The sequence below is a fragment of the Cibotium barometz genome, chromosome 2, assembly GCF_041138505.1.
Source record: "Cibotium barometz isolate CiBa-2024 chromosome 2, ASM4113850v1, whole genome shotgun sequence".
NCBI classification, from domain to species: domain Eukaryota; kingdom Viridiplantae; phylum Streptophyta; class Polypodiopsida; order Cyatheales; family Cibotiaceae; genus Cibotium; species Cibotium barometz.
The window spans coordinates 74075318-74147406 of NC_141047.1; positions in this window are offsets into that span (position 1 = coordinate 74075318).

Here is a 72089-nt window from a genome sequence, read left to right on the forward strand (position 1 = left end):
TGTATTCATCAAAAGAAAATCAAACTGAAAACTTGCATAGAAATGAGATGTGATGAGATGTAATGTGAATAGATGCGATGTGAATCAGATAGATGTGAATGAAAGGATGGATGGGATGTGATGAGAATCGGGATGTGAATGAATGAGATGTGATGACATGTGAATCAGATAGATGTGAAAATGGATGTGAAGAATGGATATGGATGTGAATGTGAAGAATGGATGTGAATGTGTATGTGAAGAATGGATGTGAATGTGTATGTGAAGAATGGATATGGATGTGTATGTGAAGAATGGATGTGAATGTGTATGTGAAGAATGGATGTGGATGAGTATGTGAAAGAATGGATGTGGATGTATGTGAAAGAATGGATGTGGATGTGTATGTGAAAGAATGTGATGTGATGTGACATGATGAATATATGTGGATGTGAAGTGATAGATATGAATGTAGTCGTACATGTGAACGATTGGATGGATGTGGATGAAATGAGATGAAATGTGTATGAATGAGATATGATGTGGATAGAAGTGATGTGATATAATGTGGATAGAATGTATGTGATGGGGATGGATATGAATGAATGAATGTGATGGATATGAATGAATGTGATGTGATGGATGTGATGGACATGAATAGATGTGATGTGATGTGAATCAGGATGTGAATGAATGAGATGTGATGTCATGTGAATTGGGATGTGAGTGATGTAAATTGGGATAAATGTGAATGGATGATATGTGGTGTGAATGAATATGATGTGATGAGATGTGGATATGGGTAGATACGAGTGGATGAGATCTGATGAGGATACATGAGGAAAGATGTGATGAGATGGAAAATGATGTGATGAGAATGGGAATACATATGAAATAAATGAGGATTAATGTGTGGAACAATGTGGAAAGATGAGAGTTCGTTATAGAAACTGTATTTATGACCTGTTTTTTAAATGACTGTTTTATGTCAAGAATGCTGGGGAAGCATTTTGACCGTCTGTGAATGAGGTCGTGAAGACCTAACTGATAAAGTTGAGCTGGGACGGAGAGTCAATGGAGGACATCTTGCGTAGCAAGGTCGGCCGCAGCCTCAGTTCAATTTAAATGGTGAGCTTCTAGTACGGTGGATGAGGGACTAAAGAAGCAGTCTATGAGTGAAGTGCTAGGTGACCTGTGAAGGATCCTAGAGGGTGGTTGCTCGGGCTCTAGGTCACCGAAGATACCCACACGTGCCTCGTGGAAGATATTGGATCAAGGAGTAAGAGTTGTTTTTTGAATTTGGGCATGGATCTGGTTGATTGACCTACGAAGGATCCTAGAGGGTGGTGACCATACGGTGCTCGGGCTCTAGGTCACCGAAGATACCCACACATGCATCATGGAAGATATTGGATCAAGGAGTAAGAGTTGTTTTCTGAATTTGGGCATGGATCTGGTTGATTGACCTTGCTGGTCCTCAACAACGGATGAGTCCATGGCTCTTTTATATGGATCTGTTGGTTGATCTTGCTACTCTTCAACGGAGATTTCATTTTGATTTTTAAAAGTGAATATATTGCCGGGTACTATGAGCTAGGAACTATCGAAAAGGTCCCTGAGTAGACAGGTGGTGAGCGTTCTCGTTGCCAATGATGCCATAGTAGGTACACACCGATGAAGGAAAAATTAGGAATTAGGATTCAACCAAATCAACGGTTGTGCCTCTCTCAAACAATGAGGAAAAAAACGCTGGTCTCTATGATCCAAGTGCAAGTCTTTTCCTTGATCTGGATATGGGACTTACAGGTTCCGTCAGATCAGTTCAGTTAGATAAGGCTCTTGACTATGTCAGATCAGTTCAGTTAGATAAGGCTCTTGACTACGTTAGAATAAAAATGCCCTAGAGGAATTGCCCATGCTTTCTGGGCGAGGGAAGTTTTTCCAGGTTTGGTTTTGGAAGAACCGTGGAATTATTCTCTTGTCCGGATATACGTGGGCGAGGCCCCGAGTGAGGGACCCTGCCCCGCGCAAGAAGTGCTACTTCTGCTGCTAGCACCCTTGAATTCATTGCGTGGTGGGAATAGGGACCTTTTAGCTGGTATTAGAGCAAATTGGCTAAAGTGGATCAACCGAGAAGCCAAAAATGTCAAAAATTTATGAAGTAACAGTAAAAAGTTAGAAATGTGTGATGAAATTCATACAAATTGATATTCAGACTGAGATTCATAAATTAGTAATTAGGTCTTTAGATGGAAGTACCGCAATTGTATGGAATCCCTAACTTGCTTGTTGAGGCCTAGACATGATGGTATCTACCTTAAAATTCCAAGGACCGTGACTACCCGTATATACCGAGGATATAACTGCAGCTCTTTACTGGCAGTATATATATGAGTAAATCTAAGACCTTGAAATTATAAGCAAAAATGCTATCCAGATGATGAATTTAAATGTGGTTGATATGATTTTAAAATTCTAGTTGAGAACTGATGAGTTGATTTGGATTCTGATTGAAAAATGATGATTCCTGAATTTTGGTTGAAAAGCGTTAAGCTGAGCAAAACCACAATGAGGATGAATGGGACGAGTCCCTGTGATGATATTGTAACTGGAATGACGATAATGACTTCAGCAAATCACTATGAGATTAGTGGATTATGCTGACAGAGATTGCTACTCTTAACACTTGACAAAACGGGTTCCCCTGAAACAAAAATTCAAAAAGAGCTTTCCAATGTGTAATTGGAATTAATTGAAAATAGGTATAAAGAACCTTATCCTAAGGATCTAGATTTTCATAAATTTTTAGATTATGGTCCAATTAAGGTTCCTATGGACCAATTAGATTAATCCAAGAGGAGATAAATTGAAGAATAACAGAAAACCCCCCCAAAAATGAGTAAATGCTCACATAAGATGAAGAGTGGACTAAAGACCAAAGAAAAGAATTAAAAAACTGAATTTTGACACCTCAGTGTGGGGATCTCCCCTCATGAAGTATGCACCTTTTTCTCATCATTACCCCTAATTTTTAATCAATAAAATGAGATATTTTCATCTCTCCTCTCTCCTTTTTCAAAACTAGATCCACCAAAAAGCAAGCTGAACTGACCCAAAAATGGTCAAAAATTGACCAAACTGAATTGGAAAACTCTAGAATCAGTTTGCTTGGTTAGAGGCTCACTTTTTCCTATAAATAGAAGCCTCCCCCTTTGTAAAAGCTCAATGGTGTTTATGCATTGTTACTCTGCTCCTAACCTAAGCCATCTACATTGAATTTTTTAATAATTCAATTGTTTTTGGCCTAATCCTCTCCAAAGTGAATTGGTGGCCACTACTGCTTTAAACAATAGTAGAACCCTCAATCCCTCAAGCCAAAGGAGAGCTTACAAGCTTCATGTAAGCTAATTTTCTTACTTTGTTTAATAAAAAATCTATGGTTTTCTTGATTTTTATGTTTTACAAATGTTTGAATTAAACTCTTCTTATTGTTTCCTCTCTTGAATTTAGAAAATTGTGTAGATTAGAGTTCTATAATTCAAAATTGGGTTAATTAGGTTAAATAAAGAAAGATAAAAATGAGAAACGGTCAGTCCTACAAAGGAGGTTATGGTAAAATTTTCTAGAATTTTGTGAAAAAGAAAGTTTGTTTTCATGTTATTCCAAAAGAGTAATTCCCACCATTTTTGCATCTAAAAGAAATATTCTAATTACTCCATGTATATGAGAAACCCAATTAGCTCTGTCAACAATCTGATAAATAAAACCTACTTGGAGCAATTTGTCAATTTCTTCTTTTACTTGTTGGGCATAATTTAGATACATTCGATACCTTTGTTGCCAGATGGAAATGATCTTTTCAAAAGCTGTTGTCTATAATTAGGCACTAAGCACATGAATTTATCCAATGTGATGTTAAGCTTCATCTTCTGCAAATTCTCCCATAAATCATATTCTGCTGATGGATCAGCTATCTGCAATCCGAGGTAACAATTCTACCCCTTTCTCATACATACACCACTTGTGATTTTCCTTCCCTTTGAGTGGGTTTCTTTCCTCTTTGATTTCCACACTGCTACATCGCTTTGAATTATGCTTGTGGTTCATTACTACCATTTTATTGGCTTTGACTTGGTAATGATACCTCCAGGTCTTCTTGGACGTGTTTAACACCTTTCCTATGCAATTCTGGTCTTTCAAGCACTTTTTGGCTCTTCTCCTCACCTTTTTTGCTTAAATCTTGTGCTTCTAGCACTTGGCTTGTCTCTACACCTTTTTTGCCTAATTGTGGGCTTCTAGCACTTTTTGTCTCTTCTCTTTCTGTCTCTTCTCTACACCCTTTCCTCTTGATTCAAGTGTTTTTGGAACTTTCTAGATCTTCTTTGCACCTTTTCTTCTTTGAACGGTCTCCAAACAATCTGTTGCACCGTTATTGGCTGTGGAGTTGAGTGCACCTTTTGGACCTTGCCCTAAGCTTCCTGCACTAGCTTGGTTAGACACATCAGTGTTTCTCCCAATTCTCAGCTTAATCCTTTGTCCTTGGTCAATTTTGATTCTCCATATTAGCTATTGGGTGTTGTGCCCTTGTGACTACCACGACAACCTGTGGAGGCTCCACTTCCTCTGAAATTGACTGAATTTGTACTAAATTGATTGCTGGAGGCAAAACTCAAGTGGACCCCTTTGCTTGTGTTTTTTTGGAGTTCCATCTAATGTCGCTGCTAGGTTGCTACTAGATTGACACTTCATCTTGTGATGAACTAGTAGTAACATTAAGAAGGTACACATGGCACACCTATGACCTCATCCATAAGGGTGAGCCTGTGGTATGCTTGTTGTGGATTGATTGATTGTTGGCGCTATCTGTTGCACTAAGATTGCAAACTGAGTTTGCTCCATTTGGCACTATGAATGATTGACTCTACCATTGTATCAACAAGTATTTGTAAACACGAGTGGTGGTTTGGTGCTATCTGTTGCACTAAGACTGCAGATTGAGTTTGCTACATCTGGCACTACGAATGATTGAATTTGCCGTTGTACCGGCAAACCTTCTCGTAAAGATGATTGGTGGATTAGCATATAGCACAATAGAGAACTAGTGGACATTCTTCCTTGGTATTACCTTGCTTGAAACACTTTGTACACCAGACATCGGATTGCAACCCAGATCGGGCTCCTCTTGCACCTCCACCCTAAAGCTTAGCCCATTCCACGACATCATTCCTTGATTGTCTCTGGCTTCTATGGACTTTGAATTCGACTTCATATTCGAGTCGTCATTTGAAGTGTCTTCCTCTTGCTCATCTTGAAGAATTTTCTTGAGGCTTTATTTTCCCCTTCTTCAAAGTGGAACTCTTCCCTAAAGTGCACTCTGATCTTCAAGTAGCTTCCAAAACCTCCTTGTTCTTACCATGGAACTTTAGATACTTAAGAGACACGCGTTATGCCATGACGGGAAGATGTGGAGGCAAAATAGCACCAGTAAGACCAAGTGGACGTGAAAAGACTCCCAAACCTACTAGAGCTGGTGCTACAGGAGGATGTGTCGAGGGAAGCAATTCGGTAATTAATAAATTCTAAGCCGCACATGAGGCTACCACTAGAAGTACATTGAAGTCCTTTGTGTGCTGGCTCCAAAGTGAACACTAGTATTGTCTTCCTTAAGCTTGACATTAGCATCATCATCATCTTCCTCTGCAATAGAGACATCATCGCCGTCAACTTCCTCCCATTGATGATCCAATATAGCTCATTTTGGTGACACTCCAGACAAGCATCATAACATCGTTCGGTCCATCACTAGATGATTTGATAATTGGAAAATGGCTAATAAAAGTCATTGCCATACTCAGCTTCTAACAGAAGAAGATTTTCCACATCCGATTGAACATGGACTAGAAATGCAACTAGCCATCAAGGAGTGCTAAAATAGGTTTGAATTTGAGAAATGGAAGACGTTATAAAAAATCTAAGGATGAAGATCCACGAAATGTGGTCACTTCCACGCGATCAACTAGATGCCATAAATATGTTAACAAAATAGCAATGTGTGAACCAGATGAAACCTTTTCACATAGAGAAAACACATCGATAAGTAGAACTAAATGATGAAATCCATCATGTTCTAAATGAAAACAAAGATAGATGAATGGAGGACCTAACAAACAACGAACAATATGCCAGTTAATTGGTGAGGGCAATCCATCCATGCCAACTCCATGCAGCAAAGGCATAATACTTAGATCATAAAAGCAGAGCATGGGTAGGGAATCGATCACATCAAGATTGCCAAAGTGTTGGTAGATAAAGCAACACAAAAAAGAAAGATTTAACATTAAACATGATGATAGAATTAAACAACATACAATTGATTAATACATGCTATAGATAACATTACACAAACAGTATAAAGATAGGAAAATAGACTCTATATATTTCTCAATGCTCTTCTCCTTCTTGATCATCCATTTTGATTACAAGTGGCTATATAGTTAACACCCCTTTGAGAAATATAACGACACACGACTATTGGAATCTTATTCCTAAACTACCCCTAAGCTAAGGATATAAGAATAAGGTGGTAGGTTATTTTCTAGCTAACATATTTCTATTTGGGGGGATAAAGGTCTCACAAAAGTCAAATGAAATCTTCTTTTCTTAGCAAAATTATGCAAGAGAAATTATGAAGCATTTGGTAGGTTGAGTATAAGTCAGTGGGGTTACACCCATGTAAATTAATGCAAAGTTTTTTGTTGAAGATGCTTCTCCATTGGGAGATATGAAGGAGCATAGGAAGTTGGTGGGGGAGTTTGATCTTTCTATGCAATACATGTCCTAACATGAGATTTACAATTTGTGTCCTTAGCAAGTTCTCAAATCAGCCTTGAGAGAACCACTAGAAGGTAGGGATACGAGTGTTGAAATACATCAAAGGTACCATTGCTTATGGCATCACTTACAAATTGGGAAAATTCTTGACTGGATTTTGTGACTTAGATTGGATAGGAGATTGTGATAGTTGGAAATTAGTTTTTGGTTTTTACTGTTTTCTTGTTTATTGGGTATGGAATTACATCCTGGATTGATGAGAAGTAGCCTACAATGGCACTTTCTTCTATAGAGCCTCAGTACAAGGGAACATACTTCATGTGGTTGAGGAGGATCTTAGGAGACATGGGTGTTGTTAAAAAAGGGAGCGACAGTGTTATTGTACGATAATCACAGTTACATGGCTATCGCCAAGAACTTGGTGCTTCATGCTTGCACCACACAAATTGAGATGTAATATCATTATATGCGTGAGCTAATTATGAATGGAGAGATGGAGCTTGTCTACTACTATACCTGATGATAGAGAATTATGCAGAAATTTTCACAAAGGCTTAGGGAAGTGGACATTGAGGGGGGTGTTGGAAAGTAATTTTCTTAATGCTCCATTCTTGTGATGGTTTTTGTGGAGATGTGCTCTATTTTGTAAGGTCACCTTTATGAGGAGTAGCTATTATGGTGCACCTGGGCATTTGGTAGTTTCCAATTAAATATACTAGGTGGATGGTTAAGTGTGACCAAATGGTTAGGAGATAGCTTATGTAGACTTGGCACTCTTCCAAGTTGGATGCATGCTTATGTACATTATGTGACCCATTCATGAGTGTTGTGACACATTGTTCTTGAGTTGAGGGGCTTGTTTGAGGGTCCAAACGGTCTCAAATGGCAATGAGATCTGTGCTAAGTCCCTACAAGACTTTATTGTAGTCTAATATGGTCCCAATTAGATAATCTGGTTGGTTGGTCATTTTGGACCAAGTCATGGGTTAGTGAATGTGGCCGCTACTATCGACCTTGGGTACTATATATAGACTAGTTTGACAACCTTAGTTTATCATCGAGTTCATTGTGTTTAAGAACTCTTGTAAAAGTAAGACATCCTCCATCTAGAGTATGTGTAGATCACCATCAAAAGCTCCTTGCCTAGAGCACATGAGTGGAAAAATTCCATTAGTTTGTAATCAAGTTTTGTGCAAGTAGTAATATTGTTTACTCTCCACTTCTTTCTATAACTCATCGCTTTGTATTGTGTGGATCCAGCTTCCAATGTCTTACATGGTCCCATTGAATTTTGTTTGGGCAAGATATGGTGTCCCTCTCACATTTTCTATGCGAGTTTCCCCAAGAGGGCCCTAAAAAATTAGTTTTTCAGCCCCGTCTTGGCTCAAACTACGTCAAATGGTGTGAAACTTTGCAAGTGTGGAAAGTAACTCTCCCACACACTTGCAAACTTTAGCTATATTAGACATTGTTTGGGTGAGATAAGGCTATCCTTGCCATGTTTTATGTGAGATTTTTCCCAAGAGGGCCCAAACCACCTAAAACTAGGTTTTCTTGACCCCATCTAGCTCAAACAATGTCCAATGGCATGGTTGAACAGTGTCCAATGGCATGGTTGAACTTTGTAATTATGTGTGAAGGGGTACCCCCACACCACACTTGCAAAGTTCACTCATCTCATCAGACATCTTTTGGGAAAATTATGGCACTCCCTCCCACATTTTCTCTGAAGAGGGCCCAAACCACCAAAAGCTTTTCCTCCCTACACACTTGCAAAGATATAGCGCTACATGTTGTGGGAGTTTCCCCCCAAGAGGGCCCAAACCACCAAAAACTAAGTTTTCTTGACCCCGTCTTGCAGGAATGACGTTAGATCGTGGCAAAAGTTTTCAAGTGTGTGGGGGTACCCCTCCCCATACACTTGCAAAGTTTGGTCACCATCAAATGTGAGATATGACACTCCCTCTCCTATGTGAGTTGCCCCAAGAGGCCCCAAACCACGGTTTTCTCAAACCCGTCTCACTAGAACAACATGGTGGGCCAAACTTTGCAAGTGTGGGAGGGGAACTTATTTTCACACACTTGCAAAGTTTGATCTCAGATGTCATTTGGGTGAGATATGGCACTCTCTTCCATGTTTTCTATAAAGTTTCCCCAAGAGGGCCCAAACCACCTAAAACTCGGTTTTCTTGACCCGTCTCATATGAACGACATAGGATGGTGTCCAAACTTTGCAAGTGTGTGGGAGTTACCCCTTCCCATACATTTACAAAGTTTTATCATCACTAGACATTGTTCGGGGGAACATATGGCACTCCCTTCCACATTTTTTGTGTGAGTTTCCCTAAGAGAGACTAAACCACCTAAAACTAGGTTTTCTTGACTGTCTCGCGCTGAAAGAATGTTTGATTGCCAAACATTTCTAGTATGTGGGAAGTACCCCTTCCCACACACTTGTAAAGTAGTTCAATCACCATCGGACATTGTTCAAGGCAATATATAGCACTCCCTTCCATGTTTTCTGTGTGGGAGTTTCCCCAAGAGGGTCGAAACCACAAAAAGTTTTCTTGACCTTGCCTTGCCCAAATGATGTTAGATGGTGTGGCCAAACTTTGGGATTATGTGGGGGGTACCCTTCCCCACACAATTGCAAAGTTTGGCCACCATTGGAAAGGGTTTAGGTACGAGATATGGTGCCCCCTCTCATGTTTTCTATGCAAGTTTCCACAAGAGGGCCCAAACCATCTAAAACTAGTTTCCTTGACCCCATATAACTTGCCCCAAATAATGTTCAATGGTGGGGGCCCAAACTTTGCAACTGTGTGGGGGATACCCCTTCCCACACACATAAAGTTTGGCCCTCTCCAGAAGTATAAAGGCATGCTACTCCTAGAGATAGACACTACTGCCACACTAGCATGGTTTGACATGCCATTAGGACCATCACTACCTACACACTCGTGTGCAGTGAACATGACCTCTTGAAGGATGTGTTGGTAGCCACATCAAACTTGTGTTGTATACTCCATTCAAGCTCTAGAGGTGGCACCTTAACATGAAGAACTATCTGTGAAAGATCCCTGCCCCCCTCTGTGCATCGAATTCAGGGGTGCTAGCAGCCAGAAGTAGCAACTTCATGTGTAGGGCAGAGACTCCCACTCGAGGCCTTGCCCATGGATGTCCGGACAAGAGATTAATCCCTCGGTTCTCCCAAAACCAAATCCGAAAAAAACTTCCCTCGCCCAGAAAAAAGCATAGGCGATTCCTCCCAGGAGAATTTTATTCTAACGTAGTCAAGAGCCTTAATTTACCCTTTTTCATTCTGATCAAACCCACAGGTCACATGGCCGGATCGAGGGAGGAACTTGCACTTGGATCATAGCGACCAACACTTTTTTCCCCGTCAAGAGGCACATCCATTGATTCTTTTCCATAGAACAAGGATTATCCATGATTTACTTCAACTATCATAACTTGAGCATAATTGAATTTTAATTATAGGGATCCATTAGTCTAGCCTAACCCCATCCATTTCCATGGGTTAGCCAACCGCCCAACCACTGTATTAATAGGATCCATTATAAAAATTTGGTTATGTTTTGTCTCGGGTACCAGGGAAAAGAGTTCCCAAGCCCCCTAGCTAGCACTCATGCACAATACAATTTAGACATACCACTTACGCACCTAATATGAAATTGCCTTTTACAGATTCAGCTGTCTTTAAAGCAGACTTGAAATGAAACCATAGTATTTTGAATCATAATCCTCCAAAATATCCATATCCAATTTTCAACTTTTTCACTTTCCAACCATAAAATCCAATTTCAGTCATTCCTTCCTCAGCATACCTATGGCATCATCGGCAACCAGAATGCTCACCACCTACTCACTCAGGGGCCTTTTCAATAGTTCCTAACCCATAGTACCTAGGAGTTTAATCATATAAAAACCATATGGACTCTCAGTTGGGGATCAGCAAGATCAACCAACAAGATCCATGTAAAAGAGCCATGAACTCATCAGACCAGCAAGGCCAATCAACCAGATTCATGCCCGTGTTGAGAAAATAGCTCCAACTCATTTTTCTTCCCCGATGCATGCGTGGGTATCTTCGCGACCTAGAGCCCGAGCGCCGTATGGTCAACACCCTCTAGGCTCCTTTGCAAGTCACCTAGCGCTTCACTCATAGGCCGCTTCCTTGGTCCCTCATCCACTGTACCGGAAGCTTACCATTTTAATCGAACCGAGGCTGGTCATCAGTTGACTCTCCGTCAGCTGTTGTTGCAACGTTTTCACTTAGGTCCACAAGACCTCATTCACAAGATGGTCAAAATGCTTCCCCAATATTCTTGACATAAAACAATCTTTTAAAAAATAGGTTTCATCTACAAATATAGTTCTAAATAGAATTCCCATCTTTTCTCATCATAGTCCCATTCTACGTCATTTCTCATTATTCCACATCATTTCTTATTATCCCATTCCACGTCATTTCTCATTATTCCATTCCATGTCATTTCTCATTATTCCACGTCATTTCTCATTATCCCACATTTTCTACATTAAGTCACATCCAATCACATCATTCCTATATCAACTCACATCCATTCACATCCATTCACACCGTTCCTACATCCATTCACATCATTCCTATATCCATTCACATCCATTCACATCTATTCACATCATTCCTACATCCATTCACATTATTCCTATATCCATTCACATCCATTCACATCATTCCTACATCCATTCACATCCATTCACACCATTCCTACATTCATTCACATCCATTCACATACATTCACATCATTCCTACATTTATTCACATCATTCCTACATCCATTCACATCATTCCTACATCCATTCACATCGAGTCACATCATATCACATCCATTCACATCATTCCTACATACATTCACATCCATACACCTTCATTCACATCGAGTCACATCATATCACATCCATTCACATCATTCCTACATACATTCACATCTATACACCTCCATTCACATCAAGTCACATCATATCACATCCATTCACATCATCCTACATCCGTTCACATTCATATCATCATACATCCGTTCACATCCATTCACATCATTCCTACATACATTCACATCCATACACCTCCATTCACATCGAGTCACATCATATCACATCCATTCACATCATCCTACATCCGTTCACATCCATTCAATGATTCTATAAAATTTGTGCATAACCTTCTTTATTTTTTTGACTATTGAATAATGCTCAAAACGTCTCTTTTTGCATAAAAATTATTATGCATGTAAAAATAGATATAACAAAAATTCCTCTTTTCTCTATTTAATTAATTATGCATAAATTCTATAAAACAATTTTCTAAAAAAATGACAAAAATCATTCTTTTAGCATAGGAATATCTATGCCTAGAATATGATAGGAATTCCTCTTTTTGCTTTATTAAAATTATGCATAAAAATAAGATTTATCTTTTTTTCTAAAAATTTTACAATAGCTTTGCTGCAATTACTGAGAATGTTCACTTTTCTATTTTAGAATGAATACTTGTAATGAAAATATGATAGAAACTCTTCTTTTATACTAAAAGCATAATTATGAATAAATCTCTTGATTATTCTAAAATAACCATTCCTCATTTCTAAAAATGTTAGCATAACCCTCTTTCAATTTAGAATGAGTTAATATGATTTTTCTTGCTCATAATCAAGCCAAAAAGAATTAACCATCATTTTTACTAGATTAAAAAGCATGAAAATATCTAATCTCTTTCTCTAGCTTATCAAGCCTAGAGTTTTGATTAAAATAAAGAGATTATCATTGAGAATCATCCTTCTAACAAGGATCTAATAATAAAGATGATTAATCTTTCCAAAGGAGAGATTTTTCTTAAAGGAAACATTATAATTAAGCATAAAGATTAGCATTAATCTAATTAAACATTATGAATCATTGGAAAACTTGATTTCAAGAGAAAACCATTCCGTTGAAAGTTTCTCAAGCGTTAGAGGGGTTGAGAAGAAGAAAATCATTGAGAGGAATAAAAAAACCATTAAATTAGAGCTTATCCTTGATTTTGGCTTGATTCTTTGGATAGAAGTGAAGCTCACAAGCAAGTCCTTGGCCATGAAGAGGGGGAGGGTAATCTTCAAGAGAGGATGGAGAATAGAGAAGCTCCAAAGCTCCAAAGAGAGAGGCAAATAGAGGGATAATAGAAATTACACTAAAATGAAGATAATAATGGCATGTAAATTCATAAAGATGAAAATACAAAGGAATGAGGGTCTATTTATAGGTGAGGGAGGCCACTAACCAGGTCCAACTGGGTTCTAGAGCCTTCCAGCTTCAATTTGACCCATTTTGGACAAGATTTGGATCAGTTTGGTCCCCTTTTTGATCCAGTTTGCACTAGGAGAGAGGAGAGATGAAATATCTTGATTTTTTTGAATTGAAAATGTCAAGCAATGATGATAAAAAAGGTGCCTACCTCAAGTGGCTTTCCCTCCTTATCGAGGTGTCAAAAATGCATCATTTTATCAAAATATCTCTTTTTTTACTAATATATCTTAATTTTTTACTAATAAACCCTGTACTCAGTCTACTCTTCATCTTATGTGAGCATTTACTTATTTATGGAGCATTTTCTTTTATTTTTAGTATTTTTGTCATCCCAACACTTGGATTAATCCTATTGGCTCTTTGGAATCTTATTTGGACCTTAATCGAAAACTTTCTGAAAATGTGGACTCTTAGGCTAAGGTCTCTTATACACATATTGAATTAATTCCTAATGCACATTGGAAAGTTCATTTTGAGCTTTTGTTTCATGGGAATTCATTTTAGATATTAGGAAAATTGTTGTATCCAAAGATATCTCAATTTTGAATTACCTCTCTCTAGACATTTTCTCTTTCTAGTCCACAACAGGGTAAAACAAGATCTTTTTCCATTTCTGAGGGGGGATGATGATTACAAGAGATAGAAGGGGAGGTTCTTACACCTTTACACCTCAAAATCTCGAGGGAGGAATCTTACATCCTACCCCACCTAAAAAAACGCGAGATGTCCTCATATCTCGTTCATCTCTTTCTTCTTCTATCACTTCCAGCGTTATTGCCTTGGAAGTGGACGGCTGGTTTGGAAACTTCTCTCTTTGATTTCCCCAATTCTTAGGCTGAGGTCTTACATTACTTTGCATTGAAACTGAGGGTTGGTTAGTAGGACCATGTTACCACTTTCACCTATAACTGGCCATGCACTTTGAAGGAATCCAATGTTTTGTAAGTCATCCCTTGCACTCTTGGTATCTTTATTACCAATTTAATGGTCTCAAATATTTGCTACCACATTCTTGAAGATATGTATGGGATCTAAGAGATGATTGATCTTTAACTCACACCAATTATATGGAAGTCGAAAGAAGATTGAGTGTCTTGACATCCCATCAGGTGGTGGATTTGGGGTGCTTCTCCATGCCTCAAACCCATCTCTATCTATATCATCACAAGTGGTGAGACATCATGTGAAACATACTTGGGATGCACCAAGGAGGGAGAAATCAATGATGTTTGTCATACACCACCTTATTTAGTGTAGAGGGTCTTTCTGAAACAAGTGATGGTACACAAATGATGTCTAGAGATTTTTAAAACTATTTTAAAATTGAGATGATTGAGAGGTAGATTAAGAAAAGTTTAAAGTTATAAAGTTCAAGTATGTATCTGAGCACTCCGAGAACCATGCATTATCGAAAGTGTTAACCTATGATGGACATTGAGATGTACTATGTTTAACGTCATTAATTTAAATATTCTGAGTCATGGGCCGGGCTTGTCGGCACCATGTGTTAAGGATAAAGGGATTGGGTGATCGCCGATGAGAGGCGCACCTTGAATATTAGCAGGGTAAGGGTTAGGATCGGCCAGCCATGTATGGACACCCATGTGTGAACGGCTAAGTCACCTATAAGAGTCAAATGTAACCCTAAAACTCTCATTCTCATGTGTTGAATACAAGAGTGCTCTTGCCTTATCTTCTTGGTTTCCTTCTCCTGCGTGTGTGTGAGAGAGAGAGTGAGAGAGTGAGAGAGCGATTGAGCACTGTGTAGCGGCACGACGGCGGCGAGGCGGTAGAGCGGCGAGGCGGCTCTTTCTTCACTGCCACGTTGTGTGTAGTTTTTTGGGAACCTCAAACTCAACGTGTACATGTGTACATGAGTGTTGTTCGTGTTGTGGTAAAGTCATGGGAGCACCCATTGACTCGGTGTGGGCATCATGGATGTAGCAGTCAGGCTTTTGGTTTTGATGGAAGTGTATGTGAAGGAAAAAATGATCAAATCCTGGAAGCACAGCTTGTCCAGAGCGTGGTCAGCTGGAGATGACTTCAGTTGCTCGGTTGCTTGAATATGTGAGGGCACGTCAAAATACAGTGGGCACTAAGTTGCATTTGAAGAAGGTGTGTGGAACATGGGCAAATAAGGATGTGGCCAAGGTAGTATTGAGTATTGGTGTGAAGAAGAGGGTGTGGCCATTCTCTTAGACCTTAGAAGAGATAAAATAATAAAACGTGGCCATAAGGGGGCAGAGCTACGTGGAAGAGGGAGTGGCTGCCAGCGCATATAGTCCAGAAGGTGGTGGATGAGTCGGCGCAGCTGTCTGCAAACAAAAAGGTGACAAACAAAAAAGTGGAGGATCTCCGTGTGGAGTGGTGTGGAGACTCTCTGGGGGTATGGGGCGTAACAGCAGGCTGTGAGAAGGCATTAAGAAGGCTGGCATGTGGAAGCCGCCTAGCTGCTGGCGAAGACTGAGACGCCGCCTAGGAGGCAGAGGTTGGTGGGGCACTGCCTGAGGAAAGAGGCAGAGGCTGCTATAGTGACTGGAGCAGCGATGGGCTGCTGAGCATGGGAGAGAGCGCGAGGACGAAAGGCCCGTGTGTTTTTGTGTGTAGCTGCAGAGCAGATAGGTGTAGCTGACGTAGAAGCGCTGGAGCGCAAGTGGTAGTTGGACCTCTTTGGTGAAGCGCAGCCAGGAGTGGAGAGGAGCACTGGTCGATTGTGAGGAGTGGTGAGAAGGTGTGTACAGCTGCAACTACAAAAGAAAAGGGTGGTCGTGCTGGCGGTGGCGGGTACAACCAAAAAAAAAGAGTCGCCAGCCACCTGTAATGCGCAAGCAAAGAGAGAGGAAGGGTCGCCTCTGGTTGTGGTAAGAGAGAAGAGCTGCTTTGAGTTCGCTGTGGAGGTAGGCGCAGCTGAAGACAAGAGGTGAAGAGGCCATGAGTTAAAAGGGAGGCCTTGGCTGTGGAGAAGTTGCAGAGACAGGCACAGATGAGGTGCTTTGATAAGGTAGGCCGTCGTGTTGTGGATGGGGGCTCTCTCGCATAGCTGCAGACAGAGCCAAAGAAAGGTTGCAGGCAGGCGCAGCTGAGGGAGCCGTCTTGTGAGAGGGGAGAGCTGTGCTGGAGGTCGCCAAAAACTGGAGGCGCCCAGGTGATCGAACGAAGTGAGGAGATGCTTTTTAGCACGCTAGCTGCTGGCGAGGACAAACAAAGGGACCCTCTTAGCACACCAGGCACAGGGAAGGTAGCTGACAAGGGGCTGTTTAGCATGGAGAGCTCAGTCTCGCAAGCGAGAGAAGCTGGCGGGTTCCTTTGGAAAGCGTGGATGACTGGTTGGAGTAGAGAGAGGGCCGTGTGGCTACCTAAAGGTTAGGGACGGGGGGCCCTGTTCATTCAGCACAGGACAGTGGACAGAGTAGCGAGGCCATCGTGTAGTCGTGGGGGGCCTCCCTTGTGGAGAGCGAAGACGTGAAGGCCGCCTGGTGGGAGGCCTGCGCAGGTAATCACCCGAGCAGAGTGAAGAGAGGCTAGCAGAGGCACTGTGGTTCCAGAAGGAGTTGAGGCCTCGTTGATGAAGGTGATTGCCTCGTCATGGTGAAGGAGCTCTGGTGAGCTGCAGACAGAAACAAAGAGAGTAGCTGCCTTGCAGTAGAGGTACTGGGACGACTCTGGTGATTCTGAAGACAGTTGGATGCAGACAAAGGCTGGTGATATACAGTGTGGCTGCTTGGTGATGGGCTGGTAGCATTGCAAAGCTTGGGTTTGAAGTGTGGCTGGATCAGCACAGAGAGCCAGAGAGAGAGTGCGTGTGTGTGGTACTTTGTGGTTTTCTACCTCTTCTGGGGACTCAAGTCAGAGTTGTAAATTTCTCTTGATTAGCTGTGGCTGGTGTTTGGTGATGCCAGAGAGTTTTTTTTTGTTTCTTTGTCTGTTTGGGTACAAGTTGTGACAGCCAGATCTGAAATATAAGTCTTGTTCATGCTTTTTGGTCTGGTGTTCCGGTGTGTTTGCATGCGTGTGTGGAAGTGTGGCATTCTATAAAGGTGTAAACAGCTTTACCGCTTCCGTGCCATCAACGTGGGAATCCTTCACGGCGGTGGTTTGAGCGGTGAGTGACACACCTTTGCATTTTCTTTGAGCTTGCTTTCCTGGTTGTATGCTTGCAGCTATTCATGGCTCGCATACGGTGCTCAGCAAGTCCCCAGCTCTACGACTCGTGTGGCAAAAGCGCACATTTTTGGCATCGCTGCCGGGGAGATGCCCTGCACCAAGCTCCAGTTTGCAGCTCGGGTTACTGCATGAAGTGAAATTTACACTGTAGGAAAGGCGACTATGTGTTTGTTATTGAGGTGTTTCCGTGTTCTGCAATCTGTTTCTACAATTTGTCTTCTGCAATTCTGTTTCTTTTGTTATTTTTCTGCCCTGCATGTGGGCGTGCGTTCTCTTCTCTGGTTTTCTGCATGTGAGGGGGGATTTCTGAATCCCCATGCCTGCACTGTGTGCAAACTGCGCCGCGGCCAAGTCTGAATCCTAGAAAGAAACCCTAGAAAACTTATCCCAAAAGGAAAAAAAAAGAGAAAGAAAAAAAAAGAGAAAGAAAAAATTAATTTTGAAAAAAAAATTTAATTTTTAAAAAAAAAACCAAACGTGTGGAGAGGAAAGATTTTTTATTTGGAGAAATTTATTTTGAAAAGAAAAACCCCCAAATGACCCCGACCCCGGCCTCGGTCTCGGTCTTTCGATATATATATATAGGAGAGTGAGCCTCCATAGCTTTCTTTCAAGTGAGAGCTTAAGGGAAGTGGAGCTCTATATGTAGCCCACCCCCCAAGGAGTGAAGGGAGCATGTGGGATAAAGCCTTCACCCTTTCCTCCACAAGCAAATAGGCCTGCACCCCATCCTCCACAAGAAAACAGACTGTTTTGAGGACCACAGGAGCTCTGTATAGGCGAACACGGTGTTGTAAAGCACGCTAGGACCCTTTAAACTATACGCTCGTTTTGAGCTATCACACGTCCTAGTTCAGGTTCGACCATAAGTAAGGCGTTACCAACGCCTGTAGGGTACCCACGTCACATGCATCTACGCTCTGATCGGGTGTTAGAGTCTGAGCCACTAGAAAGCGTTTCAGTTTACGCAGGCTCACACCATCCCTCCACGTTGGCATCTTGGCCTTCAGCTGGAACCCAAGGGAGTGCAACCCAAGATCCACGAATAGCGGATAGTGATTCGTCCTTTGACTCAGAAGCCATGGAAGGGCACCTTACCAAGAACCCTGAGGAGACAAGCCAAAACATGCTAGGTTGGGCCCCACGACCCGGATCTAGCATGTTTAGTCATCTAATAGAGACCTTTAGTAGAGCTACACGCTCTGAACATGCAATCAGCAAAGTAAATGAAGAAGGAGGGGTAGTGGATTCGCCATTCACATCTCATGTAGACCCTACCCTCCCAAAGAGTGTCCATGTGGATATTCTACCCACCTTGTTTAATGAGGGCCCTACCGAGCTACCACCTTCCGATGCTCTTCCTAAAGTAGAGGTCCCTAGAAGCCAATCCATAAGAAGTGACATTGCGTCCACTTCAAGAGAACCATTTGGCACACCAAGTCTGGATGGGATATTTCTCAATGAAAATTGGGAATATGATCTACACACAGAGACTCTAACTGACCTATACACGGGTTACACATACCATGTAGGTTGGTTAGAAGTCATACGATCTACATCTAGCGCCACTAATCTAGAGGAGCAACAACAAATGATATGTGAGGTTATTCATAGAATTATCCAATTTGAGAGGCAAAATAGGGGGGTGAACCTAGTTTCCACTGGCCCTATGAGATTTTTGGATACGGGCAAGGCTAAACAACCAACCCTATCACAATTGGAGACTCCCTCGGTGAGTCCCATAGACCCTTCATATGTTGTTTCGCCTGGAGTTTCAATGCAGGTTGAGCCCACGAGCAGTAACTTTAGCTTTCCAACCTTGGCTCAACTTTCCATTAGGGAATCCACAATGCCTACCCCAATGATGAGCATAACGAAAAGTGCACCTGTTATCGCTGTAGTTAGTATGATGCCGCTACCTAGTGGAACAGTACATACAACAGTGCGTACCAGTGCCTATCAGGGTGTAGTCACCAACACAATAGGGAAGAGTAGTTGAAGCTCTTACCCTCGTACCGCTTCCTGTGGTTCTCTTGCTTGTTGCAGCTCAGCCCTTAGCATGAACCAGGCTCTGATACCATGAAAAGATGCAGGGGGGAAGAGAGCTTGAGCTCTTGCAAGCACACACACACACTCACAAAACCCTAATAGAGAACACACAAGGTGAGAGGCTGAAAATCTTCTTCTTCTCTACTCAACACTCAACACACCATATACAAGATAAGAGTACACATAATATGAAAGGTACTCAACCAATACATACACGGGTTCTCTATAGTGTGAACCCGACTAAATGAGCTGGCGCTATAACTATGCCAGTCTCTAGAATGGCTCTCACACAGCCTGTCATCCCACTGACTGCATATCACCCAAGATCTCACCAACCATGCCAGTGGTGTAAGTGTGGGGCCTATCCTCCAGGCGGGTCATCAGTGTCCACCGTCTCACTAGATGAGCTCGATATCTCAACATTCTTCACTCAACACTCAAAGATGGGTACTCAACCAAATACATACAAGGGTTCTCTATAGTAGTGTGAACCCAACTAAATGAGCTGGCGCTATAACTATGCCAGTCTCTAGAATGGTTGTCACATAGCCTGTCATCCCACTGGCCGCATATCACCCATGATCTCACCAACCATGCCAGTGGTATAAGTGTGGGGCCTATCCCCCAGGCGGGTCATCAGTGTCCACTGCCTCACTAGATGAGCTCGATATCTCAACACTCCCCCTCAAGCTCAACTCCATCTCATGTTTGTACACCAAGCGAAGCCCTAAATCTATGGAGCTTCTCTGTAGCCAATGCTTTGGTGAAGATGTCAGCTACCTGATCCTATGTGCTGACATAAACAAGGTCAAGGTCTCTTGCCAAGACCTTCTCTGACAAAACGGTAGTGGATCTCTATATGCTTCGTGCGAGCATGAAAAACTGGGTTCTTGGCCAACTGTATACTGCTAATGTTGTCACAGAAAATGACAACTTGTCTATCCACTGATAGACCCAAATCTGCAAGTAGCTTTCTCAACCAAGCTACCTCACATGCTGCCATAGTAGCTCCTCTGTACTCGGCCTCTGTATTGGATAGAGCAACCATAGGCTGCTTCTTGTTGCTCCAAGTCATAGCAGCACTCCCCAAAGAAAACATGAAGCCACTGGTAGATCTTCTATATCTGAGATACTTCCAGCCCAATCAGCATCTGTTTACCCATGTACACATATCTCTGTCCCAGTTTCATAAAACAGTCCACAATGCAAAGTAGACCTCACATACCTCAGTATGCGTCTCAATGCATCCAAATGCGGTTTCCGTGGAACCTACATAAACTCACTCACTAACCCAACAACATAGCTCAAATCTGGTCTGGTGATTGTCATGTAGATCAAACTTTCTACTATGCGCCTATACATAGTAGGATCCTCTAAAATCTCTCTTGAATTTGCACTCAACTTGCCATTCTGATCCAATGGCACGGAAATAGGCTTACAGCCTATCATACCATACTTGGACAACATGTCCAAGCCATACTGTCTCTGCAGTAATCCAATACCATGTGGTGACCTAATCACCTCAATGCCCAAGAAATATCTGAGCTCACCCAGATCCTTCATCTCAAACTTCTATCTAAGCAAGATCTTTACATCAAATATCTCTGTATCATGATCCCCCGTAATGATCAAGTCATCTACATAGATGACAACAAGCACAACCCCTCTATCACCGTGTCTCACATACAGCGAGAAATCTACATTGGCTACATGAAAGCTAATAGTGACAGATATTCTGAAATCTTGTCAGACCATGCTCTTGGTGCTTGTTTTAAGCCATACAAGGCTTTCTTTAACCTGCAAACATGCTCGGGGTGACTCACATCCTCATGACCAGGTGGCTGCAACATATACACCTCTTCTTGTAAATCCCCATGCAAGAATGCATTCTTTACATCAATCTGATGTAAAGACCATTGCTTTGACGTAGCCACTGCTATCACAACTCGCATTGTTACCATCTTGGCAACTGGGCTAAAAGTTTCCTCATAATCAATGCCATATGTCTGCGCATATCCTTTGGCTACCAACCTAGCCTTATACCTGTTTATGCTTCCATCACTGTTATGTTTTACTTTGTACACCCACTTGCATCCAATGGCTTTCTTGCCTTCAGGCAATTGCACTAAATCCCAAGTCTCATTTACATATAGTGCATCCATCTCCTCATCCATAGCTTTCTCCCAACACACATTTCCAAATGGCCTCATCAATGCATGTGGGTTCTACAACCTGCACAACCTTTGCCATATATGCATAGTGATGTGCCACATAACCATCAGAGGTAAATCTCTGCACAGGGTTTTTCACTCTCCCAGATCTTCGTAGCTTTTCATTCATGGCTTCCATAGCCTTCTTCACACCAGGTGTTCTCATAGCTGGGATCCCAAACTCCTCATCAAGGCTCATCTCTGAGCCACTAGACTCTCCATCAACATGAGAATGCCCTGCACAAATGTCAGGCATACCAAGGGGCTCAACCACTTTCTCTTTTCCTTTATGTGATGTACTAATCACATTTGCAAGACTGGTATTATGATGCAGCGTGCCACTCCATGGTCTATCAATAGACCCAGTAGATGAGGACTCTCCTGGTCCACTCAAAGACTGTGATTGTTGCTGACCTGCATTCTGTGCAACCACACTTCCACTCACATCAGCCCCAACAGCTTCTTTTTCAGCAACATACCAGCTGCTCTTCTCATCAAAGACAACACCCCTGCTTACCCTCAACTCACGTGTAGCAGGGTTATAACACCTGTATCCCTTTTGCTCAAGGGAATATTCAATAAACACACATTTTTCAGCACTTTTGGATCCAGCTTAGTTCTCAGCTCATCTGGCACATGCACATATGCAATGCATCCAGAAACTTTAGATGAGACAATTCAGGTTTTCTGCCAATAAACCTCTCCTCTGGAGTTACATCATGTATGGCTGCAGTTGGAGTCCTGTTCATGATGTATACTGCTGTAGAAATAGCCTCAGCCCAATAGCTATGCGGCATATTCTTCTCTTCCATCAATGCTCACGCAATCTCAGCAATGTGCCTGTTTTTTCGCTTAGCAACTCCATTTTGCTGCGGAGTGTATCTGCATGTAAATTGTCTCCGAATACCATTCTTCTTCAAAAATTCAGAGAACTCATTGGAGAAGTACTCTCCCCCTCCATCTGACCTTAGGCACTTTACATATTTCCTTGTTTGCTTTTCAACGAAAACTCTGAAATTTTGAAAGTGAGTGAACACCTCACTCTTCTCCTTCATGAAATATACCCACTTTCCTTGTGTGGTCATCGATGAATGTCACATAATACCTACAGCCTCCCATAGACATGGTCTTCGTAGGACCCCATACATCTGAATGCACAACATCTAGCGCATTTCTGCTCACATATCTGTTACGTGGAAATACATGCTTTGTTTGCTTTCCAAATTGGCATGCTTCACATATTCTCTGCATACCTTCCACTTTAAACTTTGGCAGCCCTGTCACAATGTCATCCCCTGTTTCCACAAAACCTGGTCTTTCAAGGTTTTTTATCTCCTTGAACCACTCCCCATGACTTGTCATGTGGTTCGAAGCACTTGAATCCACATATCATACATCATCTTTTTGTGTTGCTTCAACATTTTCAGACATGGCATTCACGACATGTTGCATAACAAACAACCTTTCATTATCCTCATTGTTTTTGCTTGAGGATGCATAGTTGTTCTGCTGCACTTTCCCATTTTGCATGTCAGCCTGCTTCTTATAACATTCTGCCTACACATGTCCAGGCTTACCATAATAAAAGCATTCACGTGCCTCATTATATTGCCTTTGCCAATTTCCACGTCCTCTTTGACTCTCCCTACCTCTGAATTTGCCTCTTCCACCTGTGTGTTGATGTTGTTGTTGTATATTCTGGGACTGTTGTTGCTGCTGCTACTGGCCATAATTCTGATTACCTGTTTGGCCACCTCCTTGACCGCCTCCATGGCCTCCTCTACCTCGTCCTCTTCCTGAACTTGTGTAGAAGGCCTGTTGCTCTAAACTGTTTTTGTTTTGTGAAGACTGTTGGTCTTCATCGTCAACCTGAACCTCCAAGCATGGAAGTTGTTTTCTTATCAAGCTTCTCAGCCACAATCTGGGTTATGCCATCATTTGACATCTTGCCAGATGTCAGGCTTTTTCTGTAAAGCTGTTTTGAGTCAGTGTACATATGGTATGGATGGTGTGCAATAAAACTTTGCCCTGAATGCCCTGGCAAATGTACAGCCTGAATGATTTGGTTGAAGGTCGTTTTATGCACGTGTTCTTTTGTTGGGAGAAAATGCTAAAAATCTAGAGCTTTATAGCAATTGTGTGGTGTGCCGGTGGTTGCTAAAAGCAGAGCACCGAGACTGGGAATTTGATGGCTTGGTAGTTCTGAAGTTGATGATTATGGTTGTGAGCAACCCTAGCATTGTATTGGAGTGTTGTATGCACCATATACTTAGGTGAAACTAATAGTAAGTGGTGTGGTGGCCCTTAGTGTGGTTTGGGGAAAGAAGTTTTAAAAAAAATATATAAAATAAGTGGCCAGCTTGAAGAGACACGTGGAGCTTGAAAAGGCCGCCAGCTTAACGTGTAGAAGGTGATAGAGGCTGCTTCGAGAAGATTGTAAGGAGCTGGAGGGCGTGAAAGAAGGGGACGGCGGCCGTTTTGAAAAAAAGACAGCGCAGAGAGGGGCTGCTCAACAGAAAGGAGAGTCGCCTTGAGAAGAGCAGTGGCCGCTAGCTGGAGAGGTGACAAGCTAGCGTAGGAGAGTGCAGAGACGCAAGACGAAGGGAAAACAAAGAGGATCGTCGCCTTGCGAGTGGGCTGCAACGCCAGAGAGAGCCGACTGGCTGCCGTGTGTCTTGCTGGGGGGCTGCTGCAGAGAGAAGAGGTGAAGCTGGCTACAGGCGAAGAAGAGGCACTGTACAGAGGAGAGTCGTCATCTTTTGCTTGAGGCTGCCCTGAAGAATTGGAGGGACCTTCGCTCAAAACGCAGTGAGAGAGAAAGAGAGAGAGAGAGAAAGAGGGGCTGGAGCGCAACCGTAGGCCTGAAGGGAGCGCAGCTGCAGAGAAGGTGCTTTATTTTTGCATGGCTAGGTGCAGATATATACTGCCTGTCGGGTAAACTTTGCAGAGGCTGGTGCAGAGCCACAGCCGGGGGCGGATATTGTTGTAGCCAAAGAGAAGCTATATAGTGCTACCTCATAGATGATCAAGGGCTGGATGGTGACACCCGTGGGAAGAGCAAAGGGAGAGGTCACCGTGTGTTGCAGTGAGGACTGAGAGAGGCTTGGGCAGTGTGTGTGTGAGTTGTTTGCTATGGGGGTGTGATAAAGGAGAGTGCGAGGGAGAGTGGGTTGAGGTTTGTTGATTAATAAAATCTATGGTGATGGATCACCCCTTGTAGATGGTTAAACAGGGTTTGTAGAAATGATATGTGAGAGTCTTAGCCTTGTTGATGAATAAGAGGCTTTTATAATAAGTTATGTGAGTTGTTGAATTGTCTTCCTTTGGATATCTCTGAGTGGTAAAGAGAGAGAGAAAGATTTTTTTCCTTTCCAGCTAGAGAAGCTGGTGGTGCCCCTTGTGCTTGTGAGTGTTCTGAAGGTGGTGAGTCGGCGAGCTATAGTGGCCTTCTTGTGTTCTTGAGCTGCCTCACACCAGACAGACAAATTTACCAGAAATAGCACTCTAGTTTGTCCTGTACAACTGCTGTATTTTCTGCAGCGGTACTGCAGTACTCTCAAATGTCACAACCAGTGACTTCAATATGCATACATACACCCAATGGAAACTGTTGACCTCTTTGCAGCACCCATAGTGTCTGCACAGCCAATCTATCTTCTTGCAGTTCTTAAAACAAATTTCTGCAGAGAATCGATGACTTACTCGCAACACTCAAAATCGCCTGCTTTCTGAAAAACGAAGGTCCAGACGTGCTCGAAACGCGTTTTCAGCCCAGAAAATGAAGTCCGATAAGATAAAATAGTTGCCCCATAGCTTTACTCCCGCAAAGAAAGCTCCTCAATCAGAGATCGTTTGCCGGTGCCTCCCATAGAGCTCCCGACAAGGGTGTAGTCACAACACAAATAGGGAAGAGTAGTTGAAGCTCTTACCCTCGTACCGCTTCCTGTGGTTCTTTGTTTGCAGCTCAGTCGCCCTTAGCATGAACCAGGCCCTGATACCATGAAAAGATGCAGGGGGAAGAAAGTTTGAGCTCTTGCAAGCACACACACACTCACAAAACCCTAATAGAGAACACACAAGGTGAGAGGCTGAAAATCTTCTTCTTCTTCACTCAACACTCAACACACCATATACAAAGATAAGAGTACACACAATATGAAAGGTACTCAACCAAATACATACAAGGGTTCTCTAATGAGTTGGCGCTATAACTATGCCAGTCTCTAGGATGGCTGTCACATAGCCTGTCATCCCACTGGCCGCGTATCACCCATGATCTCACCAACCATGCTAGTGGTATAAGTGTGGGGCCTATCCCCCAGGCGGGTCATCAGTGTCCACCGCCTCACTAGATGAGCTCGATATCTCAACAGGTTGGAGCCGCATCGGCGGGGGCATCTTCCCTAATCTCGTTGTTGCGTGCTCCTCTCGGGGTAATATTCTGAGGTTTTTGGGATGGGGCCATCTTGGACGTCGACTTGTAGAGCTCGCTGTCGCCATCGGAACTCTTCAGTTGGATCTCAATTCGGAGATCATTTGCTCATCGTATAAGCAAAAGACTATAGCGCACGAACCCTTTCTTAAGGCAAAAACCTCTTGTTAAAGTCTACGCAAATGGGGGGGAATTGTGAGATGTCCTTAACACAAAAACGTCTTGCAAAAGGGGGAGAAGGGCTGAGGGCTGCTGTAAGTCTATTCACAGGGGGGGAGAAGAGTTAAGGACACTGCCTTAGTAAGAGGGGGATGGAGGAAAATTGCCTTATCTGAAAAGAGGCAAATGAGGGGGTGTGAGAGGGATGGCTGCAAGGGGCGGCTGTACTATAGCAAGTACACCACACAGGGACGGACGGCGGTACAACAGGGCATACACTGCGCAGAAATGCATGTAGCCTATGGAGCACCTCGGGGGTTTATATAGCTGATGAGGGGGTGTGAGAGGGATGGCTGCAACAAGGGGCGGCTGTACTATAGCAAGTACACCACACAGGGACGGACGGCGGTACAACAGGGCATACACTGCGCAGAAATGTGTGTAGCCTATGGAGCACCTCCGCACCTCGGGGGTTTATATAGCTGAGGGGTACAGGTACAGGCGCTGCGCAAAGCAAGGATGAAAGGATGGTGTACCATCAAAGGCTATGGATCAGTGGCTTGCATGGGTCTAGGGGAAAGGTACGGTGTCAGTTGTCAGGGAAAGGAGTGGTACGCATGTACCTTATCTGGTCCAGGGCAGCATGGGTGTCCACGTAGGGGTACGTGTAGACCACACAGTGGACGGCCGTCCTTTGGTTCTTGTGCGGCCATCGTACGGGCGCCCTAGTAAGTGTGTACGGTCCAAATTTTGGGATGGGGTTCCTAAATTTGGGACGCTTGCCTCCATTTACGTGCCGGACTGCCCCCGGGGGGCATTTTTTTTTTGTCCGGCAGGTTCTCCTGGTCATTGGGGTTCAGAACATTTGTCAATTGGACACTCGGTCGTTGGGGTTCAGACCGTTTGTCAATTGGACACCCGGTCGTGCATTTATTAAGGTTTAAAGGTCATCACTTTTTAACTAAAATGACTGAAATTTGCATATAAGCTTGATCCGGTGTCCGTTTTGGATGCTATTAAATCCTATATTAGGGTAAAATCACGTGCAGATTCTAAATTTGGGCTCAAAATTTGAAGATTCTAAGTAGAAATGACTCAAATAATAAAATCATTGATTTTTATACCATAAAAACTCATAAATTTATCTATTACATGAACATTTCTTTATTAGTGAAGATGGGTATGTTACATCCTTCCCTCCTTAAAGAAATCGAGATGTCCTCATCTCTCATGAATTGGGGATAATCCTTTAAGAGTGTAGCTTCATCTTCCCAAGTTGCATCCTCTTCAGGGTAATCTTTCCACTGTACTAGATGTTCTACAAGAGTTCTATTTCGGAGTTGCCTTTCCCTAGAATCTATGATGCTATTTTTTCTTCACTGGTATAATGTGAGCTACTTTGGTAAGTAAGTCCACTACTACCAAGATGGAGTCATATCCTCCTTGAACAGTGGGGAGACTTGTGACAAAATCCATACTAATGCACTCCCACTTCATTTAGGGAATATCTAAGGGTTGAAGTTTTCCAGGCATCTTGACCCTTTCAGCTTTGATCCTTTGGCATGAGAGACATTGCTTCAAGTACTGAAGGACATCATTTTTCAAGCCTACCTATTGAAAGCTCCTTCTTACGGTATTTAATGTTTTTGCATAGCTTGGGTGTCCTGCAGAGCAGGACTATCATGAGCTTCATGGAGGATTAGTTTCTTTAAAGCAGGATCCTTAGGGATACATAGCCTATGATTGAAGTAGAGGCTTCCTTCATGAGTGGAGTATCCCTTGATTAGATTCTTCTCTTTCTGTGAATTTCCCCCTTCTTCTACTAACTTCATCATCCTTTGATAATCTGGATCATGAGATGAGACTTCTTCCACCTTGACCAGCATAGGATTATTTGGCATTGTGTAAGGTTCCCCCCTTCCACAAATGGGGGAAACACTTAAGATAGTCCACTAAGTCTAAACTTGGAGAAAATTTCCTACTCATCGACACCTTGACCATACAGAGATTCAAGGATACGATTCATAGCTAAGACCTAGTTCTATCCCGCAGGGGGAGCGTGGTCTTCTAAAAATCAAATCACCCATAGGGTAATTGATCATAATTTGGGCAACTACTAGTCTTGATTCCTAGAGACAACGCTTTTTTCCTCATCCATGCAAGGCACAGCCGTTGGCCTAGTCTTCTAGAATAGAATTGCTCGAGAACCTATTTATCTAACGTAGGGCTTTCACTTAATATATTGGAAAGCTACCCAACTAATCGGGTCCACCCGTCCGTAGGATGGTGCCGTCGGGGCATTCCATCCTCCCACTTTCCACCCTACTCACGCGTCAATTTGTTTTCTAATTAATCCTACCACACTGTTTGACATAAACAAACATGTTCCTTAATTAAGGCCCTTTCACAAGGTTTATTAAAACAGCCTTTGCCTTTTTCCACAATACAATAATGCCAAAGATAAGATTTATAAAAACAAAGTTTAAACATGAATCAATTTCATACAAGCCAAACTGGCTCTCTTATTCTTTTCCTTTATACCGCCGATGATCTAGAATTCGGCCTTCCAGCCCCCACATGCTGGGCAAAATCCTACGGGACCATACACCTCATCGTCGGCCGCTGGCGAGGACTCAAGCCGGCCTGTCGCCCTCTCAGGCTCCATCGCTCGATCCTCCCGCCCCTCAGAGGGATGTCTGCGCACTAGGGTGGGCTAATTCACCGCACTAGCCTGGGCCCTCAGAACTAGGCAGCATCATCACAATCACTTGCCTCAATCGGCAAACCTCATTCTCCCAATGGTATGAGGGATACCATGGGCCAACTCCGGGCCTTACTAATGTCTCCGCCGTCCGGCTACACAAGCACAAGAACGGGGCAGCGTCAAGGCAGGGAGAAGTTATACCTGTACCTTAATTTAACCAAGATAGCAATCCATTTATTCAACTAAACCATAGTACTAGAATCCATGTTACCTTCTCAAGAAAACAATCCTTTTTACAAAGATTTTAGCATTTCAACTTGAGATTGCGATAAGACATTCTTTATTCAGGCATATGCTATTGCTTAAAAGAGTACAAACTTTAAATGGTAAATCAATCAAATAGATTACTGTAGCAATCAATAGAGAAGCCGGGGCCATACCTCAACCCCTAAGAATGATATGTAAATGAAAAATAAAATATGTATATACCTTATAGAAATTTGTCGTTTATCGTTGCCTTTGCTCGTTATTAACAAGAGCTTTAGAATATAGAGTCTTCTAATACCTTCTCTTATGATTGAAATCATCCAATCATCTCCAAGCTTTATCTCCTCTTACTCATACTGTGACTCTTCTCTCTTTCTAAGATCTATGGCAAAATAGCCTTCTCTTACAGGGCTATGGCATACTATTCTTTCTCTAAAAGAAAAGCTATGGAGTTTTGGTCTCTTCTTCCGAAAGACTATAGCAATCTAAGCTTCTTTTCTGAGATATTAGATAAGAATGAAGGGATATATACATCTCAAACTCTAGGATTACCTTGAGGCTACTTGTTGCCTTCTCACAGTTTTCTCTATGTAGAGACCCTGACAGAAACAGCAAACTGTTTCGGCCATAACTCTCTGATAAAAACTCAGAATATGGTCATGTAACCAGTCAAAAGAACGGGAAGGCATTTGGTCTACAAGCTAGCGCGGGCAGAATAGGCAAAAACGTCTGTATATAGCCGCAAACGCACCATCTTTAGAAACGCGTTGTTTTTCCACATTTTTAGTATGCATGGACTCTAAATGTGTAAAAGTACTCTAAATATGACCTCTTATCACCTAAACTCAAAATTCTATTTTTGGGGATACTTATCTCTTAATAGAACTATTCTTATGTTCTTATTTCTTTTAGGATTTTTGAAGCTAATATTTTTATTCTAACACTTTTCTAATGTTTCTAGCCTTATTGTCTCACTCTTTCTAATTACACTCTCTTTTCTTATTGAAATCTATATTAAAAGAGACACATACATGCATGGCTTGGGAGGGACGTTACACATTGAAATTGCACTCAAGAAAGATTTGCGGCTAAGTGCATCTGCTACCACATTATTTCCCAGGGCGGAATTTGATGTCGAAGTCATATTCTTGTAGAATTTCAATTCATCTCCTTTGCCGCGCATGTTGAGGTTAGGCTGGGTGAAGATCCACTTTAGACTTTTGTGGTCAGTTACAAGTTGGAATTTGCCCCCCAAGAGATAATGTCTCCATAATTTGAGGCAATGAACAACTGCTAAGAGATCCAAATCATGGGTGGCATAATTTGCTTCATATTGCTTCAGCTTGCGGGAAGTATAAGCGACCGGTCTTCCTTCTTGGCCTAAGACACCACCAAGTACTAGACTACTAACATCAGTAATCACTTCAAATTCCTTGGTAAAATTAGGAAGTTTTAGGACTGGGGTAGAAGTAATAATGACCTTGAGCTGATAAAAATTGTTTTGATGGATTGGAAGCTACATTATTTTGCAATCCTTCTGAAGAAGATCCGTCAAAGGTGCAGCTACCAAGGCATAATCTTTGATAAAAATCCTATACCATCCCGTGATTCCCAAAAACCCACGAACTTTACGAACTGATTTAGGGGGTGGCCACTCCAAAATTTCCTTGACCTTGGCGGGGTCTATTGAAATTCCATCTTTGGAGACGATGAATCCAAGATACTCAATTTGATGAGTAAAGAAGGTAAATTTGCTCTTCTTGGCATAGAGTTTGTGTTTGCGCAACAATTGCAGAACTCTACGCACATGCTCCTCATGCTCTTCCATTGATTTGGAGTAGATTAAGATGTCATCAAAGAAAACAAGCACAAATTCATCCAAGTAAGGACAGAATATATCTTGCATTAGGCGGTTGAAGGTTGCAGGAGCATTGGTCAACCCGAATGACATTACAGTAAACTCATAGTGGCCATAACGGGTATTGAAGGTTGTCTTGGGTATATCTGCTTCCTTGACTTTGATTTGATAGTAAAACCAGACCTCAAATCTATTTTTGAGAAGAATTTGGCCCCATGAAGCCTGTCAAGAAGTTCGTCGATGCGAGGGATAAGATACTTATTCTTGACAGTGACTTGATTTAGCCCTCGATAATCTATGCAGAGGCGAAGAGGTCCATCCTTCTTTTTTTGGAAAAGAACAGGTGCCCTCCTAGGAGAGCTACTGGGGTGTATGAATCCTTGCTCAATGAGTTGGGAAAGTTTCTCTTTAAGTTCAATGGCTTCAGGAAGGGACATTTTATAGGGCATTTTTGAGACGGGTTGAGCTCCAAGGATCACCTCGATCTCATGATCGACTTCTCGAGGAGGCGATAGCCCTGTAAGCTCATCAGGGAAGATGTCAAAGAACTCTTGGAGCCAAGAGGGTTCTGTCTCCATACTAGGTTCAATGGCTTTGTTGAGCTTGACTAAGAAAACTTGCTGACCCTTACATGTTCCCTTGAGAAGATGTTTTGCCTTGACTACCCTAGATTTAGGTTTTCCTGTTATCCCCTGAAAAGATATTACTTGGCCATGCTCATTTTCAAAAGTGATACTCCCCTGGTTACAATGAATGCTAGCTTTATTTGCAATTAACCAATCCATCCCAAGGATTCCATCATAAATTCCTAATGGCAAGACTCTAAAGTGGCCATGAGTTTGCTCATTACCCAGCTCAAAATCAAGGTTTCCTATAGAGTGGCGAGATACTACTTCTTTCCCACTGGCTAACTCTACAATCATTCTTCTAGCTGTTTTTTGACTCAAGTTCAATTTTTGCAAACACCTAGGAGAAAGAAATAAATGGGTACTGCCACAATCAATCAAAAGCTGAAATGGCTTACCGTGATGAGTGGCTGGGGTTTAGATTACACCAAATTGTTTATTCGGACCTTGGTGTTCTACTGCCGCATGGACGGTGGCACGCTCTTCTTCAGCCATTTCCAAAGTCAGTTCTTCACTTATAATACAGGCGGTCCTAGCAACTATTCCTCCACGGCCTCTGCCATGCCCACCGTCTCTTGCCCCTTGGTTAATAGGGGTTCCATGGCCTTGATTTCCTTTGCTACCTTGGGGAAATGATCTTGCCATCTTGGGACAGTTGGCTCTAAAGTGTCCCGGCTCATTGCACTCAAAACACAAAGGGCCTTCTCTGGAAGAAGCAGCATACGAGCGGGGGACAAAAGAGTTGCCTTGTCGCCCTCTGTTGTAGTAGGGGAAATTCTCTTAGGGTTTCTTGTAGGGTTGATCTTTAGGATTTGCCTCAGGGTAAGATCTCTTTTGATGCTTAGGTTTGTCAGTCTTCATTTCTTTCACAAGGGGCTTTGCTCGTATGAGAGCATCCTGTAATGTGCTTGGCCTCGTTGCTTCAAGAAGGCGGGAGTCTAAGGGTTCATTTAACCCTTGGCAGAAATGAGCCACTTTTGCTGGGAAGTAGTCATAGCTAGGGCATACTTCCGAAGAGTGATAAATTTGGAATAGTAGTCCTCAAGTGTTAAGCTGCACTGCCTAAGACTAAAAAACTCATTCATCTTTATGGATTCATGGGATGGGGGAACATATTTTTCCTTCACTGCCTGCTTGATGTCTTCCTACGTTTAAGAATGCTCGGTGACTTCCTTGTCACGGCACCACTGTTTCCACCAGAGTTTAGCATCTCCGATGAGGCGAAACCGTGCAAGCATAGATTGATTTGCTACTCCAATACCGACAGCAGAGAAATAATCGTCCATCGCCTCAATCCAGACTTCAGCATCCTTCTCAACCTTTGAACCTTCTCCTTTAAAGGAGGGACATTGCATTTGCTTGAGCAGGAGCTTCTTCTCCTGGGTATCAGTGTAAAGCGCATTGGGAAGTGGAGGGTGATCGTCCTAGCCATCATTGTAAAAATAATTTTAAGATTACAAGATTCATATTTGCATAACGCTTATTTTTGGAGAGTAAAACATTGAAATCATTTTATTTTCAAATATTTACAAGGACGAATTTTATTACAAAGATCTGAGACTAATATAATTAGTCTTATTTGCCATCAAGGGAAATTCCTAAGCTTGACTATGACATAAGGGTAGAGCGGTCCACATAGGTGAAATATGGGGGTTTCGCTGTAGTTTCTAAGACTCTAAAAACTGATGGTAAGGGTGGTAGACTCTGGATTGGGGTAGATCCCAACACAGCTACTCTATCAGCAGGTAAGATCTACATCACTTTGTCATACACCCAGCGATCCTGAGATATGCGAATCCCATCTATAGTCAGAGGTGTCGGCCCTGGGGGTACCAACGAACCAAAATAAATGAATCATCTTCAACTTTTCAATCCAACGAATCCCCTTTAGGTCGGTGGTGGTGAGGTTCCCAATTCGATCTGCTCGGATGAAGAAATATCTCCGCCCACGACTCCAGAAATCTCTACCCCATCCTCTTTCAATACGAGAGAAATGAGGGAGGGACATCTTCCCTAGTATCTGCACCATGGTGTCACGGAACTCGAAATTTGAGGAGTAAGCAGTCTCGAAGATGCATTGGAAAACTAGAAACTTCAAGTAGGCATCTTCCTCTTCCTACAATCATTCAAACATCAATTCAACTTGTTTGTTTTAGTACGATGTTTTTTTAATTAATTAGCATTATGTTAGGTAAAACATTCATTGCAAAACAGTCCTTAAATGGCAATTTCTAGGAGCTAAACTTCGCTCTGATACCAATTGTAAGGTTCCCCCTTCTAAAATAGGAGAAACACTTAAGATAGTCCACTAAGTCTTAACTTGGAGAAAATTTCCTATTTATCGACACCTTGCCCATGTAGAGATTCAAGGATATGATTCATAGGTAAGACCTAGTCCCACAGGGGAAGCGTGATCTTCTAAAAGTCAAATCACCCATAAGGTAATTTATCATAAATTAGGTAACTACTAGACTTGATTTCTAGAGGTAACACTTTTTTCCTCATCCATGCAAGGCACAGCCGACTGACCTAGTCTTCTAGAATAGAGTTGCCCAAGAACCTAATTATCTAGCGTAGGGCTTTCACTTAATCTGTTGGAAAGCTACCCGACTAATCGGGTCCACCCGTCCTCCGTAGGATGGTGCCATCGAGGCATTCCATCCTCCCACTTTCCACCCTACTCACGTGTCAATTTGTTTTCTAATTAATCCTACCACACTGTTTGACATAAATAAACATGTTCCTTAATTACAGCCCTTTTTCACAAGGTTTGTTATTAAAACAACCTTTTTACACAATACAATCATGCCAAAGACAAGATATATATATAAAAAGTTGATACATGAATCAATTCCATACAAGCCAAACCGGCTCTCTTATTCTTTTCCTTTATTCTGTCGATGATCTGGAATTCGGCCTTCCAGCCTCTACATGTTGGGCAAAACCCCACGGGACAATACACCTAATCATCGCGCTGGGGTGAGGACTCAAGCCGACCTGTCGCCCTCTCAAGCTCCATCGCTCGATCCTCCCGCCCCTCAGAGGGATGTCTGCACACTAGGGTGGGCTTATTTACCGCACTAGCCTGGGCCCTCAGAACTAGGCAACATCATAACCTCTCGCCTCAATCGGCGAACCTTATTCTCCCAATGGTATGAGAGATACCTTGGGCCATTCCCGAGCTTTGCTAATGATGCCGCCTAGCTACACAAGCACGGCACGGAGTTAGCGTTGAAGCCAGGAAAAACTTGCACTCTTTAAAGATAACAATTTCAATGCAATTTATTGAATAGAGCATCACACAATTCGTAACTTCATACAATTTTATGTCATTATTTTTAAAAGGAAAAGATACACATTTATTAGCACTAATATACAAAAAAAACTCTTTTTCAAAATATTACCAAGCTAACCTGGCCACCATTTCCTTGAGGAGCTTGAAAAGGGAGGGTTGGAGCAGCATCGGGGGTATCTTCCCTTCTCGGGGTAATATTTTGACGTTTCAGAATGGGGCCATCTTGGATGTCGACTTGTAGAGCTCGCTGTCGCGATCGAAACGCTCTAGTCAGATCTCAACTCGGAGATCGTTTGCTCACCGTATAAGCAAAAGACTATAGCGTACGAACCCTTTCTTAAGGCAAAAACCTCTTGTTAAAGTCTACGCAAATGGGGGGGGATTGTGAGATGTCCTTAAGACAAAAACATTTTGCAAAAGGGGGAGAAGGGCTGAGGGCTGCTGTAAGTCTATTCACACAGGGGGGGCAGGGGGGAGAGGGGGGGGAGAAGAGTTAAGGACACTACCTTCTAGCAAGAGGGGGGATGGAGAAAATTGCCTTATCTGAAAAGAGGCAAATGAGGGGGTGTGAGAGGGGCGACTGCAAGGGGCGGCTGTACTATAGCAAGTACACCACACAGGGACGGATGATGGTACAACAGGACATATGCTGCGCAGAAATGCGTGTAGCCTATGGAGCACCCTGGGAGTTTATATAGCTGAGGGGTACGGGTATGGGCGCTGTGCAAAGCAAGGATGAAAGGACGGTATACCATCAAAGACTATGGTTTAGTGGCCTGCATTGGTCTAGGGGAAAGGTACGGTGTCAGTTGTCAGGGAAAGGAGTGGTACGCATGTACCTTATCTGGTATGGGGCAGCATGGGTGTCCACGTAGGGGTACGTGTGGACTACACAGTGGGCGGCCATCCTTTGGTTCTTGTGCGGCCATCGTACGGGCGTCCCAGTAAGTGTGTACGGCCCAAATTTCGGGGTGGGGTTTCCAAATTTGGGACGCTCGCCTCGATTTGCGTGTGTCGGACTGCCCCGGGGCAAATCTTTTTTTTGTCCGGGAGGTTCTTCTAGTCGTTGGGATTCAAACCGTTCGTCACAATCGGACGCCCGGTCATGCATTTATTAAGGTTTAAAGGTCATCGATTTTTAACTAAAATGACTGAAATTTGCGTATAAGCTTGATCCGGTGTCCGTTTGTGATGCTCTAAAATCTTATATTAAGGTAAAATCACGCGCAGATTCTAAATTTGGGCTCAAAATTTGAAGATTCTTAGTAGAAATGACCCAAATAATAAAATCATTGATTTTTATACCATAAAAACTCATAAATTTATCTATTACATGAACATTTCTTTAGTGAAGATGGGTATGTTACATTTATTAGTCTTGTGGTAGTGAGTGTGGTGTATTTGGGCTTTTCAATGGTGTCATTGCCATGGAGCATGGTTGCCTTGCCTTGGTGCTTGATTAGATTCTTGTGTATTTGGGCTTTCCAATGGTGCCGCTCTACCAAGGAGGAGCATGGTTGCATTGCTTTAGTGCTTGATTAGATTCTTGTGTATGGATTATTGTGCAACTTGGTGGAAGACCCATGTGTGGCGTTGGTTTGACGGTTGGTTGAAAGGATTTGTTTGGTTTTATGTGATTTGGATTTGATTTTTTGTGATTTGTAAGTGTTTGCCTTGATTTTTTGTGATTTGTAAGTATTTACCTTGATGTTTGTGTGCTTTTTGTGTATTTTGGTGTGATTTTGTTTGAAAGTTTATGTTTACTTTGTGTGTTTTTAAGCCTCATTAGGATTTCTTGTTAGTATTTTAGGGTTTGACTAGGTTAGATTAGCATTAATCTAGGATAATAATTCACTTACGTTACGTAGTATTCTAGTGCAATTAGAGGCTAGATTAAGCACTAGATTGGGGTAGTATCAACTATTGATTAGGATGCAATAGCCTTACCATTAACCCTAGCCATTTAGAAGCCTTATGATAGCCTTAGGATTAGTTCAATTTTAGCAAAAGCTGGGAGGCAATCTAGAAAAGCAAGTAAAAGAGGGTGTTTTCATTAAAGGAAGGGAAGCAGTGAAAAGCGCATAAAAAAGAAAAAGTAGAAACTATGGAGAAGGGGTGGATTTATCCCTAAGGGAAGAAGGAAGAGATAGGGTTATTTTGACATCAGATTGAGAGAGAAACTCAAAGGAAGCTTTGGTGGTACTGTGAGTGTTGAAGAAGGCAGCATCAGTTTCAACTATGGAGGTAGGTATTATTTTTTATTGAGCTTCAAATTAAGAATAGAGTAAGGATTAATTAGCCTAATCAATCATGTTGCATGTGATGATTTTCCATGCCATCTTGTGCATGTTGATAGCTGAGTCGTGCGCTTGCAAAGAGAAACGGAACTAAAACTTTGCTATACATGGCCCCAGTAACATGATCCTGGTGCTTACCACCCCGAGGGCAACCACGCACAGAGCCAACTGGCCACATAACTGGTCACATGTATGGCCACATGTATAGCTACAAATATGGCCATGTATTTGACTATGCATGTGGTCGTGCATATGGTTATACATGTGGTCGCATGTATAACCACACATATATGGCTATACATGTGATCACATATGTATAACTGCACATGTGGCCGCACCTATGCATGTAATAAAAAACAAAGGGTTCTCCTTGAGGCTACACCATGTAGCCTACAAGGAGAGATCTCTGGTCTTTTACTCGTGCATGTCTTGGCATGCACAAGTCTTGATATGCACAAAATTTTGTGAATGTCCTGGTATGCACAAAATTTCCATGAGACAAAGTGCCCACATTGACATATCCGTCTCAAACTATTCACAATACAAAAGTCCTCACCTATATAAAATATTAATGGAAAAAATGAGGCTAGGATGTCCTCCTCATCGTCCTTGCATTGCTCTTCGTCATCTTCATATATGAACATTGTTGATATTGGCAATCATGCCAAACTATTGAGGTTGAGAGGTGAGATGGTCAAATTGGTTATAGAGATGGGTAGTTCACATACCTAATTTTCCATCGATGAGGAGGTGTTGAAATAATGTGAAATGTAAAAGAAAGCTTGAGTTATTTGGTTAAGTATTTGAATGCACCTTAGATGTGTAAGATGTTATCTTGTAAGTTATGGAAAGATAAGAATGCCATGTGAGATACAGTGTGAATGGTGAGAGCCACATAAAAGAATGTGGAAAAGGGATTACCACATGGCATGATGATGTGTTAGAGGCTTTCTATATTAGTAGCCTTTCATTATATGGTTCCAAAAAAACCCATTGCAATAGAGATTGATTAGTGTGCTACGTTGTATCTCTCTCTCATCATGGAGTTTTTAGCGTGGTATAATCCACCCTACTATTCTTGTTAATTATGTGCACCACCATGATTAGTCCCAAGTTTTCGCATTCTTAACATGGTATTAAAGCCAGCTTGGGATCTTGATTATGGTGGATATCTATGTATAGTAGCTGTTGTGTGAGAGTTCATTCAATTAAGCATATTGTTACATAATTTTGCATCTTTTAGAATGAAAAAATTAAGCACACTCTATCAACATTTAGATTGCATTTGGAGTTTTTGAAGTTTCCCAAATGAAGTGAAGGAGTGTAGATTTCAGCATTATGAAGGCTATGGAGTCATCAACAACAAAGGAGCTACCAAGAAGGATTTTACCTCAAGAAAAGGTTGATTGTTTATGGATTTTTCCTCATGAAATTTGATTTGGGCATAGGAGAACACTCATTTTTTGGAAAGGGTTGTTATTGTGAAGGGTTGTGCCAATCCCTTAGTTCTTTTCTATGTGGCAAAGATGGTGAAGGTGCATACTTGTCTAATTAGGGGGAAGTAAGCTATGTGCAAAGAGTGAAAACCCATGTTAAGCTCACTAGAAGGGGTGAAGTATGGTAGTTTACTCATGGAAGATGAGAAAAATGGTGTGAAAGCTATGAAAGGCTTAGACAATGGTTTTGGCACCTTTAGTTTCTCAAGGAAACCTATGAAGAGCACCGTTGTTGTAGATTTTGCAAGCAAAAAGAAGAGACGCATGCACATTAAGAGCTTAATAATGAGCCATGGTGATCGTATTCATGGCTATGATGGGGTTTGATTGTTGAGGCAATAAGATGAGAAGGCATAAAATTGTGAGAGAGAGGGAGTCTCTAGTGTGACCAGTGATGACTAGTACCAAATAAGAAGCTTGCAGGGAGGAGGTGGCGCAAGCCTTAAAGGTGAAAAAGTGGTGGTGACAAAGGTAACCATAGTAGATGATGACCTCAATAAGGCAATCATTAACAGCAACACATTGCAGTTGCACACAGAGCTCATCAACATAGTTTTTTTTTCTAAAGCAAAAGTTCAATAAACAACACACGATAGGTAGAAGGAAAGATTAATAATGGTCCAACCAATGGTAGCAAGCTTAATCGGTAATGGTAGAGTCACCAGCAACCAAACACGTGTAGTAGTAGAGAAGACATAAGCATCAAAGGCTTATGACTTGAGAAGAAGAAAAATAAAAAATGTTTGATTGTAAAATTAAGACCAAGACCAAGCCTCCACTTGACCAGCAACGTAGAGCTCAAGCTCATGCATAGGCAAAAATGCACAAAATTACACAGTAGATGAAGGGAGGAGAGGTAGGCACATTGACTAAAAGAGAAGTGATAACGTAGTTTATTAGTATTTTTATTTTGTGGTCATTACTAAAAACCCTAAGAGCTAAGGGTTTGTAATGTGTAAATATTTAAAAGGGCTCAAATTTAATCGCTTGTTTTTCACATGAAGCTTATAAAAAATGCATGTGGTGGTCACATTGGCATCATGAAGGTGCCCAAACGGAGGCATACATGATGTTTTGGTAGTCATAGAGAACCACAATGATTGTACATTTGGGATCTTCAACATGTAGAGGTGTATATTTTTCTCTCTCCTTAGCCCTAAAAAATCGGCTAGATATCGGCTTCATGAAAGCCATGGATTTGATCACATTGGACGTGTGCCCTACCCTTGCCTTGATGCATAAAAAGGATTTTATTTTCTCACCTAGATTATGAGGGTCCCCCACCCAAGTCTGTGGGTGCTCAAAATTGTTTGTAATGTGGTGTGCATTGAGTTATGCACGAATGGGCAATGCACTTTATGGGTTGGTTCCTTTTCCCAAGAACATGGGTGTCAAAAGAGCACTTAGGTTTCTCCTCCCAAGGAAAATGGTTTCTTGAGGTGTCTAGATTAGCTAGAAACATGTACACACACTTGTTGAGAACACTCTAATTTGCATTGAGGGGGAGCGTTGAGATTGGCAATGCCAAATTGTTGAGGTTGAGAGGTGAGTTGGTCAAATTGGTTGGAGAGATGGTTAGTTCACACACCTAATTTTACATTGAGGAGGGGTGTTGAAATGTAAAATGTAAAATAAAGCTCGAGTTATTTGGTTGAGTGTGTGAATGCACCTTAGAGGTGCAAGATATTATCTTGTGAGTAATGGTCATGAGAAGAGGAGGTGACAAATATGCAACCTATCATGAGATCTAGAAGGTCGAGTAGGTGGAGATAAGGCTACCACATGTTGTGATGTTGGGAAGGTCGAGATAAGGCTACCTCTATGCATAGTTGCCTCTTATGTATAAGAGGCCTCTATGAATATATGTATAGAGGACCCTTATGCGTAGAGCCCTCTATTCATCTATGTATAGAAGAACCCAAGCCTACGTATTCCTTCTTCTACACAAAGGTCTTTAATTCTATGTATTGCCTCTTATGTGTAGAGTCCTCTTTTTTATAGGTATAAGGCTCAATTAGTCACCAAGGGCTATGCCCAAAGGGAAGGCATTGACTATAGGTTCCCAACAACACGGAAACTCTCGACACAAACCTCGATGTGCATGCATGTTTCCATCTATACATGCACATTCACACCTCAACATGCATGTTCTTCTCCATATGCATGTTCACACCTCACCATGTACATTCAAGCTCTCAACGTATGTACACCGTCCTAGATATGCATGTTCCCAAGAATGTCCTGCAAACATACATATTCCCAAGTAAAATACTATAGAAATAAAGGGTCTACCCCTCTCATTTCCCACTATTTCCTTTACACCTTGCCAAACTATTACGAGTTTTGTTCTGCCTTCCAACCCTCAATATCCTCTATTCTCATCATGGGGTGAACAATCGATATGCTGGGGCATCATCTGAGACATCCTTATTCCCACCAAGAAGAGGAAGGCCACCAAAGTCACCAAGCTCCTAGAGCATCAGGTAGTTGCCACCGACTTCTAGCATGGAGCTACTTAGAGAAGTCAACAACCACATGATCCATAACCAAATCCAATTAGATATAAAGACTACCACGTTGCCAAGAATCCCATAGGTCATGGAGCACCTTACCAAGCTTGGACTTGGAGGCCTAGTTGTCGTTATTATTCCCACTTGGGGCCTCGACCTCACCACCTGTTTCTGATTTATCTCTTCCTATGATACCCATCATCTCAGCACCAAAACTAGATCCGTGATGCCATAGGTTCCAACATAATCATAGCCCTCACCACATTGATTTGGTCCATGAGGCCATGCATCTACCCTGGGCCATAGAACCATACCAGAAGCTCAATGGTATAGGGCATGGTTTGCGATATCAACAGGGGCCTGGTAAATAGGGATGGTGTCAAGTGGGAAGATATTACCTGCACTAGGATCTATGCATGCCTACCATGACCTTATTGTGCTGACGTTGACCTCTCTTAATGGACAAGTATAGCCATTGTTCAACCTCTCCCTTATTGCTCCCCTCAAGCTAGTTTAGGCTGTTTACTAGGCCGACCATTTTCATCATGAACTGAGCATGAGCTCGAAAGTATTTTTTGCCAAACTCACTGGAAAGTTTGGGGCAGATATGATCCTCCCCAAAGTACTCTATTATGTCACCGGCTAGTAAGAGCTCCCTGAACCTTACAATTACTAAAGTAGCACCACCCCAAAAGTAGACCCCCTCCACACCCGCCCAAGTGGTTCCTTCCCCTGTTAACTCTCTGGCCCATAAGAAGTAGAAGCTTGACCAGGAGAGAGGCCAGAGCTAGTGAAACATTTGCCGATTTTATAGAGATAAACCTAATAAATATCCCCACCAGGTCAGTAGCCCTGCAGGTTTAAGTGCCAATCCATCCCACGATGGGACAACCCCATTTGAGACCCATCCCACTGCATCCCCAAGAGTGCTAGAAGGGCCGTCAACTTTGAAAGCCAAGCCTTTTTTACCTCCCATGAGGCACATAACATCACAAAGGAACATTGTTGGATCCAACAAGGCAAACTTGCCTCAATCGAAAGCTTTTCGCGGTCTCTTTTCCATTCATAGGGATGCCTCTACCATATTTCCCTATAGCCTTGTCCTCCCTTCTCTAGAACCTAGAAGGAAACATGATAGCTTGTGTGGCTAAGCATAAGGAGAAAAAAGATGTGACATAAGTCCTAGAGAGAGAAAGAGAAATGAACTTCTAAGTAAGTAAGTAAGATTAAGTATAATATTAGGTTAAAACTCTAAAATTAAATCAAGAAAAGGAATAAGGATCCATGAAATCAAGAATGGAAAAAGAGCAGGAATTTATGTGCTTAATTCAAAGAGGCACAATTCTTAAGAAATGTGAAGGTGATTAAACTTAAGAAAATCAAGATTAAGGGACCTTCAAAGAGAGATGTGCTTAAGACCCTTAAAAATGACCAAGGAATCTCAATATATGATAAATCCTAAATACAAGAGCTACACCAATGACTTTAGAACGATCATCTTTGTATATGAAGGCCCTTAAGAAAATTTGATTAGATTAGCTTGGAAATGTTCCCAAGAAGGGAAAATCTCTCTAGGGGGGTTCACCTAAAAATATGTAAGTGTAGCATGTGAGCTCATCAAGAGGGGTGTACTAATTCAAAAAAGTTATATAATTACATTAACATAAGGGGTTTTTTAAACCAATTTTAAAAAAAAACCATAATTTTATAAAGAAAAAGGGTCATTTTATTCATAAAAGTATGTAAGTGTAAGGGGTTTTTTAAATACACCTTGAACCCATGTGATACATAAAATTTCTTAGAGGTGAACCCCTCGAGAGATCTTTTCTGAGAAATGTGGTGCCATTGAGCATAAGGAAGAGGTAAGGAGTGAGTATGAGTAGCCAAGCAAGAGAAAAGTCTAGCATGAAGGCACGTGAGCAAAGCGAATTATCCCACATTGATGTGCAAACCAAAAGGTGTACCTCTTCATATAAGAGAGGACCATTATTATGGGAATATATTTTAAGCCCTCTTAAAAATATTATTCTACCCTCTTAGATCATTTGGGGACACTTGGATTATATTTGCATCAAGACAAATCATGTTAATATTATGGGTGATTCCATTATAAATATTAATACGTTTGGTGTATATTGACGTATGGTTGGGGTCTCCAATGTTCATTATGGTTTGGTTTGTATGGAAGGGTGATTCTTGGGTTATTTATGCCTGGAAAACATGTACATGTGGTTATGGTTTGTACACTTATGAAATATTTGTTTACCAATTTATTGTTGGCTATTTTATAGGTGAAGTGGATTCCGAAGATTGAGGAGAATTCACACAATATTATTACTTGGCACACATTTTTGTAAACAAGCTTTGTATATACATGTGCTAGCTTGTGCACATTTTGATTTATTTTGGAAAGCCTTGGTTTATCAAGCTTAGGCTATTAGATAGTTTGGGAAAACTCCTATTCCCATTTGAAAAAGGGGATCATGGTGAACCTATCCAAGATTTTATCAAAACCCCCTCATGTGACATATCGTTGTGGAAAGATCTTTAAGAGTAGAATCTAAATCTAAACTCTTTGAAAAATTTGGAGTTAGCATGCTCAAGGTATGGCCAAAACTATATTGAAACGTTGATTCCCAATGTGAGATTTTTTCCAAACTATCTAATATTGACTAGTTGAATTTTAATATTTTGTAAAGCGTGATATGCTTTAACACCATAGCGTCAATCTATGGACATTAGTTTGAGCATAAGAGAGTGTTATGCAAGAAAAAACATCTTTTGTATTTTTGAAGCCTATGGTCTATTTTGGAATAAAGTATAATGTAAATACTCATGTGTGGAGAGAGACCACACATGAGGGGGGATGATTGAACCCAATGTTGGAGTCATAATTTTTGAGCTAGGTATTATTTGTCATTCACTCAAATATTGAATATGTTGAATTTTATATCTTTTGATGTGTTATTTGGCTTCAATAATAACATTTCTTGCAAGTTGCTTTCTATTCTAATTTCCTAGAGCTGGATCCTTGTTAGTGGTATCAGAGCTTTGGTCTAGGAAGATGGAGGTAAGATTTGAAAGCTTAATTCAAAGGTTTGAAGAGTTTCAGTCTATTAATCAAAGGGCAAACCACTCTGCATAAAACCACCAAACCACCTTTCTCTTGAAAAATAGTTTTCCCAAATTCATATGGCCTCTCATGGATCTAACTACATGGATGTAATCCTCTTCTAAAGGAGGTTTAAGCCCAACAATCAAAGTGCTAAACCACTGAAAGATGAACAAATCTATAATGGAGGGTCAATGATTATCTACAAAGCAAGTCTTGTGAAAAGAATTGAAACATAGCCTGCAAGGAGATTTTTCTTTTTGGTGGAAAATTTTAAAAAAAGGGAGCTTAAAATTGGTTTTCTCTCTTCTTCTCCATGGCAGTGGGCAGCGCAAGCATCCAACACCTATATGCAGAATTCATTTCTTTCTCTTTCTACGCGCTATATGAGTTTGGTGAAGAAAGAGAATCGGTGTTAACTTAAAAGCTTTGTAAGCTTTATTACAAGCTTAATTTTATAAGCTTATAAACATTTAAAAAACTTATAATATTGATCAGCTTTATTGGAAAGGTTAGGGATCTCAAGAAGAAAGGGCCACAACTCAAGCGAAATTCAGATTTTCCAGGTTTGAAGAAAATTCACAAAAAAATTACATAAAAGATTTTCTCTCATTCGAAAAATTGAAAGGCTTATTCAACCAAAACTTTTGGGCATCAAAGAGCATCAAGAATTGGAAAATTTTGGAAGGTGTTATTTTTGGCTCCGATTTCTTCATCACATTAGGTTTCGAAAGGATTATCAAGTGGCTTAAAATTTTTTACTACGGTCGATCGAAACTCAAGCTTCTTGACCATGCTCAGATTTAATTCAGAATTGGAGTAAAAGGACGGTGTCAAGATTAACCATTTGATGACTTCAAACCCAAATTCAACACAGTTCAACAGCAAAGTTTTTCATCTTTATGTATTTATTTATATTATTAAATTACACTTTATTTATTTATTTATTTGCAACGGCCACTCTACCTGCACAACCCACTATGCAAGAGCAAATTTTAGCACTTCAAGAGAAAATTGCAAGTGAGTGTGAACTTTGACGGGAGTTAGAATGTCAAGTGAAGCATTCTAAGAGCAAGCATGACTCTTTCAATTCTGATTGGGAGGAAAGTGAGCATGTTAGGCACACTATCAAAGCTACCTTGCGTGCTCAAAGTTCTTGGAAAGATTCAAGGATTAGCCAAGAGGCGTTCACTTTCCAAAACTACGATAGCAAGAAAGATGCACGTGTACTTATTGCATAGCTTAGCCAATTGGATGATTATTTTTCAGGCGAAACGTTCTTGGAAAAGGACAAGATTAAATGTGCTTGTAATTAGTTGATTGAAAGTGCTGCCTTATGATGGAACGTGATCAAGCAGTGTAAACTTTCGACCTTCAACATGGAAAGAGTTCTAGAAACTCTTAAAGAAGAACTTTCTACCTTCTCATTACAAGGCTAAAGCACGTCAAACGACGATAGGACACTTTATGCCATGTCGAGAAAGAGAATGTCTAAGCCTAAATCAATAAATTTTTGGACATTCTACGTATTCAAGTGATTGAGAAAGTTAAGGAAAAAGAGAAATGAAGGAAATTCATTGTTAAACTTAAGCTTACTATTTAGGGTTGATGTCAGTATGTTTCATCCACATTGTCTTAATTTTGCTATGGATCTCGCTTTAAATATTGAATGTAAAACGTCTATTTCTAGAGATTTCAAGATACAGGATAAGTCATTTACAAAGTCTTCTAAACCATCTTTCCCTTTAAGTACTTTTGTGATAAGTCCAAGATGCACAAGGGTAAATATGTGCTTAAAGGAGATTCTTACAAGGATACAACAAACCCTCAGATGGTCAATCAAAGAATCAAATCATCAGTGTTTCAAATGTCATAAGGAAGGACACCTCACCGGACTGTCCTAAGAAGAAGAATTCCACATTGGTGGCTTGACTCAACGTTATTGAAGAAAGAAGACGACGATAATTCTTTCAAGCAAGAGGGTAAATTTGATCCTCATTATTCGGATGAATGTAAGCTTTTGATTCATGATTAGTGGCTCCTTTGCAAGGAGTGGATTGTATCTTTGGTATGCCATGAAGACATGAGCATAATCCCCAGATTGACTATGAAACTCTTACCATGTGGTTAGTATAAGGTGACAAAGAATTTGTCTCCAATGTCAGACCAAGGGTGACACCAAGGGTGACTTAGGTCCACTTTTGACTCATACCCAAGCAAAAAGAGATGTTCAAAAAAAGGAGAAGAAATTTTTTATTCTTGTCAACCAGCTTAGTGCTCAAGATGACTCCAAATCAAATGTGTCTCATGACCCTTTCATCTCTAAGTTCTCTAACTGTTTCATGGATGACTTACCTCCTGTTTTATAGGACCATGGTACATGGAGATTAAATTATTTTATAAATTAAATAATAAAAGAAATAAATCATAACATCATAGCATAAATCAAGAGCATGAAAATCAAAGAACATAAGATTGGGTGCAATCTGGACCCCCTAACGTGTGTGGCTCCACTTAAGTGGAAAGTATGCACCTCCAAGCATTCATGTGGTGATGGAAGCCACATAAAAGGCAACCAAGCCTTAAGTCACTGGTCCCACTCCTGTTTTCGGGGATGAAGAAGAGGTTTAAGAAGAGAGGGGATTAAAGAGTAGAAACCTAATCTAGCATCATCAATGGAAATGACAACGGAATTGATAAAGAAACAATGAACACAAAAGGAAAGTAAATGACAAAGGAAGTCATAAAAGGAACAATGAACATAAAGAAAACTCAACTTAACTCAATTCAGTTGCTCTCACCCATTCTAACTACACCAAACAACTCCCATACATCAAGTGATAATAAGGTTCAGGACTAAAATGCACTCATGGCAAAGTACCTTAACCATAAATAAGGAATCCCTTGAATAAGAAGCAAGGCATGCCACTCCAAATAGTACAGAGACACACCAACCTCTTGGTGGCTTTCCATACAAGGAGGAGCCTCAACTAAGACATCACTAGCCAAAAAGCTCAATCACATGTCTCTCACACACACAAGAGCACTCTAACTAGCATGTCTTCTAGAAATCAATAAAAGAAGAAGAAGGCCCAACTATCTACACACGCAAGATGCTCAAAGAGTTCACAAGAGTGGATTCCAACTAGGGCTAGAGGAAATGCCTTGCCTTTCACCCTATGCTTCTTTATATAAGAAAATGAGGCTCATCTGTTTGCCACATGGCAAGCATAGAATGATCCCACATATTACAACCAATAGGGTGTGAGCATACCCATCACCCCTCAAGCATAGAATGATCCCACATGGCAACCAATAGGGTGTGAGCATACCCATCACCCCTCAAGCATAGAATGATCCCACATGGCAACCAATAGGGTGTGGGCATACCCATCACCCCTCAAACCATTCAAAATATGTGCACAAAGTAATACAAATTGTGTTCACACAAATGAGTGCAATGTGGGATATCCAAGGGGAAAAGCCTCATGGGAAAAAGTTCCCTTGGATGAATACAAGAACCTAAATGTGAGGTGAGGGATAAGAGAGAGAGATCAGTATAGGGGTTAACATCCTCCCACGTCTAAAGCACATCCAGTCCCTTGGATGTGAAAGTGGATGTGAAAGGGGATACGACTTATGTGTGTCAATGAAGACTAGATGGAGGGGTGTCTAGATGAAGCATAAGCCAAAGGCGAATACAATATAGGTATGTACATTGGAGATATGGTTGTCCAAGGGGAAAAAAGTTCCCAAGGACATGGCAGAATGTTGCAAAAGTCATCCAGAGGGCTGGATCCCAAATAAAAATGGGAAACTCCATTAGCAACTCTAGAGTACATTGTCGATGAATCCATGCCAATGAAGAAGGTAAAATATATGTCAAAGAAATAGGACCACCACCAGATCCCAAACAAAAATGAAAAACTCCAAGTATTCTACATGATGTAAGCTAGGGTGCCAAATGAATGAAGACAAATGGGGTGCCCTAGCTAATGCCAATTTACTAATCCCAATTGAAATAGATGTGGGTAATGAATGGACTTTGGATTAGAGGGACACTTTGGCAAAAGATGTGGCCATCAGGGAAAAGGTGTCCTTATCAAAAGGATCTGCAAAGGTGGGTACATAGGTTGATGATGAGGATAAGATCATTGAAGTCCATGGAGTGTCGATGGATCCTAACCCTAGTTTCCAAATGAAGGCTCCAAACTGTATCTTGATAAAAAGCTAGTGATGGGTAGTATCCATAACCATCTACACCCAAGGAAGATGGTGGAGTGTATGGAGGCTCTATCCCAAAATATGACAAGAGATCCTCAACATGAATCTCCCATGGTGAATCATAAGTAGATACAATGTCCAATGTAGAGGTAGTTGTGGCTTCATGATACGGTACAATCTCCAAGGGAGTAGAAGGGTGCTGCTCCACAACTTGTGCTAGGTGGTTGGAGTATGGGATGTGTGCAATTGTTTGGGCATATGTGACCAAATTTGAGGGTGGAACATGATGCATGAATTGAAACACCTATATGTGACTCTCTGGATATAAAAAAATTGATATGATCCTGGAGTAAAATGAATGCATATGGGAAGCCATGTAATGCCATGAAGTGCATCGAGTCTTGATAGAGCACCTTGTGATGAGATGTCAATGGCTCGTAAAATAGTGCGGATGCAAGATTATCCCATGTGCTCTCTGTTGAGATTCAAGCTCGATGTTAGCTTGTGCCAACTGCACCATGTGCTGGCATGTTAGGTAGGAACATGTGTGAGACATAAATGACCGCGTCCAGTTGGTCATATAGGGTTTGCTGTGGACATCTAGGGTTTGCTGTGTGTGGACACAAGTCAAGCTCAACATGAATTGACACTCACGAGGTGCCTGCATGTGACTGTTTGACATTTACATCACTAGTAGCGGGTTTGGTAGCTGGCAACGACATATCTTTGCCAGAGATTCTACAGCTGGACTACACCGACTAGTCCACACCTACCCACTCCACTTAGCGTGTTCACATTATGGACCACTTGTATATACTCTATTATGTGTGTTAGTCACTTTATCTTTTTTGTAGACCTCTTTTGTTGTGTGAAGAAGAAGAAAAAGAAGAATTTTCAGCCTCTCAGCTTGTGTGTTCTCTTCTAGGGTTTGTAAGTGTGTGTGTGCTTGCAAGAGCTCAAGCTCTCTTCTCTTTGCATCTTTTCATTTTTTGCATATGTCGCCAAGCCACATCAAGATGCCAAGGCTAGAACAATTCGACACATTCTCTCATCCTTTGTTGCATGCTGGCCTTGTTTGCTACGCTTGGCAGTTTAACTGGTGCTTGCTTGCAACCTAGTGAGTAGGTAGTATGCCTTCGATGGGGCAAGTGTTGGCTACCACGCTGGCGAGTAGCGCACCTCAAAGTTGCCTTTGAGATGCTACTGAGGCAGGTGCTTGCTTGTGTGAATAGTACATTCTATGTTTCAATGGCATAGAGTTGCCTAGTTGAGGTGTTGCTACTGTGCGGTAGCCTTTATGGCATATGCAACTGAGGCAGGTGCTTGCTTGTGTGAATAGTACACTCTATGTTTCAATGGCATAGAGTTGCCTAGTTGAGGTGTTGCTACTGTGCGGTAGCCTTTATGGCATATGCAATAGATAGTCAAACTATCAGTGCGTGAGCATATGTACTGCTGCAACCCCAAACGCACTGAAGCTGTTTAGGCTGCTGAAGGTGGTCCCTCTCTCTAGGTGCTTCTACACAGTTTTTCTCTTCTCGAAGGATTTCCCATGATCTTTTCTTTGTGCTCCCAAGGCGACTAGTTCGATAGTTCCCTTAGATGCCACTGCTATCAGCGCCAACAGACCTTCCACACGAATGTAGCTAGCCGGGTTGTTTTCTTTTACTACCTCTACTATTATAGATGGTAGAATTTTGACACATGTTTGCACTATGAAGTTCCTCCCCTGCCACCTTCTCTGTTGTTGTGGTTGGTCGTTTCTACTGCTAATGTCCCCCACTCCCCACGGCTGACTTGTTCACTACCAGCTCTTTTGTGTTAAAAGGTCATTTCTTTACCACCAAAAAGCGGGCTGTTGTGGCCACCTCACATGTCACACTCCTACCCCATATTGACTTTTTTTTGCTTCTTTCCTCTAATCTAATCCCATTGCCTTTTAACCTAAGGGGTTGTGTCCAGTCTACTGACCACTCTCTCTTTCACACATAGTTGAAGACAAACTCTCTCTCTCTCTCTCTCTCTCTCTCTCTCTCTCAATGGCTGTCTATCTCATGCTTCACATTTATAGCTCTCATGAAATATTTCTTTCTCTCTCTCACACACACAAACATAAAAACCCCCACAAAGTTATTCTCGTAAAGATAATGACCACATAACAAATGCTCTCTCTATCACATAGTTTTGAACAAAAATTCTCTTCTCTAAGATAGATTATGACTTAGCTTTGTTGATTCTTGGCATTTTATCAATTTTTGTCTTTATTGCATTTGCCAACAGGTGTTGAATTAGAGTTTTTTTTTGTTGATGTTGCCTCCTTGTGAACTTGTCCCAGTAACGGAACCAATGTTAAGTGGAAAGTGTGGACCTCTAGGTGTTCACATGGCCATGGAAGCCACATAGAAGGCAACCAAGCCCCAAGTCACCAGTCCCACTCTGGCTCTCGGGGATGAAGACGAGGTTTCAAAATAAAGGGGATTAAAGGGAAGGAACCTAATCTAGCAAGCAATGGAAATGACAAAGGAAGTGATAAAGGAACAAAGAACACAAAAGGAAAGGAAATGCCAAAGAAAGTGATAAAAACAACAATGAACATAAAGCAAACTCAAATTAACTCAATTCACTTTCTCTCACCCATTCTAACTACACAAAACAACTCCCATACATCAAGTGATGTGAACACAATGAACACAAAAGGAAAGGAAATGCCAAAGGAAGTGATAAAAGGAACAATGAACATAAAGCAAACTCAATTCACTTTCTCTCACCCATTCTAACTACACCAAACAACTCCCATACAAGTGATGATAAGGATCGGGACTACAACCCACTCAGTACCTTAACCATAAACAAGTAATCCCTTGAATAAGAAGCAAGGCATGCCACGCCAAATCGTACACACACACCAACCTCTTGATGGCTTTCCATACAAGGAGGAGCCTCAACCAAGACATCACTAGCCAAAAGCTCATTCACATGATGTCTCTCTCTCACACACACAAGAGCACTCTAACTAGCATGCCTTCTAGAAATCAATAAAAGAAGAAGAAGGCCCAACTATCTACACATCCAAGACACTAAAAGAGTTCACAAGAATGAATTCCCACTAGGGCTCGAGGGAATGCCTTGCCTTTCAACCTATGCTTCTTTATATAGGAAAATGAGTCTCATCTCTTTGCCACATGGCAAGCATAGACTGATCCCACATATCATTAGGGAAAATTTGGGCTCATTTTTGGGCCCTTTAGGGAATGCCACATCAGCAAAAATGGGGCATGGTAAATTTTTTGTAAATCAACTCCAATTTTTTCAGAGGTTGCGTATATAGAATCTACTCTTCAAGATCTTTCCATTGATATATAACATGATGGGGTTTGGACATGACCCATGGAAGATGTACAAAAAGTAGGTTCAAAAGTGATGATGCGGACCGTATGGTAGCCTTTAAACTTGATTTTGAGGAAAATGGTATATCTTGAGCTTAGCAACTCCAAATTTTTTGAAGTTTGAAATTATAAGATATACTTTTCATGATCTTTCTAATGATATGTCGTATGATGGGGTTTTAACATAAGGTAAGAAATGTTCACCAACGGCCCCCATTTTCAAGGCAAAGATGGTAAAAAATCCCTTAGAGGGCCCAAAAATAAGCTGAAATTTCTCCTAATGTATAACCAATAGAATGTGGGCGTACCCATCACCCCTCAAACCATTCAAAATATGTGCATAAAGTATTACAAATTGTGTGCAATGTGTGCACACAAATGAGTGCAATGTGGGAAATCCAAGGGGAAAAACCTCATGGGAAAAAGTGCTCTTGGATGAATACAAGAAGCTAAATGTGAGGTGAGGAATAACAGAGAGAGATAAGTATAGGGGTTAACAATGACGTATAAAAATAGCGCAAGTGAGTTAAGAAAGAGGGAATACTTAACTCCCCTTACGTGTCTAGGATAGAGACAAAATTACATTTATTCTCTCTCCCTCTTTTTTAAAAAACCATTGTGCTCTTTCTCGTCATCATTTTATTTTTTTAAATTTGTTTTATGTATAGTTCTATCTTACTCTATATGTTGGTGCAAGCCATATTGTTATGGGACTAGCTTTTCCTAATAAGCTCGCTCTCTATACAGGCATGAAAATTGTCAAGGCATAAAAACGTAGGGGTAGAAGCATAGCAAATAGCATGTTCCCCCCCCTTCCTACTTCATGTCATACCTTTGTATCTCAAAAGGTGTTGTAGGTCTTACTTAACCATCCTCTCCAACTTTGCTCCATCAGTGTTAGTTGTTTAGAGGCAAACCTCATAGTGCTTGTTGTGGCACATTTATTTCCAGCTTCAAGGGTGGCCTTTCATAAGACTAGATGGTCCTTATGGGATTTTTCCTCATGGATGAGCATTGGAGGTGGCACTTCTAGATTAAGGTGAGTTCTGTTTGTGTGATGGGCCTCCTTTGGGTCATGAACATGGTTTGGGTTTGGATATTTAATGAGGGTACTATAACCTTTTATATAGAAGTGGAAGGGTCCCTAGACATTCCCCTTTGTGAGGTACTTGTTGAAATTGGGTATCTTTTATTAGGGATCCAGATTTATTGGGGTGATGATGGTGAAGGTTCATCTAAAATTATGTCTCCCTTGTCTAATTTTGAACCTTTAGAGCTTGTGAGTACTAAAATGGAGGTATCTATGAGATGAGGCTTTCCCAATTGGTTACATGCATTGATGAAAGAGCGTAAATTGATACTAGCTCTAGTATCAAGCAATGCATTATAGAACACTTTACCATAAGGGCGAGTCAATTAACTCTATGGGTGTTTGAAGAGGTTCTATGTGAGCATATGTCCCCTCTTCAACCTCTCCAGGACAAAATATTGTATAGGTTTAAGGCTAGCTTCTCATCGTTTTTGCTATCGAATTTGTTGCTCTTTTGCTTCTTATCGAGCATGGACCTTTTTTAACTCAGCTTTTTCCTTGGTTTCTTTCTTATCATGTGCAGCTTGTAAGGCTTCTTCAATGAGAGGGCCACAATACTTTTTGAATTTACTCCCATTAAGGAAACCTACTATTTCAACTCTATCTAGAGTTTCAACACACATGGTACATTGGGCCATTATTTTACTAGCTCTAAATGGTCCTTTCCCTATACATTTGAGTTTCTTTTTCTTGCTAAGGACCCCTTGCATAAGTACAAGATCTCCAATTTTAATTTCTTTATCCTTGAGATTATTTATCAAGCCATTTTTTCCAATGATCTTGTATAGTTATTTGCATAGTACTTTGTCTTTCTTCCTTACATTGTTTAAGAATGAATAATCAGTCTGCCAACATATTAGTCTCTCGACTATTTGCTACTCTTAAGCTAGGTATCATTAATTCCTAAGGAATTATTTCCTCGACCCCATATACCATCTTAAAAGGTGTGCAACCAATTGCAACTTTGTAAAAGGTGCGCTTAAATTCCCAATCATTGTGTTGAGCCTCAACAATTTTATTTAGTATAGAAATAAGGACTTGTTATGCTCTCAGCTTGGGTAGTATGGTATAGATTACGATGTACAATCATGAATGTTGTGGTAAGATGTCTAATTACACCATTTATAAAGTGCTTTCCTTGGTCGCTTACCATTTCAAAAGGACAAACAAAATGGTTAATAATGTTTTCATAAAGAAACTTAGCTATGGCCATAATGTCCATCCTCAAAGATCTTGCTTCAGTCCATTTTGTGACATAGTAGCTATTAAAATGTACCTTGCTTGGGTGCTATAGGATCCTACAAAATCAATGCCCCATTTTATAAATGGTTGTAAAACTTTGATAAGGTGTAAAAGCATCCTGTCCTCTTTTTGTTATTTGGCACATCATTGACACTCGTCACATCCTTTGACAAATAATGCACAATCCTGAAAATTCATGGGCTAGTAATACCCAATTGAAGTGTATTTCTTGTAGTAATGTCCATTTGCTGCAACTGCTGCAAATTATCCCCACTAGATGTGCTTGTTCTAAGATGTATAAGTAGTCATGCTCCCTGGGTAGCATCTTAGTCATAGTCATCCTTACCTCTTCTATAAAGGGTTCCAATAATTAATTGTTAAGGCTCCACTTCTTTTAGCAATTTCCTTGCTAGACCTCGCTTTAACTTCTTCACTTTTGGAAAACCATTGGCTAGAAAGTTAATGATTTTTTCACTCCACTACTCTAGTATAGCTCCAACCTTGAACAATGTAGCATCAGGTAGATCATCATCTACTCCAACTAGTGCTTCACCCCATTCGATACGCGAGATAGATGATTATCCATGACATGTTTTTTGCTAAATCTCACAATCACTTTGAAATCAAATTCACAAAGGATCAATAACCATCTAGTGATTCTCCCTATGGGGCATGGTTTTTTAATAAGATATCATAAGGCTTGATGATCAACATAGAAAATAAACTTATTAGCTAATAGTAGATAATGTTGAAATTTCTTCACCGCATACACCATAGCTAATCCTTAATGCTGTATGGTGGTATAGTTTATCTCAACCTCACACACGACTAGAAAAACTTATAAGGTAGTCTAGTTTGTGGTCACCCAGTTGAGCTAGGATGCATACAATAGAAAAGGTAGAAGCATCTGTATACACATGGAATATAATATCCCAATTTGTCACTTGCAAGATTAGGGAATTAACCAGACCTTTCTTTAATGTATTATAGGCATGTTGATGCTCTTCTTTCATCCACTCAAATACAATGAAATCTTGTACAATAGATGAGTAAACTCAGCATAGAAGAGTGTAAACCATCTCTAATAACCTACATGCCCCATAAACCGTTGGACTCTCTTGTAGTTCATAGGTGGGAGTAATTCTAATATAATTTTTGTCTTGATCTCATCCATGGAGATCCCATTTTTGGACACCATGTACCCATGGAGATCCCATTTTTGGACACCATATACTCTCTTGTAGTTCATAGGTGGGAGTAATTCTAATATAATTTTTGTCTTGATCTCATCCATGGAGATCCCATTTTTGGACACCATATACCCTAAGATGATTCCATGTTTTATCCAAAAACGGCACACACTTGAAAGGGTTTAAGGATATGCGATAGTCTATATCGAACACATAAATCATCTAAGAAATCTTCAAAAAATTTCCTTAAAAAATCCTTAAAGGGAGTACATCCATAATTCATTGGAATGTGGTTGGAGCATTTTTGAGACCAAATGACATAACTCTATAAGTGAATACACCATGCTCTATAGCAAAAGCAATCTTAGCTTGATCCTTAAGAGTAATATAAATTTGATTATATTTGGAGTATCCATCTAAGAAGCTATATGCTTCCATGCCATCTACACATTGAACATGTTCTAAATATGGTAGGGAGTAATGGTCTCTTCTTGTAATTGCATTTACCTTCTTGAGATTGACACATATCTCAATTTTCCTTATTTTTTTGGGTACAACCACAATTGGTGAAACCTAGTCTAAGTGTTCAATCTCATAGATGAATCCACATTCAATAATCTTTTTGATCTCTTCCTTGAAAATTTTAGCGTACTTGGGATTTATAGGATAGGGAGTCTTTTGGTGGATAGGTGTAGCATTTGGTACCATGGGGATTGTGTGTTGGAGAACCTCAATGCGGTACTCCCTTCATATCATGGTAAGTTCATGCAAAAAATCCTTATATTCTTTAAGGAGAACAATGAGTTTTTCTTCTTGATAGTGGGTGAGGTCTTCTCCTATAAAGATTGGTTTAGGGTCTTTCCAAGGTTTGTCCAAGTCTACTACTTTTACTTCACTTGGAACATCATAAATTCCTCCTACCTCACTTGTTGGTTTTGGTGTGGCATTATTAAACTCTAACTTACGCTCCCAAATTGTAAGAGATTTATAGTGCTTTAGTGTAGGGTGCAAGTCAGGTGTTGTCACATGATCTTATTCTCTATATTTCTTTTACTTGGTTCAATAACCAAGCTTTGGTCGGTGATATTCATTTTAGCTATTAACTCAATGGGACAAGGGTGGAAATACTTAACCTTTTGTAATTCCTCCGCCCAATTATTAATAGACTTGTGATGTGCATCAAATGTACCAAAACAACTTCTATTCCCTAGTTTTTTGAGAATGCCCATTCCTTTCTTTAGTTTGGTACTTAGTGTCGATTTCATAGATGCTAATATCTATTCCATTTTCACTTTCAAAGTTTTATTTTCATATTGTAAATTGTGTTTTGTTCATGGTTTCTACAAAGTTGGTGTCACATTCTGCACAATCACCACTAGTGCTTGTGTTTGAGTCATTCCATGAAGATTCAAGCTCACACTGTATCCAATCCCTTGAATATCAGAGTGTAGAGCATGAATCATTTGTAATGGTAAAACCTTTGGGAGTTCTTCACCCATCAGGAATAACCCATGTCAATCTTCTTGTTCCCCTGCTATCAATCATGGCCATCATGTATATCCAATTCACATCATCTTTAGGTTCTATGTCTTGTTTTTTAGCATCCTTGTAGGGTGGGTCCTTCCCTACTTTGGTCTCTTCTCTGCAAGTATAATAGTATTTCAATGGGGCTAAATGGTGGTGGTGTTAGAACAATTTTCAAATAATCCTCCATTACCCTAATGATTAAATCATCAAATTGATAGTAAACCTTGTTCTTAGACTAGTGGTATACCATCTTTGCTTCTCTCATGAAAGGACATCCTAAGATCATTTCAGACAATTCAAGCTGTTTAGAAAAGTACATAACAATGAAAGTATGTTTGACTCGATGTTTAAGCACCTTGATCTTAAGATCTCACAAACAACCTGATAGGTTTGGTGTCTGTTTCATTGGCCATCTTGACAATGATATATGTGACTTCAAGATGTGGCTTGGCCATCTTTTCCTAGCATTTTTTGGTACTCCCGTGTCTCCATCCTAGGACTCCCATTATTGTGATGCCCTTGGTGGTGGTGACTAGTAGCAACGGGTTAGACTCATCACCATCAAAATATTGGCCTAGTTTATTGAGTGGAATTTTAATAATAGACAACATTTTCTTTTTCCATTGGGGGTTTTGATTTGGGTATGGCTCAAGGTGATTCCATCGCACAATGGGGGTTTGCCTTATGTATATCTGTGAATGATGGTAATCCTAGGTTGCATTCTCCATCAAGAATAACTCTTATTGCTATAAACAACTTGAGATCTCCACTCAACTAGGCAGTTATAGTTGTGCTTATGTGTGAAACCATAAAATCTAACAATTTAGGGATTTGTAGGCAAACCCATCACCCCCTTTCCATAGGAAGGTGTTGGTGAAACTAGAATATCCATCTCTGAGATAAGCTCAAGTTTATCATATTCTAATTGTCTTTTGATCCAATCAAGAATTAAACTATGAGTAGTGGATGCCTCAATCTCATCTGTGATGACACTTGGCACTTATAGGGGGTTGTGAGCCTTGGCAAACAAGTATTAAGGTGCTAGGGTGCACAATGTCTAAGACTCTCACCTATTTGGGTTTTGGTTCTAATTCCTTGTGTGTCTTAATAACTAAATCATTGAGCTCTTGGACTTGCTCAATCTCCTTCTGAGGGTCAGTGTAAGAACCCATTTTTGCTTTATGTGATTTAGTTTTAGGTGACTTAGTTTTGCTTTACATGATTTAGTTTTAAGAGATCTAGTTTCCTTTAGTGTCTCATTTTTGTTTCCTTGGATTTGGTTTATATGTCCTTGTTATGTTCAAAATCAGCTCGTGCAGCTCATGTATCTAGGGAATCTGAGTCCTCATCTAAGTCCCTTCTGAAGAGTGAGTCTTGTGGTATTTCCATGTTTTTCTTTTTCATTTTTCTTAATTTCTTATTCTTAATCAACTTCTTTCTCCCATGGCCCTTCTTCTTTTTAGACCTTACTATTGAGGCAATGGATCATTGTTTAAGTACATGTTGGTTCTGAACTTGTAGCTAGGTAATAGCATTCGAGGGTGTAAGGTCAGTTTTCTAATGGGTTTTCCTTTGTGTTTTATCACTTCAATCATGTTTAGTGGTGTGATGATGAGTCCCATTTGCAGATTTGTTACCACATGTTTGTTGGCATAGTCTTTAATCTAATGATCTATGCCACAATAATTACAAGTGGTAGGTGGCATGTTTGAGGATACAGCTTGGTTAAGTTGATGAAACTTTATAGGTACTTCAAGACTTGATGGGGATCTTTCTAGCTAACACTAAAGAGGTATTTCTTATAGCATTTATGTCCAAACCCCTTCCTATAGCAACAAGTTGGTATTTTGGCTTGACTCCTCCTCTCCCATCAACTACATAATAGCCAAGGTGAAGTTGTGTGGGGTCCTCAAAGAATTATGTAGGGGGTTTGAAGTCAACCTTGTACTAATGATAATTATTAGGTTCTTTAAAGATTACTTGATTAAGTGATGTAACCCTTGGTGGTGGCCTACGGTCCTAAAATTGGTGGAGGTAATTGTATATTGGTGGACACATTGTTCAGGCTCTTGGATAAAAGTTATTATGTGGGATGCTCACAACAATGACTTAATTTGTTGTGGTAGGTACTAGGGATAATGTTTGTGGTGGTGCTAGTAGCAAGGCTAGCTATGGTAATCTGTAGATGGGTTCAACAATCTTGGGCTTTGAGAGCATAGCACCCATAGAAGCTGATATAACAAATTTCACAAGTGGGGGCAGCAAGGCATACATCCAACCAGACTATGAGAGTATAAGGAAACCTCTCAGCATGGCAATGTAAAAAGGATGTGTAATCCCACATAGATTGATGTAAAGAAACCCTAAATTATGCATAACGACAAGGCAACCAAGCTGAAAAATGTAATTGTCTGACTCCATTAGCATCCATGTCAATGAGTTGTAAAGACTCAAACAAGGAGCTGGTTTAGCTTAAGTAGTACATATCAGCAAATGAACATCACTGCATACAGATATACCAGAACTGAGAGGTCAAGTGCATCAGTGTGACCACAAACATCACCATCAACAATACACATCATGTGACCCCCCTCAAATGCATAATTGACCACAAATCACCATTATCAATACACATAATGTGACCCCCCTCAAATGGAAAAGCCATAGAGACAATTCTACTAGCAACTACTATATAGCATATTCAGCTGAGGACAAATTAACACTCGTATCAATGTTAGGCTAACACCAAATTTGACAATCCTGACTCAAAGTACGGATGAGCTCCATGATCAATGTTAGGCTTCATGATCAATGTTAGGCATAATAGAATCATGCAATTCTACATCAGATGATCCAATAACTGACAATCCTGCATGTGACAAGTCTTCCCCCCTTTGATAGGTCCACAATGTCAGGAGCTTGTGCACGAGCTACATGGCCATGTGATAACTCTTGAACCATAAACTGATGTTTAACTGCATAAGAGAGGTGAAGTTAGGGTGACCAAGATGAGCGATGCATAACCAAATCAATAATTTGTAGGTTGGAAGCTACAGAAAGAATCGAAAGCTGTAGAATCTTTAGGTCGGAATCTGTTTGACGGGGAGTCAGCACGTCAGCATGCTAACATGGTATCAGCAAGTCAGCATGTTGAAAGCTCACGTAGCATCAAAAGTCAGTAGGTCAGAAGCTAACGTGGCATTAGCAGGTCAACATGTCGGAAGCTGACATGGCATCAAAAGGTCCAAAGTTGAAAAGCGGAGTCATCAAGTCAGAATCAACTGGCTGATGGATGTGGAACCAGCTGATGGATGGATGCAAAGTAGCTGTAAGATTCCTCTCTCTAGCTTTTGCGATGTAAAGGTGTAAGAACCTCCCCTTCTATTCTTGTAATCATACCCCCTCAGAAATGGAAAAAGATCTTGTTTTACCCTGTTTTGGCCTGGAGAGAGAAAATGTCTAGAGAGAGGTAATTCAAAATTGAGATATTTTTAGATGCAAAAATTCTCCTAATGTCTAAAATGGATTCCCCTAAAACAAAAGTTAAAAATGAAATTTCCAATGTGCATTAGGAATAAATTGAAAATGTGTATAAGGGACCTTACCCTAAGGGTCTACATTTTCAAAAAAAATTGGATTATGGTCCAATTAAGGTTCCAGTGGGCCAATAGGATTAATCCAAGTGTTGGGATGAGATAAATGCAACAAATAAAAGAAAATAGCCCAAAAATGAGTAAATGCTCACATAAGATGAAGAGTTGACTGAGTACAAGGTTTATTAAGTAATGAGATATTTAGGTGAAATGATACATTTTTGACATCTGCATAAGGTGGGAATCCCACTTGAGCTAGGTGCCTTCATCATCATCATTGCTTGGGTTTTTTATTCAAAAAAATGTGATAGTTTTATCTCTCCTCTCTCCTGGAGCAAACTAGATAAAAAAGGGAGCCAAACTGATCCAAATCTTGTTCAAATTGAGTCAAACTGAAATTGAAAAATTCTAGAACCCAGTTGGACTTGGTTAGTGGCCTCCCTCACCTATAAATAGATCCTAATTCCTTTGTATTCTCATCTTTGAGCTATACCATGCCAGTATTATCTTAAAATAAGCATATTTTTTATTATCCCTTAAATTTTCTCTCCTCTTGGGAGCTTGGAGCTTCCTTCTCTCTCCAAAAACTCTTGAAGTTTGCTCTTCTCCTCTTGGTGACCAATTGATTGGTTGGGGGCTTCATTGCTAATCAAGAATCAAGCCAAACTTAGTGGGGTAAGATTAATTTTTATGGTTTTTTTTCAATTATCTCAATGACTTTCTTCTTCTCAACCCCTCTCAAGCTTGAGAAGCTTTCAAAGCAATGGTTTTTCTTCAAATCAAGCTTTTCCAAAGTCTCTTAACGTCTATTTAGATTAATGTTGAATTTTATGCTTGATTTTAATATTTTTCTTTGAGAAAATCTCTCTTGAAAAGATTAGTCATTCCTATGGTTAGACCTTGAGAAAAGGATGATTCTATTTCATAATCTTTTTATCTTAAGCTAATCTCTAAGCTTGGCAAGCTAGAGAAAGAGATTAGTTATTTTTCATGATTTTTAATCTAGGAAAAAGAAGGATTAATTCTCTTAATCTTGTTTATGGCATGAAAAATCCTATAAATTTATCCTAAATGGAAAGGAGATTATGTTGAAATATTTAGAAATGAGGAATAATTATTTTGGATTAATCTAGATAATTAATCATAATTACGTATTAATTATGGTGATAATTATGCTATGAATGCATAAATCTAATTTCAAGTTTAAAAGAGAAGTTTCTATCATATTTTCATTACAAGCTTTTATTCTTTTAGAAAAATTGAGAATTATCAGTTATAGCAGCAGGCGAAGCTATGGTAAATTTTTCAAGAAAAATATACATATCTTATGTTTATGCATAATGCTAAAAGGGGACTTCCTACCATATTCTAGGTTTAGAAATTGTAAGCAAAAATAATTATTTCTATCATATTCATGAAAGAATACTTTTTAGTATGCATGCATAATTATTTAATTAAAGAGAAAAGAGGAATTCTTGATAAATTTATTTTTATGCATAAGAATTTTGATGTAAAAAGAGGAATTCCCTTGATATTCGAGATCCAAACGATTAAATGTTAAAAGAGGAATTTTTGGCATACTTAAAAATATGAGTATTTATCAAAAGTGGAATTCTGAGTATTATCATTTTTATTGAGAAATATGGGTAGAATTGATTTTTGTAAATCCCATGAATCTTTTGTTCAAAAAGAAGAATATTGAATATATCTTATTTGAGAAATTTGAGAAAAAATGTGAAAATATCCATCGAGAAAACTTGGATAATTCTTAATCAGAAAAGGGAGTCTGGAATCCCTAGGAGGATCAAGAATCTAATAAGAAAACAAAAGTTTAGATTTAATCCTCATTAATGAAGCTTAAGGAATGAGAACACAATATGTAAATGCTCTTTTTGAGTTTTTACTATAAAATTCTAATAATGTTCATTTTTCCTTTTTAAACCTTCAACAACACTCTGATACTTAGATTTAATGGGATTGAGAAAAAGTTACCTTTAACTAAGACAAGCAATTGGTAGAAACTTAGAAAAGTTCTATCAGTATCAAAAGTAGAGAAACCGTACTGAATGTGATGTCATGTGAATGGATGTAAATAGATGTGATGTCATGTGGATGGATGTAAATAGATGTGAATGGATGTGATGAGATATGGATGGATGTAAATAGATGTGAATGGATGTGATGAGATGTGGATGTGATGTAAATAGATGCAAATGTAATGTGATGAGATGTGGATGGATGTAAATAGATGCAAATGTGATGTGATGAGATGTGGATGGATGTAAATAGATGCGAATGTGGTGTGATGAGATGTGAATAGATGTGATGAGATGTGGACGGATGTAAATAGATGTGAATGTGATGTGATGAGATGTGAATGGATGTAAATAGATGTGAATGTGATGTGATGTGATGTGGATCTGGGTAGATGTAAATGGATGAGATGAGATGTGGACCTAGATAGATGTGAACGGATGAGATGTGATGTGGATGAATGTGATGTGATGTGGATACATGTGATGAGATGTAATATGATGTGAATGGACGAAGGACGATGGGAATAGATATGAATGGGTGTGGATTAAGCAATGCGAATTGATGTAGACGAATGTTGAACAATGAGAAATGATGTGGAACAATGTGGAAAGATGAGAGTTCATTAGAAACTGTATTTATGAAACCTATTTTTAAAAGACTGTTTTATGTCAAGAATGCTGGGAAGCATTTTGACTATCTTGTCGATTATGGTCATGATGATGACCTAAGTGAAAGTTGCAATAGTTGATGGAGACTCAATGGAGGATGTCTCGCATGGCAAGGTTGACCAGCATCAGTTCAATTAAAATGGTGAGCTTCCGGTACGGTGGATGAGGGACCAAGGAAGCAGCCTATGAGTGAAGCGCTAGGTGACCTGTGAAGGAGCCTAGAGGGTGTTGACCATACGGTGCTCGAGCTTTGGGTCGCCAAAGATACCCACGCATGCGTCGAGGAAGAAAATGGAACAATGAATTGGAGTTGTTTTCTAAACACAGGCATGGATCTGGTTGATTGGCCTTGCTGGTTTTCAACGGATAAGTCCATGGCTCTTTTATATGGATCTATTTGTTGATCTTGTTGATCTTCGGAATTTAATATTCACGTGATCACAAGTTTTTTCTTGTTAGTAACACATGTGAACATGTTAATAACATGTTTACATGATTACACGTTCACAAAATAGCAGGTTGCTGGTTACCTACCAGCCAAAATCCCGTCGGATTTAGAAAAAACTTGATGGGCCCGCCGGGTATAATTAAAACCCGACGGGAACCGCCGGGGCCGTCAGAATTCCCATCGGGCAACATATTTCTATATATATGAAGCCCGCGGGGCCCCTTGGGGATTTATTACTTGACAGCTGTTTACACACAGGTAATGTCTTATCCGCATGTGGGTACTGTGGGTGGTGTGGGTGTGTGAGTACTTGTGCGGGCAGCCGCCCACAGTCGCAGTGCATGGCTAGATGTGGGTGGTCCACCACACAAGAGATGCATGTGTGTGTAAGGCCATTCTTCGGAATGGTGCTTATCATGGGGCACATGGTCGGTAATGCGGCCGAGTTGTGTCCTATGGTAAGTATGGCACGTTGTGATGGTACTAGTCGATAACGCGGCAAGCATAGTATCATTATGACGATGTCACCTTCCATTCCCTTTATCAAATGCGGACATATGGTCGGTAACACGGCTAATTTATGTCCGTATCCAATTCCTATTCCCATAGATTCAGGTGGCACCTTGTTGGTAATGCAGCAAAATGGTGTTGTTCTCGCTAGTGCATATGCTTTGATTGCATATTGCGGCATTTGATCGGTAACGCGGTCAAAAAATGTCGTAAATTTGTTTGGTTTGTCAATAATTGCATGTGATACATGCGATACTTGGTCGGTAACGCGGCCTGAGTATCACATGGGTCATAGTTTAAATCATATTTTCTACAAGTCTCATTTCATGAAATAGTAAGATCAAAGTAACAAAGTAATAACCGAAATAACACTAAAAAATAGATGATATTCTCTCTCTCTCTCTCTCTCTCTCTCTCTCTCTCTCTTTCTCTCTCTCTCTCTCTCTCTCTCTCTCCTACCTCTATCTTTACTTGGGTGATTATGGCTAAACGTCCATGCAAAGATGACAATGAACACAAAACAATTCTACACACTATTTTAGTCTATCTTGGAGAATTTACGAAATCATTCAAAATGTCTTCTACTATTCACTCTCTCTCTCTATATCTCTCTCTCTATATTTTCCTTCTCTTATCTCTATCTTGACTAGGTGATTATGGTTAGATTTCCATGTATAGATCACAATGAATATAAAACAATCATATACATTGTTTTGCATTATCTTTAAGAATTTATAAAACCATTTAAAATGTCATCTTTAAAATTTTTGAAATTATTTAAAATGCCATAAAGGGATTATAAACATTGTTTTGCACTGTCTTTAATAATTTATGAAACCATTTAGGAAACTATCTTTAAACATTGCTGAAATTATTCAAAATGCCATCTAATATAATCTCTCTTTCCATCTATTTCTCTCCTCCTTCCATTGTCTTGACTTAGGTGATTTTGGCTAGACAATGAATATAAAACAATTTTAATCTCTCTCTCTCTCTCTCTCTCTCTCTCTCTCTCTCTCTCTCTCTCTCTCTCGCTCTATCTCTCCCTCGATTCATGTGATTATGGCTAGAAGGATATGTATATATGATAATGAATATTTAGCTTGACTGTTCAGTGCCTTTCATCTCTATCTCTGTCTTGATACTCTCTCTCTCTCTCTCTCTCTCATATATTTCTCTTGATCTACTTGATTGGTGGTAGCAGTTCAGTGAATGTGCAACAATGGAGTTCAGTGATTGGTGGTAGCAGTTCAGTGAATGTGCAACAATGGATGCTTCTTTTGTTTGATCAATGATAATTAATGTGACACACTTGTTACGGTTGTTTTACCTGTTTTAGTGTAAAGCGTAAATGGATAACATGTTGATGTATTGCTTGATGTTGTTTTCAATACTATTGTTTGATATTCTATTTTTGTTCTGTATATCTAAAGATATTTGCTAGATTTGCGATGATGGCCACCATGCTCTCCACCGAAGAGCGAAAGATCATCGTGCGAGCCATTCGCACACAGAGGTAGTTATCATAGTGTCACAATGTTCAGAAGAAGCTGTCAGAAAGACTAACGAGTCAGATATCCTCATGAGAGACCTCGTCATGTAGATCTGGGAAAATGCACAGCGTCGTCTCAGATGCAAAGGCAACGCTGAATTGTGTGAAAGACGGAAGTTAGTCGACTTTGACTACCAGCACAGGATACGCACTATCTTGGGGAGTATGCATTCGGCATATGAGGATCTCAGAGATGCCGCACCACCTTCTGCCGACTTACGCCGTCTACAACTGTGCGACGTAACATGGAATGAGCAGAAGGTGAAGAGAAAACGTATGAGAGTTCTTTCTGCAGACACACTTCACAAAAGAGTGCGCATCACCCAAGATATAGCCGCTGCACCGTCTGGACAACCGGATGTGACAGGGATGGGTGCAATCATGCATACCATTTTCAACGAGCGATGTACACACCTTATCGGCGTTCCGCACGAGGCCTTGATCTAGGAGAAAACAATAGGGTCAGGAGCTTTTGGCACAGTCGAATCCACGCCCCAGATTTTATTGCACTAGCCGAATCCACGGCATGCATAAAAGTCTCACCTCTAGGTGAAACAACCATTATATTAATTAATGGTTTTCTTTGTACATTGGACCATCCATCGCTGACTATACTACATTGAGAAAGCTAGGGATTTCATTAACGTCTTCACAATTTTGTGATCACGTTAACAAAACCTATTGTTAACATATTAAAACTTGTGATCACATTGTATATTCACATGACCTGAGCAATGACCTGCCAGAACCCACTAGTCCCGTAACACCTCCGGGCTTTTGATTTTCCCGGCAGACCCACCGGGAAAACAAAAGAACACCAACGGGATACTATTTTGTTTATAAACACTGCCCGACACCCATCGTACAACTTTTGGGGAGATAGTCCTTGTTTTGGGGGCATGATATCTCTCCTCAAAGTACTTGTAGAGCTCTCGAGTTGCTAGAAGTGTCCTCTTGGGAAGAACGTCCTTCTTAGGGGCTGTCGTATTTCCTTGTAGGCACTCCTAAGGCTATTGAGCCACTCGTCCTTAGTTCTTTGAATTGGGGGCAGGGTGTGGTTCGTAGCTAATACTTGTGGAGATTTAGGGACAAATTTGAAGTCATTCAGCTTTGCATTTGAGCCACGTACGTAATCTACCTCATTCTGCTTTATGAATGGTTTGATGGAGCCAAGAGTCCTGCTTAGGGGCTTGTATTGGTTCTTGATACTTGATATAGTTTAGAGTAGACAAGGGTCTATTGTCCTATACTAGAGTATTGGGCAAGCATAGATCTTTGATTTTCTTTGTGAATGTTAGAGGTCTATTGTCCTATACTAGAGTATTGGGCAAGCATAGATCTTTGATTGTGTAAAGTATCCTTAATTGGGTACAAAAGGCATCCTTCATTGGGGGTGCAATGTGCATGATAGTTTCGAAGTAGTTTTGTAGTAAGACCTTGCAAGATAGTTTGAAGTAGTTTTGTGTTATGTGATGATCTTTTGTATTTGTCAAGATAGTTTCGAAGTACTTTGTCTGCTAATGTATGTTTTGTAATACGTGAGTGACTTTGTTGTTTTTTCATTTGTGTATTCATTGTTATATGCTTGGTTGAACAGGTTATTTGTTGAGATGATGGAGGACAATGTTGGATCCAGTGATACCTCCAATAGAGTCCAAATTTCAAATAGCAGGAAAAAAAAGGCACCTGGGATAGAGTGGCAATATGCAATTAACGTTGGTGATCGATTCATAGATTGGGAGTGTAAGCTATGCCATGCAGTAAAATCAGGTGGGGCGCCTCGACTAAGAGAACACTTTTTAGGCGGACCGAAGAAAAAGTCGTACCCACCCCTCTGCACCTATAGTGGCCAAACGCATAAGCAAAGAAATTCAAAATAAAGATTCAAGAAAACATGACACTCCTACCGTTAATGTATCAAGGTAGCAAGAACACTATTGTTCTAATCATCAAACTCCTGCTACATCGCCTACTTGTACCCCGAACGGCAATGTGCAACCAGAAAGTAATCTACCCAGTGCATCTTCCTGCAAGTGAAACTTTGACGTAGGAAATATACCCATGCATCAAACTTCATTGCAAGAAAGCCTACGTCAAGGTCGACTCGATGATGCACAACTCGCCCTTGCTGAAGCGATTTACTTTTTCGGGAGTGCTATGATGATGGTGGACAGTGAGCATTGGAAGAGAGCATGGAAGAAAATTGGTGAGTTTGGACCAGGGTTTTCACCGCCTACGTACCATGCTATGCGAAATGATCTATTAGAGAAATGTTATGCGCAAGTAAAAGAACGTGTACAAAGAATAATTCTTAGCAATATAGAGCTTTCTGGATGTAGTATAGTAAGTGATGGATGGTCTAATGTACAAAGAAAACCATTAATTAATATAATGGTTATTTCACCTAGAGGTGAGACTTTCATCCGTGCCATGGATTCAGCTGGTTCAATCAAAACTGGGGCTTACATCACTTTTACACTTTTGAGTCTCTTCTTAGAAATAAAGATGCAGTTTGCGAAACATTTACATGCATGGCATTTCATGACTGGGAGAACACTTGAAAAAGTGAAAGAGAAAGTCAAAGTCTTGAAGGCAGCGCTTACGAGAAGAAGTTGGTGGAACAGTGTGATGGATGCATACCATGTAATGATGCCTGTTATGTATGCCGTACGAAGTCTTGATCAAAGAGCGCCTAATCTCGGGAAAGCATGGATGCGATGATGGACTGTCCAGCGGAGTTTGGAGTGTCCTGAGAAATTAGAGCATTCAGTGGTGGAAAAGCAATGGCGTGTACCATTCTCCAGTAGACAAAGAAAAGTTCTATTGAAGTACTTTCATGCTAGATGGATTGGAGTGCATTCACCACTACACAGTGCTGCTTACATGTTAGATCCTGAATATTGGAATATGGATTTGATGTCCAACGTTGAGGTGGTGCAAGATTTTTATAAAGTGGTAAACACTTTCTATAATAATGTTGATGATCGTGTAAAGTGCATAAAGGAGATGACCTCATTTTGATTTAAAGAGGGTTTATTTTCCAACTCCCTTGTTCAACAAATGGCTAAAGAGCAACCTGCATGGAAGTGGTGGATGATGAATGGTGGTGAGCATTATGCTTTATTGCGCAACCTTGCGATGAAGGTTCTAAGTCAGTGCTCTTCAAACTCAGGCTCAGAAAGAAACTGGAGCATGTACAAATATATTCACAGTACTATTCGCAATCGACTTCTTGCAGATCGAGCAGATAAACTTGTTTACATGTATTGTAATGAAAAGATCTTGCGAGACATTGAAAGCGAAGAGTATGAAGAAGATATGCCCAGATGGATGTACAATTGTGATGATGTAGTAGACGAGAACTTTGATGTTGGACGCACGTCGTGCACCACCCTTGAGATAGAAGACAATTTAGACATTGACTTAGATGAGCTTAATTTAGCAGACGAGAGAGTAAACGGTGAAAGAATTTTGGAGCAAGATACTGACATAGAAGAAGAAGAAGTCATTTCATTAATTTCATAAAAAGTACTTGTACAAATGATCTTATTTGGAGAAATTATCAATACAAAAGTAGGATTTGTCTTTCTTAGCTTTCATCTTGAAATAAATTACGAATTGCACTAGGAGTTGCATCTAAAGGTCCTGGTGGTTTATATTCGCTAGCCATGCCGAACACTGTATAAATACCTTGATTTATTGGGACACTGCACAATGCACATGTGGAAGTATTTTGCGTTTGCCTCACTAAACATATTAAGTGGTAGTAGTGTCCACAGGGTAGTATATACTGGCTATTCCACCCATCGAATACTTTGTAACATACAAGACATTGGGGGGTGGAGGAACTAGTAGCCTCAGCAGAAACTGCCACAAGATCAGGATGTATCAAAAAATGAGAGATGTGGTTTCCTTGGTGCACAGGATCAATACGTGAAGAGATGCTCTGTACATCTTGGCTGATCTTTGTGAGCTGCTCTTGAATCCCTCTATTGGCCAGGGGAGGAGTTGACGCTTAAGATAATCGCTTAGCTTCTTTCTCCTTCTCTGCTAGCTGTGCCCCTAAGCTTTCTTTGACCTTGTTTAACTCCAATCGAGCGCCCTCCACCATGAGAGCAAGTTCTTCCCTTGTGAATGTCACTGTCTCTTCACGTATGTCATGGGTGTTGACAGTGGCCTCTCTGGAGGCGAAGTCCACTGGAGTTTCTAGGATAATTTGAGCATATAGCATCTTAGCAAAATAGAGTGGAGCGTCGGCGTTATGGAGAGGACGACCGTACACCTCCAAGAAAATGCGCTCGGCATTAGTTTTGATATCATTGTGAGTGCAACGTGAAATCTTCCATCTTCCCTTCTTAATCTCGCCATCTGGACATGGCCATATTTCCTTTATCATCTCTGTGGTTACGCGTTTATTTATGTCTTTCCATTGGGCATAAGTAGGATTTGTCCATTTCGACAACCTGCATGCTGTTCTTGTAGCTTCGCGGGCTGTCAGGCCATGTGCAAGGGCCTTCATTCGCTCATATGCCTTCTTGGCTAACTCTTGATGCTCGTTTGCTTGCGCCTCTGCCATATCTGCATGAACGTAAATGCCTTTAGGATTTTAATGAATTGTAAAGATCAACGTAAGATAAATTGACCATTACCCTCAAAAACTTAAAGTTTAACACCACGAGAGGAGGTGTATTGCAAAGACTCAATGAGAAATATCCACTTGACTCCAAAAGTACTTCAAACAATGCGCGCACATCAAATTTTAAAGAGAAAACATAAACTTAAACACCACAAGAGGAGAGAGATATTGCAAAGACTCAATGAGATAATATTTCAAACAATGGACACATCAAATTTTGAAGAGAGAAACAAAGTGCCATTCCTGAAACTTAATCTCCTGATACTGTATCATTGCAAAATTGGGGTGAATGACACCGATAGCTCTACAAGAGGATGTTGTGCCCTCGTTGGGTCAGTATTTAGTGATCTAAAAAATTCAACTACTTGCAAAATTGATTTTCGCTCGTCGCGATTAGGCAGAAACATCCAATTTTTGACTCTATGAATAATAGTATCCATGGTAACTTTGTCATAGGAACTATTATCCATCCACAACTCTTGTACTTTCTGCCAAAAGTCATATAAAGTTTGTAATAAATATCCCAAGGCAAAAACATCAGATGCAGCAGTGTATGCATCTGCCAAAAACGGATCATAAAGCTCCGGGACTATCCACGGCCGTTTATTTCGCTCTCTGTCTGCGTAGGAGACCGCCTGTGCCACCTTCTTAGGGTTCTTGTCTGCTTCAAATACAAAATTGAGAGACACCCGTTTTTTGGGCGCTCTCAGCAGTAACCCCCAATCGATAATACCTATGCGTGGCTTCAACTCTTTTGTAAAATCCAACACTACATTGAATGGATGTAGGTCGGTATGTACAATTCCTGCCAGATGTGCTGCCGCTAGGCCTTCCACCCCAAGGCATGCATAATATGTGGCATGGTTATTACTATTTGTTTTATTTTAGAAAGTTCTAGATGACTTAAAGGAATATTATCGGGCGGGGGTTTTCTCCGTCCTCGATCCAAATGGAAAATTGCTCTGGTGAACTCACTGAATCTGAAGGGAACCTTCAGAAGAGTATCACCAAGCGAGCCGCCATTATAGTATGGGAAAATAGTGATCCAAGGAGATTCTTTTGTGAAGGCAATACACCTGACCATCGATGGGTGTAGAACCTACATGCCTTGCTCTGCCTGGAAGCTCTCGAACTTGGCATTGCCTTCTCCTTTGTAGTGCTTTCCGCAAAAAGTAATGTGCTCCGACAAAAATGATATACCTTTAACTGTATACTCTTTTACTGTGCCAAAAACACCAGAGCCTATTGTTCGCCCTTCGAACAGAGCCTCATGCGGGATGCCAATGAGGTGTGTGCACATAGAATTGTAGATGGTACGATTAATGACACCTGTACCACTTGCATCTGCCTGGGTGGACGTTGCAGCGACGTCCTGGGTAATGCGCACTATTTTGGGGAGGGACTCTGCATCCAGCGCCTTCATGCGCTTGCTCTTGGCTCTTTGCTCGCTCCATACAACGTCCCATAACTGTAGACATTGCATATTTGCTTCAGGCGGGGCAGCATCTCTAAGATCACTGCATGCTACACGCATGCTCCCCAAAATGGTTCGTGTTATATGTTGATGGTTGAAATCTGCTATCTTCTGTCTATCAAGCAACTCAGCGTTGCCTCGACGCTGTGCATTTTTCCATTTCTGGTCTATTAGGTCT